At 38.7% G+C, this 72,089-nt stretch overlaps 2 pseudogenes; both read left to right on the top strand.

The window, feature by feature from the left end:
• The window catches only part of LOC139719077 (type II iodothyronine deiodinase-like), an 18,249-nt pseudogene extending 7,099 nt beyond the window's left edge, over positions 1-11,150 (top strand).
• Positions 11,151-19,526: 8,376 nt separating this feature from the next.
• On the top strand, positions 19,527-66,053 carry LOC139719076 (thyroxine 5-deiodinase-like; annotated as a pseudogene).
• Positions 66,054-72,089: the final 6,036 nt, after the last annotated feature.

Raw genomic sequence — 72,089 nt, 5'->3', positions numbered from 1 at the left:
ATCTACATTGCTCAATAAAGGGAATAAAAAAGAGAAAAACAAAAGGTGTCAGCATGACTCCCTTTGCTGTTTTATATACAAGCTTGTAAAAACAAAGAGCATATCAACGGACGAAGTAGAAAGAACTGAACGACAGAGAGGCCGAAATTAACAAACTGCGCCAACAATTGTATTCAGGAAAACATGTTGCGTTTATGAATTATTTATGATTTTTGTAGGAAATGGAAAATATAAATGTAATGGAATAAAATGATATGAATACAGATTCAATATGGTTTAACTTCTTCAACAACACCTCATGTTACATATTATTTCTTCAGGTTCTGAAAGCGGCAGCTTACGCCTTTCTTGACGAAGGAGCCTTTCCGCCATGTAAAGGGGTCAGTGTCGGCGACGTCCTACCCAACGTCGAGCTCGTAACCCTGGGCGGAACCAAGAGATACCTGCACGATCTCCACATCAACAAAGAGCGCCCTCTCATGATTCTTGCTTCTTCATCTTCTTGACCCCCGCTCAGGGTAAGGATTGTTCCGTTTTTTAGGCTTCATCATGCATAATCATCACAGCAACATCAAAATGAATGAAACAGCTATAGACCGATTCTGTGACGCGCTATGCGTATTTTTGGCATGGGCAGCGCCATTACTGCGGTGTCTCAGCCGACCCCCCCCCCCCCCTCCTCTCTCCCCACCCCTCTCACGCGCACGGAATGAAAAACTGGGGGGCGTTTCATCAACGAGTTCGTCGGAGTTTTCACCGACAAATTTGCTATCAGCCAATCAGACGCAAGGATTTACACTGACAACTGTTAAAAGCTAATGAAATCCTTGGTCTGATTGGCTGATAGCAAATTTGTCGGTGAAAACTCCGACGAACTCGTTGATGAAACGCCCCCCAGATGCATGGTTTTTTTAGCCAGTGGGCGTCTCGTACTGAGTGCGCGAATGCTTGCTTAATAGTGCGCGAACCTTTGTTACAAGTGCGCGATAAACATGTTGCCCGTAGGGTGGGGGAGAGGAAGGGGGGGGGGTCGGCTGGGACACCGCAAAATGAGCTAATGGCTGCCCCCAGTGCCACAAATTGTCTGCTGCCCTCAACGAACCCGAATCGGTCTATAGTGCCGTTCTCAAGTCCATCATCAGATAGAGGAAAATAAACCTTTTCCAGGACCATTAATACTTTCTTGTAACACAACAGGCAATCTTCTGGAAGTTATGATTAAAAAAATATTCCGTGTTTTTTATCATTCTCTCTCTATTTTTAGGAGCTTTAATCGCAAATATCTTAACTTTCAAAGAATGGTGAAAGCTCGTTTTGCGATAATGGTAAAGATAACATCATGTAGTGATATATAGTAACATGCCATGTAAACTGCAGATATCTCTTACATCAAACTGCAAAATCAGTCCTGGCTTGTGCGGAGATCTTTCATTTACTTATGATACAAACCAGGTAGAACAAAACAAATCAAACTGGAATTACAATCTCAAGTAAGCAAAGCAATGATGGAGGGACAGGCCAGTCTTGTGCAAGAAAAGTCGAAGAATTTTACAGTCAAATTGCGAACGAAGCAAATAATGACGTTGATACCACAGGTGTACTTTTTCATGATAACAAACTTTGATAACTACTAAATGCTGTGCTTAAAGATAATGAGGTTGTAATAGTTACACCAATAGTCAAGAGTTGGCTCAGCCGAATTTGACTGACTCGCTGCTCATTTTCATTGATGATTATTATGTACACAGGCCTGCGTAGTAGGCGGCACGCTGGCGGCTCTCGCCCGTGACTTCCGAAACCAGGCCGACTTCCTTGTCGTCTACTTGGCCGAGGCTCATCCCAAAGGCCGCTGGATGATGGGGCACAACGTGAGCTCCACGCAACAACACAAATCCCTGGAGGACAGAATCGCTGCCGCCAAGTGAGTAACGGGGGAAATGCCCTGATAGAGGGAAATTTCCCAATGTGATTTATTTCTACATGTAGTCATCGTCTTCTCCCAGTCATTTTCATATATATATATATATATATATATGCAGCCTTTATTCAGGGGAATTCATTTTCATGTGATGATTCGTTCAAGTTGTTTAAAAGGTGGAATTACTTGTTTTGTCATTACAAAAATCCATGTTCTTTATTTGTCCCTACGTGGTTAATTAAGGGCAAGCAAAAACAGGTGTCTCATTGAGGTCCATGTCATAATGATCTTAACGCATTATAGTAATAATAATAATATCAATGATAATAATAATAATTTCCAACGAAAATCTTATAGACATTCGAATGTAAAAACTGCGCAAAATCAAAAAAGTTATGTCATAATATATTCTGCTTATAAAGATTAATCATCACCTGATTCAAATTCCGTTATGTGGCTGGTATCAATTCACTGATATCAAGTTTATAATTTCAGTGTAACTTGTGCCGTTCTGTTCATGTGATTTTCTGTTTATGAAAAGTCAACCTGAGCAGGATTTTTCTTTTGTTTTACGTGTCACACTAAGCGCTGCAGTATTGCGTCACTAAACAACGTGGTGATTATTGTTTTCTGTTTCATTCGTTAGACAATTTTCTACTCGGTACCAGTAAATATACATAATGTGTGCTTCTGTTACATTATGTCTAGATTGGGGTCCAAGGTCGATCGAGTGCTATTTTGAGTATACGGAAGAGCAATCAAAATGAAATATGGATAAGATGCGTTCCGAGGAATCATGTGGAGAATATCCCCGGGTTTTATAGTTTTAAGATAAGACCCATTGCCTTCACCTACTAACTTTATTTTTGTCTGTCACATTGTCCTATCATATTTGTTCGTGTTATTGTCACATTTTATGTATGCATGTTCTGTTGAGTGAAAATGAGTGAGTAAATGAATGAATGAATTTGCGCCCAGGTCATAATTATGTAAGCAAGTACGGGTCGTGTTTATGAGGTCACGATCGCCGCACTTGGTGAACCACTGCTGCGGACTAAACTGGTGGTTATTACCGCCCATAAACGCAGGTTGCAAACAAAGACACGCTTTCAGCAAGATGGTCAAAGTAATGGTTTTCTATGAGATGTGCTGACTTGATTACTTGAACATTTTTTATCTGATCGATGCATTTTTGTGGATGTACGATGATCGTTGTACGACCTTCTGCTCCTAGCCTTGTAACAATCCCTCAATCCATCAGACGTACAAGCCCTTATCGTTATTCATTAGTTATCATAAATGACTGGTGCGGGGCTCCTTGTCTTCTCTTGTTACCTCGCTTCTTTTTTTTCTTTTTTCTTTTTGCAGCTAGGGTGTTGTTGTTGTTGTCTTTTGTGTCTTAAGAGATTTTCACAACTGAGACCGCCGTTGACCAACGGTATGGAGCGGAGTCCTCGCGTCCCGTGAATATGCGCAGGCTACATACCGGTAGTTTGTTCGCCTTGTATACTCGTAGTACGCTGCAAAACTCTGTCTGAAGGGCTTGTGAGTGTCACTCAAGCAGGTTTCTCCCTAACTTTGAGACGAGGTGGCGATCTGGTGGCCACTCAGGTCTTAGTCAACTGCCTGGACTGCCTTCGTATACGGTGTGTACTAGCATGGTCTATGGTACTAGCAATATCGCACACGGAAGTATCGTCGTTGAGGGCGGTGTAGTATAAGGAGCAGAGCGGGTTGATAGATACAACCCGCTCTGATAAGGAGAACCCCCCCCCCCCCCCCCCCCCCCCCCGAACAGTTTGTGGACTCGCGCGATGCGTGGACTGCACAGAAGAAGAGTTCTGTGGTGGACTGTCGCGACCGAGAAGACTTCGCGCTACCGCCAATGAGGGCGTATGAGAGAGTGAGAAAAAAGAAAAGAGTCCCGTATCGGAACTACTCAGGTCTCCGCGACGTCTCCGCAACGTCCCCTGGAGTCTCTTGAGAGTCACGAGAGACACTTGAACATTTTTTAAAGACATCTTCTTGTTTCCATCTGGTCTCGGAGCCGTCTCCGCGACGTTTCCATCAGTGGCGACCATATCTCGCGGAGGCAAATTTTGTCCGCGTCTCTGAGACGTCTCGTAACGTTGCGGAAACCCATGGTGACATACAAGCGACGATGTGGAGACGTCGAGGAGACGTTTCCACGATTTTCTGGGCGAATAATTTGTCATCCTGTTTGGAAACGTCTCGAACGTCGCTCTGGAGTAGTCTTCTTGAATGAGAACGTAAACCATATTTTGGTGTTTCCAGTCTCACGAAGGCCGCGACTACGTCTCCTCCAGTGAGCTAAGCGCTTAACTATCTTTGTCCACAGGTTTGTGTGTTAAATTTGTGCCTATTTGACTCTTTGGTACAGAAAGGGTTAAAAGCTCGACTGCCACCTCAAACCAACCTCAAGTGTCAGTGTCGAAACAAGTATGCTAACAAACAAACCTGCCACGATTCTAGTGTGTTATCTCATTTCTCTCCAGGGATCTCCTTGACTTGGACAGCTCCTGTTTGACTGATGACGTCACTGACACCTCCAAATTTCGCCTCCTGGTCGATAGGATGGACAACACCTTCTCCAAGGTGTTCAACGCCCATCCCGACAAGGTGTTCTTCGTGCAGAACGGGAAGCTGTCGTACGTGGGCAATGACGTCGCCGTCCAGCTTCAAACTCCGAAGCGACTCATGACTCACGAGGCACGGCAGTGGTTGGAGGAGAATGTCGCTAAAAAGTAGAAATCCGATAAAAGTATGACACACAAATACACACATTCACACATCTGTTTGATTGAGCTTTAGATCTTGAACAATACTTTGGAGAAGTTATACATTTTGCCATACGGATACACTGATATGCTTTATGTGCCACATGACACAACCGTTATAAGAATCGCTTTCTCCATAAGTGACCACCTTCTCTGGAACAACCTCCCTACTCATATTCGGTATAATACTCTACCTCTGTTGACATTTTCAAAAGGAAACTCATCCCCACTCATTTGGGGAGAAATGTCGATGATTGTGTAATTAATACATTATTTACAGCTGATTTACAAGATCGCTTTTCTTGTTAATTGTAAACGCTTGGAGACACTTTGGTCATAAGGGCTATACGACTTTTCATATCACTATCATTATTACTGTAGATGGACGTAGTTTTCTCTGTAATGAAATCCAGTGAAAACTGATGTATTGTAATTGATACTATACGTAAATTGCCGTCACAACCCTACAGTGTACACACGTACACACACACACACACGCACCATGGAGCTACATAGCCCATGCCAAAACCAAAACAATCTCCTCCTCTCGCGGTGCCGCCCCCCCCCCCCCCCCCCCCCCTCCTGTGGTGCTGTGGCGATGACTGATGCTTAAATTAGGCCAGGGTCAAGAAACAGGTGTTTTATATCTTTGATTTTAAGTCATTGATTGCCAAGATATGCACTGGCATTATTTACGGGGGTGTAGCCTCTTCAAACGAGAGATATGCGTCATGTTCCGTTCACGTATACTTTCTCCCTTAATTCCTCATAATGACGAGTGTACACACTACACAGTCATTATATCACATTCATAATGAACAGTTTGCCAATACCTCACTCACTGTGTCTATGTATATGATTTTCCTCACTTCTACTGAAGATTCGACGATACTTTCGTTTCAAATTGCGTAAGTAGAGTAACCACTAATAACTAAATGTTATTTAACCACTAATAACTAAATTCATGCTAGAAAATCAGTCAATGTAGGCAAACATCATAACAGCTACAAGCCCAATGACGTTTTCGTTGCAAGCCTTTACAAGTGACTTCGAAGACCGATTCTTTCCCGTTTGTCTTATATAATGTTTGCCTACAGCACTGACTCGGAACATATTTTGATGCTCCTGAATGTGAATAAGAGGGCATGTTCAGTATTGTTTGTGAAGGAAAAAAGTGCGACTGAATTGTCTAATAAATGGATAAACCGATCTTCTGCTAACTGAAAAAAAAAACTACAGTGAATGATTTCTTGGACATTCGAGATTACCGCATCAAGCAGTTTCAAAGTACAATGAATATTCCACATCACCTTCGAGTTGACACTGCATGATAAAGGTTTATAGATTAAAGGGGATGGCTAGTAACTGATCAATGGGAATCCGTGGGAATGCTGGGGGATGATTGGTGGGATTCATTTAAGAGTACATTATGTATCTATTGTTGTGTGAAAATTATTTGCTTCAGAATGGTCTCATGTTCAAGTAATGTGCAGTTTAATGTTTAAGTGTACAGTGACGGGGCGATTATATTCATTCATTCATTCATTTTATTTAATCACGGTACTAACATCAGCCACGGCTGTTTTTCAGTTAGTCCGTGCAATAAAAACAAGTATAGATAACGTGATTCATATAGATACAAAGCAAATAAAAACTACATAAAACTACACAAATCAATTAACATATCGTAGGCAAGACACAAAACAGGCAAGACTATCAATTTACAAAAATAAAATAACATTTCCTTCAAATCTGAAAATCATAAATATCTTAAAATAGTTAATTAAGTAATTACCTAATTAATTAAACAATAGAATAAAACACAAAATTACTGAAATGATACTCAAATACACACGAAAAAACACACTTAAAACTATTGATAACAGATTGCTGTTAAACGAACACTGCACATCCCCTCTAACTACCCTAACCTATGCGTACACACACACACACACACACACACAAAACTACAACCCACCCGCCCCTGCATATATCTTCAAAACAAACTCTTTTAATAAAATAAAACATATCGGTGGGATTATATATATATATATGGGTGAGAATTTTGAACGATGTACAATTGCCAATTTTCGTACCTTATGACATTCTTTCCCTTCGAACACGCCAGGATGATCTAAGAAACCAGATTTGTTCATGTCATCTCAAAGATTGGTAAATTTCCTTTCAGGAAATATATGGTTTGGTTGACTTTTGCCTGATATTTTTCATTTCACCAGGACTTAAAGCGTAAAAATACGGTAAAAACGCTATTTTCACAATAATTTTTGTTTTTCAAACTGATGATGCGCATTTTTAATGGTACGTGGCATCTAATATCTGACCATGTTCTGGATCTGACATATCATGGGTATGTACCACAAAATTATAAGAACTTAATGAGCACGTATAAAATTACAGAGAACAATTAAAATATCAAAGTCCTAAACAGACGAACGTCCGTGATACTTTTATTTCTATCGCTGCTGCCAATTCTACTTTGTTGTCCCAACTGTAACGTTTACGAAAATTTGGTGTTCCACCTAATGAACATATCCTGCAAAAATTGTACGTCTGCTGGCTGTACATGGGACGTAATATTCTTTTATGCAAAATTATACTCAGTTTTGGTCACGGACGTGCTTCCGCTATTTTCTAATAAAGATCGTAGCCCATGAAACGTTATTGGCGATATTGTTCTGAGTCGTAATCAACTAAGATCTAGCAACACGATAATATGTTTGTTTTGAGTTTCTGTCCATCCGTTGTCAAATAGGAACCGAAATTATATTTTTAGACGAACCTCCAAGAAAGAAAGAACGTCCGTGATGATTAAAACGTTTTCGAGTGGGACACCATCTTGCTTTGATGGTGAAGGTGCATTTTACCTTTGGCTCTCTAGCCGAGGAGCTGCATGCCATTTTTGGAGCGGACTGAGGTTCGTCCGCAGTTTTTGGACCATGTAATTCACCAAAAACCAAGCAAATAATTAATATTTTCTCTGAAAATTCACCTCCTGATCCCCCTCTGAGCAATACATATGTTGTAAGGATGTCAAATTTCTTATAATTTGCATTGACAATACCTTTTCAAATTTTTGAAAGAGTTAGGAAGGCTAGGTACTCTCTGCCGATTAGTTATCCGTCCTGGAACATGACCCTAGTAGTAGAACGAACGTCCGTGATAATTCCAGAGAACGTCCGTGACGTATGCAATCCCTCCGATAGGGATAACTTGTCCCGAAAGTGACCTGTATTCTTTAAAACTTTTGGCTCGAATAGCGACAAATAAAGTTTAACAAAGTAAACAATGAGTTTAGAGCAGTAGTTTCAGAATTTTTAAGGCGTTATGTGATCATGATGAACAAACAATTGAAAATTTACTCGCAATTTTACGCTTGTTTTCCCTCTAATTATACAAAAACAGCTAAACACTTAAAACAAAGTTATAGGAAAATGGAATTTTGCGTAATCTGTAATTTCTGTGCGTTTAAATTTCTTTCTAATGAGGTTCTGGAGACAATTTGTACTGTTACAGGTTCTGAAAGTTTGGCTCACGGACGTTCTGTCCGAGAAAGGAAATTTCTGACAATTACAAATATATCACTGCACATAAGATTAATGTTAGTTGAAAATATTACCAAATCACCGAGCCGCTCATACCCGAAAGTGAATAGCGGTCAGCACTCAATTTACCTGTAATAACAAACGGAAAACGTTTTTTTCACGGATGTTCGTTGGTTGAATAAGTCAATGGATTACATAGTAGGAGAAAGAAGATCAGTGCCATTTTTTAGTGACAGGTGCTCTAAGTGTTTATCTTTTGAGTATGGTAGCTGCCGTCTCAAACAGAGCACATCCAGTTTTGGTCTCCATAACGGACGTTCGCTGTAATTGTCATGATATTAAATGCCTTAATTCATTCTTATTTTTCTCTTCATGACGATTTTTCTCTCATTCCCTCAATAGCCTGAACATGCTGCGACCAAACAGAAAGCAAAAACAAAACAAAACAAACCAAAACAAATCCGAAAAGTGCTACGCAATCACATTCAGGATAATGACGGAAAAAGTCTGTAATGAGCATGTGTTGAATAAGAAACGGAAAAGTTTCAAAAGGACGTGGAAACAGTTGAATGAAAATGACTGAGAAACAGAGAAGGGATCAAGCTCCAACACACAGAGAAAAGAATTGCCAGTGCACTCCCGTTATACCAAATTCCTCTGGAGAAGTTTTTGTTTGTTTGTTTATGTTTTTTATTCATCGAAATGCCGTCACAAGCGAACAAAAATCATGCAGTATACAATTATTGTCTGATGAAAACACACAAATCCTCCGCTTATCATCACATGGTGTTGTTTTATACTCATCAATGAAAAGCAATATTCATTTGTAATTTTTTCCAAGATTTTTTTTTTTCATTTTACATTTAAGAGACAGAGAGATCGTCAGTTTGTTTGTGCTTTTGTGCTTACTTTGAAAATACATTTGAAAAAAAATAATGATTAAGAATAGGTTTAAGGTTGCACTTTGACAAGTTCGCTCTTCCAAAGATTCGTTACTCCGATGTCCAAAGGTTTGTTATTCCAAAATGAAAGAAAAAAATTGTAGTTAATTCAGGAGGTTTGTTATTAGAAATGTTCGTCGAAAAATAGATATTAAAGATCATTATTTTTAGGTCCGTTCTTCTAAAAGTGGAATGGGCATGATATTCGTTTAGGTGAAAACGGTTATTATGAGGTTTTGAAATTGGAGGATTTTAGTCGTTAAGTTGTTTCTCCACATTTGGATAAGCGAATATAATTTTTCATGTTCCAATTAATAAGCCTTTCGATTAAAATTCGGAGATTCCTATCATTTACCGAATAAAAAAGCTTCATAATTATACGAACTCTATCAATTTTCGTATTGACAAACTGTATGAATAACGAGCCTCCGAAATGCTACAAAAGGTTTGTTATAACAAACCATATTGTATAATATCGAAGTCACAAACATCCATCCAAGCTATATGGACTTATTGTGTCTTGTTATGACGAAACTTCGCAGTATCGAACCTGTTATCATTTCTGACTAATATAATAACACAAATTCTCCTCGGTAACAGTGTGTAACACAAAGAGCAAACACAGAGGGATTTCTTCCTAACGTATTCGTTTGCCCTCCCCAGCTAAACTTCGTATTTCTATAACGGAGCACATTTCTTCTGTTTTTCTATATTAATTCTTTGTCATAATTTTAGCTGTGACCATGTTCGTTATATAAAAAGCAAATTTTGCATTGTAGACTTCATATAACAAGTTTAGGACCTGAATATTTACTTCATGACAACGAAATTTTGATAAATATATTCGTTCTCAAGGATGGACTGCGTCACTGAGATTACACGTACGTTTGTACGTTCATTTACGAGAAATGGAAAAATTGTTTTCTTTGATTCCTCAGTATGAGAAGATAGACAAGCTTATATAGTTGAGAATTGGTAATATCTATTCAGGATTTTGCAGAGGAATTTGTTCTCGACATGAAATTGCTGTTTGTTGTGAGTAGAATGCGTTTCCAACTCAAGAGAGCTGCATTGTTCAATATCTTGTTTGTTCCGAACGTCCGTGAGCTACATGCGAACCTCCGTGATGAAAACTATGCTATGTTTGTTGGGTTATAGAGACTGCCCAGATCAGATACATCTTAAAAAGGTATATTATTACTTGGGAGTGAGGATTAAAGTATGGGATAGTGAAATAAGAGGTGAAAATATTGAGTTTCTGTAAAATGCGCGTAAAGTTAAGAAAGTGTTTAGCGGAAGAGCAATATTTCCACAGAAATTACGAATTTAGTTAAATCATCAGTTGTCTACCATTACGTACAGGTTAAGAGTACAAGCTTAATATTCTGCAATCACGTACACATGTCCCTTAAGATATTTCGTTAGGATTTTGAACTGAATCAGATCTTTGGAAACTATGTTAAATGGTATTCAAATGTATGTGCAGTACTATTCCTTACGGACGTTCGCTGCTCTGGACATGGTAAACTTCAGCGGTGAATAAAAACTTGTTCCTCTGGGAAAATCCTAGTATAATTGGGTTCATATTAAAGCTTGAGTTACACTCTTTCAGGCAAGATGAATGATTTGGAGAATTTCCTACTTTTTAAATTTTGCCTTGTTTTGGCTCAATTGTACATCGTTCAAAATTCTCACCCATATATATATATATATATATATATATATATATACAGTTGGCAGCAAAATTATTCAACCCCAACGCATATTCGACATTTTGGTGAAAAGAATAACATTCAAGTGCAGACTGTTACTAAATCATGGTCAACAGATGGTGGAGATGAGCATTTGGCTTTTAACTCCTTGCGGGATACCATAGCACCACTTACGTAATAGTGCAAAGCATACCATTCTATGACGACTTTAAAGTTTATTTGAGGAAAATTAGGTTTGGAATGGCCGTGCCATCCCACCCCCCCCCCCCCTCAAAAAAGAAAAGAAAGGTATAACAAATTGATGGTAATAGCTCTGGTTTGGATATCTCAGCCATTTCAAAACAAATTTTCAGCAAATGAATATTCAAGCCGTCTTGGAATGACAGACTCTCACATTAAATTCATGAGAGGTTTCTCATTATCTCATTAAAAAAATGTTAGAAACCTGAAGCTACAGTAGGCGTTTTCACATCAGCCCGATAAAAATCCAAGCTCGAGATATTTTTCGCAGAAAATAGTCAGCAACTGCATAGCGCGCTATTTCGAAACATCGGGCTGATGTGACAACGCCTAGTGTATATAATATACATGTATGCATATATGCGTATATGTGTAAGAAAAAAAAATCCTGATTGTTCAAAGGCTGTCTTCGTAAACTTGGGGATATTTCAAATATCAAGACTTTTGTTGTTGTTGTTGTTGTGTGTGTGTGTGTGTGTGTGTGTGTGTGTCCCCTGCATAATCATATACCGTTACATGTATAAGTAATGATATCATACTGTCACGTAAACATATCTAAATCTCTTGGTTAGAGGGTTCATTATCAAACTTTTCAATAAGTTCACTCTGCAGGGGCCAAAAGGTTCAAAGTCTGCAACAGTGCTAATAAACAAAGCTATCTGAGACAAAGTTCTGGTGTGAGAGTTATAGTAGTCGCCATTTTGATGATGATGGTATCATCCAGTGCCGTATGTACGCATAGTATCATCTAGCTGAATATTCAGTCGCTCATTACCACGGAACAACATAACGCAAGAAACGGATGCTCACGGAATATGGTAACTAAAAAAAAAGAAGAAGAACTGCACAACGGCGTAGCCAGGATTTCATCTTAGGGGGGGCGGTTAGTCTGCGAGGGAGCGAAGCGACCGAGCCCGAGCGAGCGGAGCGAGCGAGGGGGGGAGGGTGTGGGAGGGGGGTGTCCCCCCTCCCACGGTGAGAACTTTTTGCATTTTGATGTTGTAAATGGTGCAATTTGATGCATGCTTTTGCGCGTTTTATCGACGTGAAACAGTCCCACTTGTTTAAGGTAGCAGTTTATTTTGATGTAGATTATTATTGAACAATTTGCCTATAAAATGGTATAATTCAAATACACTTCTTGTATTAATTCTTTTCACTGAATATCATGAACGCGACTGAACCCGGGCAAGCGGAGCAAGCGAGGGGGGAGGGGAGGGTGTGGGAGGGGGTGTCCCCCCTCCCACGGTGAGAACTTTTTGCATTTTGATGTTGCAAATGATGCAGTTTGATGCATGTTTTTGCGCGTTTTATCGACGTGAAACAGTAACATTAGTGTAAGGTAGCAGTTTATTTTGATGTAGATTATTATTGAACAATTTGCCTATAAAATGGTATCATTAAAATAATCTTCTTGTATTAATTCTTTTCACTGAATATCATGATTGCGACTGAACCCGAGCGAGCGGAGCGAGCGAAGGAGGAGGGGGAGGGTGTGGGAGGGGGTGTACCCCCTCCCATGGTGAGAACTTTTTGCATTTTGATGTTGCAAATGGTGCAACTTGATGCATGTTTTTGCGTGTTTTAACGAGTTGAAACAGTCCCACTTGTTTAAGGTTGCAGTATATTTTGATGTAGATTATCATTGAACAATTTACCTATAATATGGTATGATTTAAATACACTTCTTGTATTAATTCTTTTCACTGAATATCATGAACGCGACTGAACCCGAGCAAGCGGAGCGAGCGAAGGGAGAGGGGAGGGGGTGGGAGGGGGTGTACCCCCTCCCACGGTGAGAACTTTTTGCATTTTGATGTTGCAAATGATGCAGTTTGATGCATGTTTTTGCGCGTTTTATCGACGTGAAACAGTAACATTAGTGTAAGGTAGCAGTATATTTTGATGTAGATTATTATTGAACAATTTGCATATAAAATGGTATCAATTTGAATAATCTTCTTGTATTAATTCTTTTCACTGAATATCATGAACGCGACTGAACCCGAGCGAGCGGAGCGAGCGAAGGAGGAGGGGGAGGGTGTGGGAGGGGGTGTTCCCCCTCCCATGGTGAGAACTTTTTGCATTTTGATGTTGCAAATGGTGCAACTTGATGCATGTTTTTGCGTGTTTTAACGAGTTGAAACAGTCCCACTTGTTTATGGTTGCAGTATATTTTGATGTAGATTATCATTGAACAATTTGCCTATATATTTAAATACACTTCTTGTATTAATTCTTACACTGAATATCATGAACGCTGTCTGTTCAGCAATCAAACAGAAAAAGCATGCACACGAGGTTGTAGATAGGGGCATATCCCCTCCCACACAAAGGGGATTTTGCGTTTTCAGACCTGAAATTCAGCGATCTGGTGCAAATTTTTGGTGCAATACTTTTTCATCGAAGTGTTAAAATCACGGAATTTAGCTCTTATTCCGAATGTGCACCATCTGTGTGTCAGTGTATAAAGTCTAGTGAGGTAGAGCTTAGGGGAAGGGGAATTCCGCCTCCCGCTCGCGGAGCTTTTGCGTTTTTAGAATTGAAATAAAGCGATCTGGGTATAGCCACAGTCTACTTCTATGCATGGCGGAAGGGGGGGGGGGAGGAGGGGCGGGTGAGCAGGGAGAAGGCGTGGGCGAGTGTTATCTCCACCTTTCCCTTCCGATGGAGCTTTTGCCTTTTTAAGGTTGAAATTGAGATATCTCGTATACGCATTGATGGAATCAACATTTGGGAAATCAAAAAAAAAAAAAAAAAAAACTGATGGGGGAGGGGAGTGAGGGAGGAAAGGGTCGATTAAAAGGGGAAATTCCCCTTATACATGAGGGAACCTTGAGTTTTTTGAAGGTATGTGATAAGTCTTGTGCACTCAGAATTATTCATAATTTTTTTGTAAATCTAAAAAGTGTACTAAGCTAGGGAAAGAGGCACAGAGGGGGAGGGTTTGGGAGGGGGATACCCCCTCCCAAGCACGAGAGATTTTGCATATTTTGAATTGAAATTCAACGATCTGGTGCACACTTTGAGTGAAATATTCAAAAAAAATATCTTATTTGATGAAAGGTTGCAAAGGAGACCCGCTTCATGTGCATGCATACAGTATACACGCATTTTTTTTCCGCCTCCCAAATCCCCGGTCCAAATCTTAGGGGGGGGGGGGGGGGGGGCGACCGCCCCCATCGCCCCCCCCCCCCCCCCCCCCCGGCTACGCCAGTGCAGAGATGAAGTTATCTCCCATGTTACTTATGTGTCGCAAGCGCATATGCTATATCAGTGTCGAAATATCCCCAAATTTACAAAGAAAGCCTTGAATATTCTGAAACTTTTTTGTTTCCTATATACAAACGCACAAATACTCACACACACACACACACACACACACACACACACACACACACACACACACACACTCGGATATAGGATATAAAATGGAGGTCCCGTGTGTGAGAGAGTAACAACTCATGCACGTTAAAGATCCCGCTTCATTCATTCATCGCAAAGAGCAGGGTGTTTAAGCCGGTGAAGTGGTCCCACCTCACATCCAACTGGACCACATGGAAGACCAGCTTAACGTAGCTGAATATGGGCTATCCAGCCATCTCTCGGATGGAAAATGAACAAACAAACACACATACACACACAGTCATGTATGCAGTATTCGTACGTAGTTTAGAATTATGTATGCATATAATACATAATTACATATACGTATAACCACATATTATACACGTACATTGTATTCATTAAATATATGCCCGCGCGTGCACGTGTGTATGGTGTGTACTGCAAAATAGGTAATACATTTTATGCAAACAACCCTATCTAATTCATTTGGTTAGATGGTCTGTTATCAAAATAATAATCAATGTTGATAAACTTTTCAATAGGTGGGCTAAGGATGAGGTCAAGAGTCTACAGTGCCTGACAAGCTATCAGCTCCCAAATAGATGAAGCTCTGGTTTGAGAGTAATTGCAGTTTTGATGAGGATCTTTCTTTTCTTTTTATCTGGCTAAATGTTCAGTTGTTTCATTCAACTTAACATAAACATGTAACTTAATAAAACGGAACACGATAATGCGAGAAACGGGTGTTCACGGAACAAGGTAATGCGAGAAACTGGTGTTCACGGAACAAGGTAATGCGAGAAACTGGTGTTCAGTACCCATGTTATAAGATGAGACATGAAACAGCTAGTAGATATTGCAAAACGCGACCATTCACCTCACTCTCAGATTTGGATTAACGGTGACACCTTTGACTAAAACTACGTTCAAAGGTCACGATGCGTAGCGATGACAAGGCAAAACAGTGAGCAAACAGAACAGGTATGTTGATTATACGAGGGAGTACTAGGCCAGTACTTTCTTTGTGTATTATAAAAGGACCCTCTTTATTAGGCAAGGTGCTTCAAGCCGAGCTCGGGCTCCAAGCTGGATCGCCGCTGTGAATGAAGAGGTAAAAATGCAATTTTATATTGAAGTCTCTCCATGAGGCGTTAATTGTTTATCTCTACCTTCCTCTTGCCTGCAAGTTATAAGTATCATAAGCAATTATTTAGGCTTACATACTGCACGCCTATAATATGCTTCACATTTTCGTGTGTTTGGTGTGTCGATTCCCGGGATTAGATTAAAACGTACGAGTATTCCTATAGCTGACTTTACCGGCGAGTTCGCTCCTAAAGGTCAGAAATGTAGATAGCTAGGTATTTAAGTCAGCTATATAGGAGTTGGCCCTAGTTTATATCTTTTCTGAGAGCATTCCCAGTGACAATTACTGTCTGCTTGCCTTCTGTAAAACGATTCATGTCTTATACGCTTCAAACTTTCGTAAGCGGTGATGCAAACAAGATCCATAAGAGTTGGCTAAATGCGAAGAGGAACTAGAATAGTCGGTTCATCTGCTGCAACAGAATAAATGAACATAGGCATGCATCGACGTTCGAGTTCTTGTACATAAATTATGTTCCTGTACAATACATCGTAAAAAAGCTAGCTGACTTTCCGGTGAGTTTTGTGACCATGACCGTGAGTTTTGTCTCGCTTATCAGAATCTCCCTGTTGCGAAATTCAGATACTTGTTGGTTTGTATTAAGCTATATTAAAGCTGCCATTTAAAAATATATGTCCGTGTGTTGTTGTAGACGGACACAGAAGAGTGTGGGGAGACTTTTCAGCTCGTATTGGGCAGATGAGCTTACTTAGCAAAATTTAACGTTTTCTTTCATGAAAGTACACATCCCCTCCTCTTGATAACAAACATAATTACTTTGTATGTCAAGTTCAACAATATTTACCATATTTTCAAAGAGAAAGATAAATCAGGAGATTCCTAATAATGCTAGAATGATAAATATAAAATATTCTCTTTATAGGTGTATATTCCTTATATCAATGTATCTCGTGTCCATGCATGACGTCATGAATTGTTGCAGTCTTCTCATCCAGTACCGAAACTCAACTTCCGAACGGATTGTCAGATCTTCCTCAAAGTTCACTGATGCACCTTCTATACTATTTTTGCTGTATTCTATCCACATATCATAATCATTTCTGGTTTCATTCTTCCTTAAGAATAAATTGGCACAGCCGACCCCTTCGGTAGTAACATCACTCGGTGTTGACCGTCAGACAGACGTCATGGCAGTCGATCCGGAATCGACTACGCCGCCCTCGGCGAGAAGATTCGTGTTGCAGCAGCAATGGCGTTGGGATCTGGTGCCGGAGGGCCTGGTCGTGGAGGCAAACCCCCAGCGATGCCCAGGGTACTCGGTGAGCCCGAGACAGCAGCAAGGACGTTGAGGGCGTTCAAAGACTACCTCAACTCGGAAGAAGTTCAGAAGATTTTCAACGAAAAGCTGGACTTCCGCGATGCAAACGTATTCGTCGAGTCGCAGGTAAAGAACACGCACACACACACACACACACACACACACACACACAAACACAAAACAGATCTTCCCCCCCCCCCTCTCTCTCTCTCTCTCTCTTTATGTACGTTTACACATGGCTAACTAAGTACATGTACAATACATTTGGAGATGTCAATAGCTGCCGCTGGGATATAGTGAAGCAGCAGAATAATTATAAAAAACCCTGCCCCACTTTGCCAGATAGGCACACCGTACAAGAAAAGGGCCATATTTTGCTCACCCGTTGTTCAAATTGTCAAGCCGGTGGACAAAGTGAAAAGTTTCCGTTTCAGAGGAGCATACATGCACAGTCTAAAGGCCGAACAAAACGGAAAAACCAAACAAACGCACCTGGGGTGATTGTCTAAGGACAGTGAAACGTGCACATGCATGAGAAACGAATAGGAACCGCATGTCCACGGGGCAAAACGCACGAGGAACAAATGGGTTACGTATGAGGGGTACATCGAACATTAGCAGAACACATCAGTGAAAGTTTGGTATGTCATATTCTCAGGTAGTTGTCAGCAAGGATGCGTGGAAGATGAATTCAGGTGAGTGCGAGATCCCCCCCCCCCCCCACCACCACCTCTTTTTCTAAATCGAATAATATTCATTTCCATTAGATATCGCAACAACTAATCAAATAAGTATAACCATGGACCACAGAGCAGTCATATATCACAATAACTACTCAAATTGTATCACAATATGGTATTACGTATCTTATCTAATTGCTCAGTGTTTTTATGTTCCTCATGATTTTTGTTTCCGTTAATTCCAGAGAGCCCAGCTGGAGCTAAGTCTGGAATTTCTCGATAAAAATGGATTAAGTCATCTGAAGCCAATGTTTGGACTAGACAAAATCTTCACTTTGAGGGCACTTGGCTTCTCTTGCTACAACGATTGTCCCTTGGTAAGTACACTCTATCAAATTAAACGATAAGCTGAGGTTTAAAAAAGAAAGAACCTGGTAGAGATAACTTAACTGGAGGAGCGAACATTTTCCATGACTTTTGTTAGGTTTACTTCTTTTTTTTGGGGGGGGGGGGGGTGGTGTTTGTATGTATGTGTGTGTGTGTGTGTGTGTGTGTATGTGTGTGTGTATGTGTCACTTACATGCACGCAGTATTTAGTAAAAGCGTGGAAGTGTAATTTTCTTTCTCGATCTGTGTCGGTCAGCTTTTGATGAGGCTACCCTGGATGAGATGGCACTGTTTCTCTCCTAGATGACACAACGTATTCATAAGTTTATCTGTTTTGGAGGAAGTTGTGATAAGAGTGATGGTATATTATTATCAGTATGTTGGATCTTCTCTTATAGCTAATCATAATTTTCCATATCATTGTCGTCTTTTTTTTTAACGGTGCTTCCATTAACCTTCCCATTGATATTCTGTACCAGAGGGGGATGGCCCACATTCCTGATGTATTTTCTGATTATTTTACCGTGAATAGTTCAATTCATGATTATAATACCAGAAATGCTCAGAATATCCATCTCCCATTAAATCGCACATCTTGTATACGCAGTCATCAATATGTCATAAAGGTTCTATTTTATGGAATAATTTGAATATAGTTTTCAGGATCAGTAAGACCGTAAGACAATAAGAATATATAAACAACATCTCTTTGATGCAATTAAGTTACAAGTTAATGAATAGTTAAATATGGAGTTTTCTTCTTTTTTTTTCTTTTCTTTCATATTTACTAATACATATATTACTATATGTTTTTTGATTGATTTCAAGTTGTGAGTCATATTTCATTCTGTATTCATGTTTGCTTCAATTCAAGTACAAGTGATTATAATTCTGATTACACATATTTAGAGCAAGATATTTTTAAGGGATCATTTTCAATAAGCCTACTTTGTGCTTCACATGATTCCGCCATCTTCTTGTTTTCTTGTTTGTTTGTTTGTTTGTTTGTTTGTCTGTCTGTTTGTTTTTACTGCAAAGTTTGTAAACCAATTATGAAAGTGGAAATAAATGAAATGAAATGAAATGAAAGCTCTGCCTTTTTAGTGGGTCCCTCCATTTTCGCACTTTGCGCAATGTCGTATTTGAACCACTTCTCTTCCTTAGTAATATTGTGTAGTCTTTTCATTTTACAGTGTTTTGTTTACCTTATTCTGTGTTAACAAAGGAAGTGCAATGTATATGATATCGAATAATGAAATAAACTTTGAATTGTCATTAACGATAACAAGTATGATATCGTAACAATGCAACTGTTATTACTATGATTGTCACTATCATGACATTTCCAGTGATATATCCACGTCCTTCCACGTCCACCTTGAATACTCAAACAGGTGATGAAGGAGTTAGCGGATCCTATACTGAGGAGGAGCTTTCTGGCAAAAACCAACGCGGTAGCCGTCGGCGAAACGGTTCCCGACTTGAACCTCGTAACCCTGGACGGATCGACAGTAAGTCTTCAAGATTTGCACGTGAACAAGGATCGCCCGCTGATGATTTTGGCTTCGTCAGCTTCCTGACCCCCGCTTAGGGTGAGTATTATATGTATGTATATATATATATATATATATATATATATATATATATATATATATATTTGTAATATAGATGTATATTATACAGAGAGTGAGCGCGGGGAGGGAGATGTATGTAATGATTATATAATCTACATAATGTCTTGTCAAAGATGGAGCTCTCTGAAAGCTTGAGAAAGAGAGAAAAAAACCCCACCAAAATAGAGCAAAGTCCGTGTACTACATTTCTTGCGCGGTCTACCTCTCTCCCTCCTCTCTCTGTCCCTATATATATATATATATATATATATATATATATATATATAATGTGAAGCGGGCTTGGCCTCGTAAGTGGTGGGTACTGCATCATTCGTCATTGGTATATGTGAGACGGAAGGAAAACTTGCAGTATAGACGTTGCAGTGGTGTTCAGTCTTGCCTTTATTCCCCGAGCTTTCGGCTATTTCACTAGCCTTTTTCAACATTGTTCAAGGGCTTGATGAGGCATAACATAAAAGCAAAATAGCAACCAATTTGCATGCATTTGAACAGAAATAGAAATAGAAAAACAAAAAACAAAAAACAAAAAGCAAAGCAAAAGAAACATGGGCAGCAATATTACATTCGCTCCAACGGAAAGGTAGTTTTTTGCTTTGTTTTTTGTTTTTTGTTTTAGCTTTTGTTCTGTTGTTTGCCTTATTCTGTTGAAATGTATGCGAATTGGTGTCACTGCCTACATTCCGTTTGATTGGCTTCTTGTTATTACTATTTCTATTTCTATTTCTGTTCAAATGCATGCAAATTGGTTGCTATTTTGCTTTTATATTATGTCTCATCAAGCCCTTGAAAAAGGCTAGTGAAATAGCCGAAAGCTCGGGGAATAAAGGCAAGACTGAACACCACTGCAACGTCTATACTGCAAGTTTTCTTTCCATCTCACATATATACATATATATATATATATATATATATATTATATACGTCTTTAAATATTTTATGTGTGTATTATATTTATAACACATATATATGTTTGTACGAATACCTGTATATTCATATTATGGTGTGGAAACATCGTGACATTTGATACTTTTATACTGGAAGAGCAGATGTTCAGCGATGTGGCGAATAATTATTATCCCTTTAATGCTCTAAAAAAGGAAAAAAAAAGTTGAGGTAACCCTTTTCGTGAATGATGTTACTATTACTCTAGTTCTCTGATGTCCCGCAAACACATTCTAATATGACGTGGCTGAAGTTAGTTGAGCATGTAGTGGATTACACGGACAATACATGATTTTTAAAACTATTCATTGTGAAAGGCTTTTGCTACTTCTATGTTTGCTTCTTCTTCTCACCTGTGGCGTATAACAACTACTGTTCTCTTGATTCGACCCGAGGCCAATAATGCATGCTGTCTCCACACCTTTGTTTTCGAGATTTTGTCTCTTACTTTTTTTTCTTTCTTTTTTTACTTTGCGGATGTATGCATGACATATGCATGAACGTGAATGTCGTCTATCAAAATACACCTCGTTAAAGATTCACATAAAGCCTACATCCTGGAAAATGTAATTGTTTTATCGCCCATAGTTATTTGGCATCAAGCAAAAATATGCAAACACAACACTAAAAAAAAATGCATTTCACAGGAAACCCAATGGAAATTACTCTTGTCAAACATGTCAAAAGGAAATGACATCCGTAATTTTCACAAAGTCACCTAACTTGGAAAGAAGAATGAGGTCTTGGCAGTGCCCCCCCCCCCCCAATAATTTAGCCTAGCTTATAGAATAGACGCACATGTTCCCAAACCGGATCTGTTGAATACCAACCCCCTGCAAAAAACAAACAAACAAGCAAACAAACAGACCAAAAACAAACAAAACAAAACATTACACAAACGTTCATTTGTGTTGTGAGTCTTTTATGGATCTGCATAGTTACGGAACATATCCAGACATGACACTAGTTGCATTTCATAGAAAATCACAAGGATATAACTTATGATTGTCAAAAAGTACTCTCACTTCAATAACTTGGAAAGCAGGTTGTGGTCCGGGCAATGTCTACTCCCCCCCCCCCCCCCCCCCCCCGTGCCTTAATAAAAAGCATGCAACAAACGTCATTTGTGACTTTGCTTTTTTATAGGCCTGCGTAGTAGGCGGCACGCTGGCGGCTCTCGCCCGTGACTTCCGAAACCAGGTCGATTTCCTCGCCGTCTACTTGGCCGAGGCTCACCCGTTGGGTGAGTGGGCGATGGGGACGAACGTCAGCTACACGAAGCAGCACGAGTCGCTGCAGGAGCGAACGGCTGCGGCAAGGTGACGCACGTGTTGTTCTATTTTTGATTTTGTATAAGTTTAAGTGCTCCTACATCTATGATGATAATGATGATTGTGATGATTGATAATATTGATTATTGGAGATCATTGTGACTAACATCACTACTTTCACCATCAATGGTGTGTTTTAACCATATCAATTTTAATCAGAAATGATAGTAGGACCTAATAATGATAAAAGTGATATCAAAGTTTCTTCACATTAATGCCTATGTACTATCAAGATAAACTAAGCTTATCCTACAATAACTCACCAACTTGTCTTGTGTGTAATTCACCGCACAAATAAATTATGAAAGGCTTATTTGAATAGGTAAGTTTTAAATTCATTATCTGATGAATGTGGAATGATTTGACGCTGGTATACCAACATTCATTTTGAAGAAAAAAATTGACATATCGATTTTTCACGCACTTGACATTCTGGACGATAAAGTAAACATGAAAACATGAAAGTCGATGAAAGATTTAACAGGGATTGCAGATGAACATGTGTTATAATCTATCGTGTAAGTTGAAAAAAAAAGTCGAAGGATAGATTTCAGTCGCTTCAGATTCGATTTTGGAGTACGGATAGTATAGCGCACTTTAGTTACTGGAACCCGAAGTGCATGAGACATGGCCTGTTACCTTTAGACATCGCACTGACAAACAGAATACAATGCATTGGTGTAACTTAAAGTTCTCACGGAGGGCATTGAGAGGAAATCTATCGAAGTTTTAACAAGCCGTCGAGGGGACTTTCTTTCTCGGAGAATACGGCGACATATGTGACATTTTCATCCACAACTGTTTAAAAAAGAGTTAACCTCAGTGAACCAATTACGTTTGAGTCGAACTTAACTTCAGAGAAAATTAACCCCTGCATGCCTTTGGCCAACCAGCCTTTGCAAAAATGCACATTTTGATATGATTATTACCAAAAATCACGGATCATAATATTATTATGTAGCCCTATGTAGAAACTGTCAATAAAGCTCACATTGTCGTTGGGATTGGCCATACTCCTCATAAAAAAAAGAAGAAAACATGCTATCACACCGTGCCTTCGTCACATTTGCAGTAGTTTATGTGCAGTGGTATTGTTCATCTGAATAGGCGCTGTCGGTAGGCCTACTTTCGTAACCAAAGACATGTATTCTGTGAATGAAAAATCCTAGATGTCCTTCAATTAATATTCGCAGGGACCTGCTGGATGTAGATGAGGCTACTCATTCATGCATGACCGATGACGTCACAGACTTATCCCAGTTTCGTCTCGTCGTCGATCAGATGGACAACAGCTTCTCAAGGGTGTTCAACGCGCACCCGGATCGCGTGATCTTCGTTAAGGACGGGAAGGTCGCCTACCTCAGTAGAACCATTATCCAGCAGGCCATGGAGCCAACCCGCCTGATGACGCACGAGGCACGTGACTGGTTGCAAGCCAACCTCTAAACTCAGCGAGGACGTTCTGAAAATGAATGTCCATGATTGGCTAATTCAACACAAGTCACCAATAGAATTGATTAGTTATAAAGAGTTTGATCAAATTATGTTTACTTTATCCATAATGAACTTGTCCATAATTGCGCTGCGATGCAGTCAACAAAACTCGAGGGCTTCAGTCACGAATACAAGTATTATATTATCGCAGAGTATGAGTTCTGTCATTGGTAGCATTTTTGACAGTTCTTATCTTCTCTCTAAGTAGCAAAAGATGAACGTAAATCAAAAGTGGGGAAACTTAATGCGCATGATGGCCAAATTTAGCAACTGACAAAGAGACAAACGAAAGTACTTACTGACCTCTATGATCACTCTTGGTGTCTTCAAACTAGAATACAACAATTCCTCTAGCGAGTTTGTTATGTATACTATAGTGTCTACGTAGTTTGTTTGACGTTGTTTAATCAATTGTCGGAAATCTTCCTCTTACGTTGTGGGGTGTATTTTCCTGCTCACAGTCGTATCGCTTCACCTCCACTATTGATACCATTGTTCAGACGTCATCACTCGACTGATGTAAGAGTTTTAGATTAAACTAAATTACCCAAAATTGATTTGTTTTCTGTGGCCACTGAGAAAGCAATGGATGCTTTGCTTGAAAACAAGGCTGAGCAGCACCTTGCACCTTCAAAGGACTGTGCAATGAGGATGAACTATCTGAATTTCCTATAGGGTGTTGTGGCTCAACCACTGCAACCATACATGCCATAAGTGGAATATAGGCACTTCCTGATTAAGAGCCCATGTTTTTACCCACAAAGCCACAAGAGCTTCTTAGAATTTACTTCATGTAAAATGTCAAAAAATGTGAGTTTTCAGAATAGCAATAGTGAGGATTTTCATTATCATCATCATACTACCGTTAATTATGAGACTCTATGCAGCTGTATTGATGTATACTAGTAATAATGATAGTAATGAAATATTGATAATATCTAAAATAAGCTACTAGTAGAGTATTGACAATAATGGCATATGTGAAGTAAGAAAAAGTGCAAAAGGAAATCCATTATACGAGCATTTTTCAGTTGACAAAGTCTATGACACTTTTAGGCGAAAACTCGTTCTTGAGAGCCTAAAAGCAGAAACAAACTGTTTGTTACTAAATATCCGACGCTTGTAAATGATGACTCCTTTTCTCTTCTTTTTGTGGGGCAAAATGTGTCCAAAGTTAAAGCAAACCTGAGAATAAAAGAGATGTTGAAAAATGAAAGCTATTATGAGTGTGCGTCTGTATGCTACTTTCATGTGTTTGTTCGTCCGTTTTACTTTGTACGTCGTGCACGGCGAAACTATCCGCTAGATTATGGCGCTACACTCTAAATTCGTTTGATTAAAAAGTAATCTAATAGACCATGAGGGGGACAAATTCAAATAAGATTATTAATTTCAAATCTAATGGATTTGATTTCTAAGACTAAAGATTGTAATCTTATATGGATTTGTCCCTCCTCATGGTCTCATTAGATTACTTTTTAAACCAACGATTTTAGAGTGTATAACACTGAAATTAGGTTTAACGAAATGGCTTCGGCGAGATAACTTGATTTAGAACACTTTTTGTCTACCCCTGTCGCAAGATAGTGCGGTCTCGATGAAGCGAGCTCATAATCAACTTGACATAGAAATGCAGTCAACATAGTCTCAGGACGGACACTCAACTAGTCAATCGTCCCTTTTCACTGCTCAACCAAACCGTCGCGTCGTGTATCGAATTGAATTTGCGCATAAAAGCTTTGAAGAAAACACATAGCCGACTGAGTTTGAGGAGTTATCTGGACAATTCGTGTAAATGTTATGGATTTTTAAGAGGTATCTGAATGTCTTATTGGCCCTTCGCTCTGTACAAAAATGAAGCAGCAGCACAGCCATGTCACCACGCACACTTTATAGGAAGTTGCACGCATTCTCCTGCAGAGACTGTCGCAAGGTCACATAATAAGGTCACATAAGGTCTCAAGGTCACATAACTGTTTATAAGAGTCCCGCACCAGTGGCGGATCCAGGGAGGATTGCATCGCCCCCCCCCTCTTATTTAATAATAATAATACATTCTGCTTATATAGCGCATGTTACACTTAAGTCTCTATGCGCTTTACAAAATTTTCTATAATAACAATACAATTAGAAAATACATATGTAATACAATACAACTGACTACAACAACAATAAAGAAATTAAGAAAAGTGATCAAAGTATTGATTAAATAAATACGTCTTTAGTTTAGTTTTGAAAGTCTCTTGTGTTGGTGCGGTGCGAACAGAGTTGGGTAAGGTGTTCCATAGGGTGGGTGCCATGACAGAAAAGGAACTTGAGCCATAGTATTGAGTGTTGAAGCGGGGTACTTGAAGAAGTAGTTGGTGTTGTGACCGGAGAGCACGAGGAGGTGTGTAGACGTGGATGAGGTCAGAAATGTAGGATGGAGCTTCACCAGTGAGTGCTTTGTATGTGAGAAGAAGTATTTTGTATTCTACACGCTTGCAGACAGGGAGCCAGTGGAGGTTTCTGAGGAGAAGTTTGGTACTGGTGTGTGTGGTCGCCTTTTCTGTGATTCTTGCTGCTATGTTTTGTACCCGTTGGAGCTTAGCGATGGTTTTTGCATGTGCGTTACCGAGAAGTGCATTACATGCGTCCAGTCTTGACGTGACAAAAGCATGAATAAGTCTGAGGGTGGTGCCACGATCTAGGACAGTGCGTATTGGAGAGATCTTCCTGATAGCTGCCATTCATTATTCATTTTATTTTTTATTTTTTATGTTTGTTTGTGTTTTTTTGGGGGGGAGGGGGGGGTAAAAAGAAATAAAAAGAAAAAATGGGGAGGGGTGCGTGCCCCCCCCCCCCCCCACCATTCAATTTTGTAAAGGCGCCCTCTTTTTGCGGAATTCCTGGATGCGCACCTGCGTACCCAAGATTAGTGTATGAGCGATGTACGTGGTAAGATGGCGGCACAGCGACTTCGAAGCGACTTAAATGCCGCAGATGAGATATCCAGATCCTTCAATTTCCGGGTAGAGATCAGTTGTTCAAGCGCAGAATGCATGCATTTGAAGTGTGTCTTTTCCGTTTTTCCCCTTTTTTCAGAGACGGAGGAAAAGAACAATCTTATCAGATCTGTGGCTGTGAATTATGCGAATATGTATCCAAATGGATAACTATATAGGCCTATCCTGTCCGCTCTCATATCTGATTTTATTGGATTCAGGTTTATCACAATGTGCATTTGTAGACGTACCTTGGAAAACTTTTGACTTTTGATCAATCCGTTGAAATGTTATTGATAATTATAGAGGTATCTGGATTCTTATTGGCCTTTCACCCTGTACAAAAATGAAGCCGCCGCACAGCCATGTTTTTTTTTTTTCTGCCTCCTGGGAATTATTGAACATTCTGAAAATGATGGAACGCGTCATGCACTCATCCAAGAGCGAATTTGTACTACAAATAACCAACTAAAACAGTGTATGTTTCACAGGGGGACCGACCTTTTGTTAAAAGCGAGACTCTAGCACCTCTTCCCAACGCTGAGAACGACTTCTCTAGCGAGTGCCCCCTAGATAACCATGAAATCATTGATGAAGACTTTTGAGATTAATTACTATTAAAAGTGCCACGTTATTTGAGAAAGCGAACTAGTATAGAGCTATATTTTTCATTTGATTCATTCACAAAATGCAAAATGATGCAGCCTACATTGTATCACACACACATTATTGGCATAATGTTGTACATGTACAGCGGTATACAGAGAGCTTCCAAAAGGCTCTGAATCCATCAAAAAAAAAAATGATGGATTTAGCGCCTTTTGGAAGCAAACTCTTCATATACACTCATAAAAAAGAAAGTGAACACTTTTTCAGTTCACATTTTTCATATACAATTTTGATAAAAATCAAAGTATTATATACCAAAAGTAAAGGTAATTTTGTTGGCTATCAAGCTAGTAGGTTACTACAAAGGGAAGCTTTACGCATGAGTGAACACATTCATTTTTGCCCTCCAAAGCACAAAATAAATTAGAAATGTCGCTATGGCGACTGGTATGCCTCCGCCATAATGCATGATTCTCCTAATAGGTCCAGACAGTACATGTGGACAATGTGTGATTTCATTTTCACAAAATTGGCAAAATATTAAAACGACAAGTTTGTCACAAATGTGTTAAATGTTCACCTTCCTTGACCTAGGTTTAATTGGATGAATAGGAGAGCATGTATTTGGGAGTTAAAGGACTTTAACTTGACTTTGACCCATTCATATGTTTATGCATTGAGTTATTTTCAAGGTACGGGGAAAAAGTGCAATTTCTGTATTGAATAGTAAATTGTTACCATTTTCATCTGGCCTTTGACCCTAAAATTCATAAAATAATCACTGTCAGGCAGAACATGCATAAATATGTAGTACGTTTCAAGATAACTTGAGCCACTTCCGAGATATGGAGGAAAAGCTTAGTTCAGCACTTTCACTTGATCTTTGACCTTTAGACCTTTGAGGCAAAAACGAAAGAAAAAAAAAACTTTCCAAAGAATCTCTATTAGGTTATGCATGCATACACCAAGTGTAAAAAAATAATAATCCTGCCAGCATCGCATAAAAATGATGGAAATAGTAAAATTTTGAAGTGTTTCCCTTGACCTTTGACCCCTGACCTTTGACCCCATGAACCCTAAATTTTCTAGATAACCACTGCCAGTCAGTAATACTATGTTCCATGAAGATACCTTGAACAATTTCCAAGGTACAGAGAAAAAAGGTGAAGTTTTAATATTTTTACTTGACCTTTTGACCTTTGACCTTTGACCTCATGACTCAAACTTTCACCAGAGAATCTTAATTGGGTAATACATGTATACACTAAGTTTCAAGAAAATATCTTCAGGCATTGCATAGATATGGTGGCAATAGTGAAATTTTATGTATTTGACCTTGACCTTTTGACCTTTGACCTTGAGCATGTGCACCCAAAAGTTGATAGGCACAACTCCACCCCCTAATACACATACATGCCAAGTTTCTTTAGGATACCTCAAAAGGTTTTGATAGTTACCCTGTCCACAAAATTCATTACGGACGGACGGAAGGACGGACGGACGGAAGGACGGACGGACGGACGGACGGACGGACGGACGGACGGACGGACAACCCGAAAACATAATGCCTCCGGCACCACTTCGTGGCGGAGGCATAAAAATCGAAAAAAATTGACATATTGTCTTTCATTTGTCAATGCCCTTTAAGATAACAATGACAACAACAAAATAAAAGTTAAACACAATGAGAGACAAGAATGAAATAGCAAAAACAAGTTTTTGTTCTCTCTATCTCTTTATAACCTCAAACAGAAACAAAGTGGGAAACTGAAGGGATAAAATAAGAATTTTCTGTGAGCTTTAGCTTCAAACAACATACGGAGTGATGGTATAAAAACGATTGAATAAACAGAATTTTCTTTATTTCACTCTTTTCATTGAGTAATTTAAGGATTCCTGAGATAAATTTGAGAACCAAAGTAAAAAAATATTATCTATTATTTTCTTGATTAGAATCAAATTGAAATTTCTACTTTTTGTTTAAACTGCTTCTTGGCTTGTTTTATTTGAATTTGGATTTGCCCCAGGATTCTTCATTTTTCTCCTTTATATTTGGCCGTTATCGATATTTTGGGCTACAAACCGATTATAGAGACAGAAGGTTTATTTTTACAACTTAATTCATGTATCTAATTGTGTTACATTTGTCTTTTGTTCTTATTGTTACAAGGATCCGAAGAGCACTTACGCATGAATGACGAATTGTTCATTTCTGCAATTTTAACTTTTGTGCATTGGAAGAGATAAACAAAGGTATTCATTCGTGCGTAAAAATTCCCTTTTTATTGACCTACCAGGCTAATGGCCAATTAAATTACATTTAATATGGTATATAATACATTAACTTTTAGCCAAATATTCTATGAGAAATATAAACTTAAAAAGTGTTTACTTTCTTTTTCTGCGGAGTGTATATGCACATGGTGTATACATGGAATAGTCATGTATATGTGAAAAATTGGGGAGTGGATCATCATAAGCTATTTAAAGCTTGACTTGGGCGTCCATCCAGTAGATGAATTAAAACTTATATCTAGTTATGTGCATTCATTTCCCCTGGCGTGGTTCATAATGCATGTCGTTCTTGGATGATCGCTCTCGAGATAGGCCTCTTGACAAAAGCTAAAGGCCCGGTCTCATTGGCCGATGGACACAAACGTATGCAGAAAGGACACAGCGGACGAGCAAAATTTCGGGGATGGCTCCATCCGCTTTCATGCGCTCCAGAAATTGACAAAATTGGCGAAAATTGGCGAAAACAGAACGGAAAAAGAACGGAAGTGGGTAGTATGTAGCGGTGATGTTAAACGGATGTTCATCGGAAGCCTAGCGGATGCAAGCGAATGGAAGTGGATGACAGCTCCGAAGGGGTTACCGGAGATAATTGTGAAACTGACGCATAGCGGAAAGAGCGGATGCAAACGCCTTGTCCGTTATACATACTTTATATAAGAGATGCATACGCTTATTATACATCCTTTCTATTTCCGTGCTATTAACGATGTATAGACGTTCCATGTACCATATCTTTCCTCCCTCTTTCCGTTTTCAGCTGCAGCGGATGTGAGTTGCGAGGATGCAGAGAGGATGCAGAGAGGATACAGCGGACGTTTAAGGGTAGTCCAGATTCTGGACGTTTTCTATCATTACGCATCCACGCGCCGCTCCACAGCTTATCGCGCTATCCCCTGTAACCGCTCGATGCCAACAAACCTGTCCGAAAAAAACGTCCAGAATGGTTTGACAGTGCGTAGGGTCAATAGTTCATATTAGGTATGCTTACGTAATGCCCTATCTCTCGCAAGCTCATTGCGTATGCATGAAAACTAAGGGATCGATCACAGAAAAGTTATGTGGGATCGACCGATCTACAGCCAGCTGTGTGCATTGCACCGTGAATACAGTGCGATCTGCAACAATTACTAATTATGTGCACAGAGATGCCTGCATTTTTGCACAACACACATTATCACAATCAAAGAGCGAACTCTTTGATCACAATGCAATGCGATACATGTACTCAGTTCTTCAGTGATCCGTACCATGCATTGTTGCACAGCTGATTCGTGCAACGTTTTTGACTGGCTGAAAGTTATGGTTGCAGTCATCATGGTCATGTCCGACCTACTTTCACGTGGTGTTTTGGACTTTGTTGTGCCCAGATTCGATGATGACTTGAATATTATTCTTGAGATTGAAAATGGCGAGCTACAAATCGCCAGCTCGCCGATGTATGATTTGTGATGTGTCACTTCTAACGTCCAAACACTACATAAAACTGCAAAGAACTCTGTGAAGGTCGTGAGATGTGGACCTCAAGAAAAGTTGGAAGATTTGTTTGGCGATGTTATTGTTGGTAAAGGGGATCAAATATGTTTTTTTTTTTTGGGGGGGGGGGGTTGTGCCAATCATATTCATTAAAGGAAATAATTTTGTCATCAATTATTCTTCCTTAATAATATTGTATGATGAAATATTCAGAAATTAAAGAAATTCTTTAATTGACATAGGCACTTGTGGCCCACTAAATAACAATGTAATTTTGTAATGTAAGCTCAGGGCTGTGAGATGTAGGTTCTATGAACCGCTACTTAGCTATGGTATACAAGATATCAAGCATATTCTGATCAGGGGTGGTGGAGGTGAAGGGGATAGGGTACAACCACATTACACAATTTGTAGTGCAAAGTTTTGAAGTACATGTAAGGAACCAGAAGGTGCCTTTTTTAGAGAGCAGTCTAAATTTAAAGAATTGCGCTAAGTTTGTACAACTTTTATAATTTTATCACCACTTCATGTAGGGCCTACTGGGCAGTTAGACCGACACTATTCACTTTGATAATTTCTGTAACAGAGACAATCAGACCAATATCCCTGTTGTAAGAATACCCCGTCACTCAGTTTTTTGTTTGTTAGTCTTCATGGTAGTAAAGCTAAACTTAGTAAACCAAGATGAAGACACTTAAGAGCATTTTTGCTAGAGATATTGGTCCATTTGTCTCTGGCATTACAAGTGAACAGTTTTGGTGGAACTGCCCTTCTGCATATGCATATAAAGGTTACACACACACACACACACACACACACACACACACATATATATATATATATATATATATATATATATATATATATATATATATATATATTTATATATATATATATATATATATATATATCTTCCTTTCTTTTTGGCAAACCATACCTGTATTTGCTCAAAATAGTAGCTCCATGTATATATACATTATTAAATAAGTAGGCCTATTCATATCAAAAGACAGTCTGACAAAGCAACTTGTTTTTTTCTAATTCACAAACATTTAAGGGGGATATCAGTGTGAAATTATGCTTGGGAAATGTGTGGGCCATGCACACAACACACACAAACACATACACGCATGTGCACACACACACACACACAGACATACACAAACACATGCACACACACACACACACACACACACACACACACACTCACATGTTAGCAATTTGATTAAACCCCCTACTACAAATCACATCCAAATTAAAACATTGTATATGTACTTTGTACATACAGCTGTACAGTGTAGTAGACTTTACTTTTTCACATTTATGGCACCTGATTATTGGTAAATAAGTTTAGATTTTTTTTCAGTGTTGAGGTGTGGTCAGGAAATACATCAATTTATCACTATTGTACTTTGAAATGTCCAATGTACAGTGTACATGTACATTACACATATGTGCAATATATGTCCTGTTAAATACACTGTGTAGTCTTCATCATTTCATGTACAGTAAGAGCTAGCAGACCGCAAAGTGAAAACAAATGGACTACGAGTAGTGTAATTTGAGCATATGTATAACTTGTACATTTTTTTAATCACATTACTTCTTAAGCCTTCATTATAAAAATTTGGCCATGATGGTAAAACTGTTAATGTTGTACCAACTACCAAGGAAGTTTCAAAGCTAGCATCCCACTCCCAATTGTCAATAATGAGTTCAAAAAGTTGTCACTCTGGGAAGGACATTCAAAATAATTCCTAAGGTGTATTTTTATAAGTGTCTTTAAAGTTGGATATTCTGTGCCACCAAGTACTCATAAGGAACTGAAGTTAAAAATGTTCTATAGTTGATAAAATATTAGGCATATTTCAGTTGTTTCTCCATGCTCTTGAAATTCCTTCATTATACACTTTCATTTGTACATGTACATGTACCAGTACTGTAATATACAATACATTTACTGTATATTCATGATAGTTCATGATCATTGTTCAACAACAGTGCATTATTTCAAACAAAATACATTGTAAACTGTTTGACTCTGAATTTTGACGTCAGAGAAATAATTTGATATGTCACATTTCAGTCTGATTACCATGTGTAGTAGACTCTCATTACACATCAAAAACACAGGATTAACACAAACTGGTTACAAGTTATGACAACGAAATCTTTGTTTTTTCATTTGTTGCGCTTTACAACAATTCTTGGCTAAAAAAAAATGCTTCGAAGTTCAAAAAAGAAAATAAATTCATTGCTACACAGTTCAAACTATAGGGACAAATGTTCATGTGCAGTAACAGAACTAGTTTTAGTTTTATCAAAATGGGCCAAAGAACATACTGTACTTCTCATGAATGATTTTGTATGTAAAGAAAGTATTATATGTAAACAAGTTCTTGGTAGTTGTACAACTCAAAAACACACTCTACACATTTGTACACTTGTATGTGCATGTATGCATAGATGAACATGCGATGTACAATTACATGTGCAGACAAACAGCATTTTCAGTTCAATTTTCAAACACCCACCCAAACACCCAAAACACACAGCCCATCCCCACTTGGCATGGTCTGTATGTACATGTACATGTAATCCACTACATCACAAAAACACAACCTTGAACTAAAATATTTCAACTTTTCCATAATTTTATCACTTGTAATTATGATATGTACCCATCAACATGTCCAATGAAATGAAAATATTCACGCCTAAAAAACAAAGTACAGTATGAAAAGTAGGTGTGTACAAATGTACATTGTATTTGCTTCTATGAATAAGAGCAATGTACAGTAATTGCAGTGATAAAAAGAAAATTATTGTACATGTAGCATGGAACTGCAAAAATTCAGGTACACCAGAAACCAATGTACCAACCACTCACCATTACAAACCTTAAGGAGGAAAAACACCCACAGTGGATTCTTGTTTTAAAACAATCATATGAATTCTCTAAAAAACAATTTTCAAATCCCAAAGGTACAAGCTAAGCTACATGTACACGTGTATACGTGACATTTTTCATAAAAAAAAAAAATCTCAGCTACGATGTACAGCTGTACAGCTGCACATGATTCTGGTATATCTGATAAGGCCTGAAAATTGAGTGCTTTTAAAAAGTGGATATAATCGTCTAGATCACTTGGGCATCCACACAAAACCGTACTGTGTATGTTGCTTACGTCAACACCCAGGCCAGATGCAATGGTAGCTATCAGAACTCTGATTTCACCATCTGTTGCTAACATGCTGTCAACAATTTCCTTTTGGATATCAGTTTCCATGTTCTGGTGGTACATATAAACTTATTAACATACCTGAGGCAACCTTCTGGAAGCAGTGCCATAAAGGTCGCGTACACATTACTGCACATTTTTCTTATCATCCTTTCACAACATGCACCATGGATCTTCAAGTCATCTGCCAGCCACTTGAACATTGTATCTAAATCTCTTGCAGCAGACTTGACAACATGTTTTATATTTTGCTTGTCCGGCAACTGATTTACCCACACATAATTGCGAAGACCAAAGTTTTCGATGATACCGCTATGCACATCTCTGGTTGCAGTGGCTGTCAGGGCAACAGCGGGACTGACGACTTGAGTTCCGATCGTAATTCACCAAATTTTCCATACACTGCTCGAAATGCTTTGGTGTCTCCAGATGCAGTCCCCCTATTTGAAAAATAAGAAAAAAAAAAACAGTAAGATTAAAATAAAAAACATTTTCTACATTGCACATGTGATTTTAATAATGCCTGCAGTCTCTTCAATGCATATTGCATAGCCATAAGACTGCATAATTTTAATCTATAGATGAACAAGTATTGTAAGGGAACATAATGTGTACACGATTGTAACAGATACGCCGAGAGAGGGCGGAAAGAAGAACGAAAGATGGCGACTGTCCTCAGAGGACCTATGTTGACGATTCGGTACCGAAGACCGAATTAAAGTGTTCAAAAGGCAAACCCTGTCTGGTTCTAGTGTCATTCCCTGTTGTGCAAAGTTGTCCCCTTTCAGTATGAGTACATTTGCATACTGAAGCATGTTCCTATTTGCGTTTTTTCTCAATGTACATGCACATGAAGAATTAGTCTGTGGGCCTCAGCGTGTGTCTCGATTGCTCCTCTGTCTGTGTAGAGGAGCAAAGCCAACGAGACACAGGCTGTGTCTCACAGATTAAAGCTAAGGCAGTAGGCCTATGTGTAATTGCATTTGTATGCGAGAAAGTTACAGTAGTTTTACTGTACTGTACAAAACAATTAAACCAGTGCAGTTACGGTGTTAACAATTTATTACAATTACACAGGATTTGACTCAGCTCAGTACACCTAGGAACACTCACAAGAGCAGTACTGTAGTAGAAGCCTGACATGTGTTTACCCTACCCGGCCCAGAGGCCAGACATTTAACTACATTTTAGTTTTACAATCATTTTTTTGTTGTTCAACTAGGGGCCTACAGTTACAGTTTGTAATTCAAGACAAGAGACACGTAATGAAAGTTGCCTTGACGAATCATTTGTAGAAATTGGATAGATCTAACGTTAAATGATTAGCTTACCGCTAGGCCGCTTGAGTCTTCGACTTTGTCACGCAGGCCAAGCAAGATCCATAGCCCTGCTCATCTGGTCCGAAATTAAAGACTTCAAAGGCATGACAAGAGCCACAGCTTTCGGAGAGTCTGGTCCATCATGTAGATCTAGTTTGCGAAGAATATCAACGCACAACGGTGCAGCTTGGAAGTTGGAACACCACACTATTGCCGAAACCAGTCGGCATGGAGATAAACAAAATCATGAATCTATGACCACGCACGGAGAAACGAGTAGACTCTACGTGTAGTAGGGACTTCTAAGTTCTGGTTCTGCTGCTGCTCCCCGAAACCGTCAACGAATCCAAGCTTCTCAGTAGCACATTGCATTGAATGCTCTTCTCATTATCACTGTCAGAAAAGCGACGCGGAGACGCTGATGTTGACATCCATTGATCATGTAAACAAGGTTTGGAGGAAATACTTAAAATGCTGCTCAGATTTTGGTCGGAAAACGCAAGACTCGGAATCAATACGAAAAGCACATTTGTTGCACAAGCTGTATGCTGTACACGCGATCCGGGGGATCCCCGATCGAGAAGCAAAAGCCACCTCGAAATTGACATGTACGATAAGTCACGATGCTTTAAATGGGCGAATATCTTTTCTACACGTATTTATCAATTTTTTATTTGTAATTTTTAAATTATTTTTTTCTGTCGAAAAATAGATTTAAAATGCTGGTTATTGTGATATTTATAATTTAATTTATAACAGTTATGGAAACGAGTAGAAGTTAGTCTTAATCTTACGCACGGTTTATGTACGTTCTAATTTCATTCTCCTCTTATGATCTCTAAGATATATCATTTGAGCAATTTTTAATAAAAAGAAAAATAATTTTGAAATTCCATCAATATATGTAGAGATTAATACAAATATTGGCGTAAAATACGTATGTTATATTGCTACATGCAATATACCTGTTTGCAATAAGACTACAAGATTAGAGATCGATCGACTTTTTTCGATCCCACAAATTGCCTGCTGGACGCGATCTCATCGACCAATCAGGATGCTCGAAATGAATGAGGGATGGGGGTGGGGCCAATTTTTTCCGAAATATTTCGGGGAGACTTGGCAAACCAGACTGGACTGTTTTGGAGGTCGAGATGCGTGCGTGCGCGGCAAATTAATACACGAGCATACGGTGGGGCATACGCGTGCTGTAGCGGTGTGTGCGCGCGGTAAATGATCACACAAAACAGTCCAGGCAGTGGACTAGTTTAAGGGATGAGAACGGACATACAACGTTTGTTGCTCGCATGTCGCGGATTTACATCGTACACGGCGGAAACTTCATCCGTTCTAAATGTTTTAAGCAGCTTAAAACTTTTTGCGCAGATGAAATCACCGTGGACTGATGCTCGATGGATAGAGCGTATGAAACACGTATGCGATGAGTACACAGCGGGTGCGTAGCGTTTTCCAACGGATGGCAAGATTTTTTTTTACGTTTTACATCCTTTTTGCATCCATAAGCGCAGTGGGCCTGGGCCTTTAGATTTGATAAAGTTCAATGTAAAGTTACACGTCATTCAGATGAGCCAGTGAACATGGCAATGATTGCGACAGCTTTCCTGGAAACCGATAGAAAGCAATAAACAAAAAGCCCGAAAGAATGATTTCCGTCTGTTTTCATACAACAGTTGTTGTACAGTAATTTGTCGTCATAGTGATACGGAAGTAAACGTATATAATTGTAGTCATTAATTGAGTCAGTGCTGCTTTCAGTCACATCATGCTTGTTGGGAAAGCGGTGTATAATCAGATAGTTGCGCTTTTTAAGTACTAAGTAACTAAGAAATCCTACACAAGGCTTTGAACGTGTTGGTAGTCATTACTGAGTCTGTGCCAAACGTAACACCTCTTTTTTGGGGGGAGGGGGGGGGGGGTAGGGGTGGGGTTGAGCTGGGGTCATGTTTCTTTTTTCTAGGTCTATTCTCTTCTTCTTTTCTTTTCCTTGCTCTCCTTTTCTTTACTTATCTCTGATTATTGAAGACTGATATTATTGAAGACTTTCTTTACCAGTCCTGCAAATGATTTTCATTAAGGATTTTTTCCAAGTTTTGTGTATACAGTGTATTATTTTTGTATTGTAAATATTTTTCAAGCAAATTATGTTCATTCATCGGAAAATAGAAATAAAAAATACAACAGCGTTTATTTCCTTCATGGCGTTCTTTGATATAGTTCCTATATTTGACTATTGGTCCGAATAAAGTTGAAACTTGTCATCTTTCCGTCGCCCGTTATAGCCAAGAATAAAACTTTTCAATGAAGATTTTACAGTTTCTTCACGGTTACGGATTATGCTATTACAGTGTATACACCCAGATTATCATGCAAAACTCCTTATTTTAACAAAATTCTACCACTTCAGGGCAGTATTCGCTGGAAAAGCTTAATATCATTAATGTGATAATAAATCTGACCTCGGACTCTTAAAAGTGAGGTTCCTGGTTCGATTCCTCTGATAGCAGCTGATTGGCTTGAGGCCTCAGAGCAAGGTTCTTTGTCATCATTGCCTTTACCAGAATCCGGAGGGAATTAAGGTCGATCGGGCCATTACTAAGAAGGTGGAGGCCCCTAAAAATCGGCAATAAAAATACCTTGTTGGCAAAAATCCCTCAACCGTTTTTCTCTCGACAGTCAATATTTAAACGGATAAACGTGGACGTATGATAAGCATATATGTAGGCCTATGTATGCATATAATTATGTCCATGTGTGCGTGCGTGTGTGTGTGTGTGTGTGCGTGTGCTTGCTGTCTGCCTTGTTGTTGTAGATGAGCTATACAATATGCGCTAGATTTCAATCAATTTTTTATTTAGGCCTACTTGGGCGGTTAGTTTACGTCTATTACTGTATCGCTAAAAATGTTAGTTACTGGAAAACCACTACTACATTTTGTTTTGTCTCGAAAACCCTAACACTCATCTAAGTAAAGCAGGAAACCAATGCATGGATTAATTACCCCCCCCCCCACACACACACACACACACCCGATTCGCATAGAAAGTGTAGAGTCATGACATGACTTTGTAGTACTTTTTCCTCTCTTTTTTCCATTTTCCACGGAAACCTTTAATGTTCATCTGTGTACAAATCGCAATATTGTCGGGAAAAGCCATTTGGTTTCACAGTTATGCCCATCTACTCTATACAATTTCTATGATTATGAGCGTGACATTGCATATTTTGATGGCTTACATATACACGACAGGCCCGTAGCCAGGATTTTTCAAGGGGGGGTGCGGTCACTAAAAAAACGGACCTTCGGTACCAATGCCAATGATGACACACACACACACAAACACACACACACACAATTATATATATATATATATATATATATATATATATATATATATATATATATAATATATATATATATATTATATATATATATATATATATATATATATATATATTATATATATATATATATATATTATATATATATATTCCTTGGACGACCGAACTACAAAAGTTGTATAAGAATTTGCGCGCGAAGCGCGCCGCAAATTGTGAATTTTGACTGTTTTAATGACGTTTTAAAGTCTCGAGGAAATTTGTATTTTTGTCTGTTGCATGCAATCGCGTTACGGTATTTCATCTAGGAAATAGTAAAAACTCATTTTGCCAGGAAGTTGCAAAGTTTAATTGTGTTCGAGACTCTGCGCGCGTAGCGCGCCGCAAAATTGAGAATAGTGATTTTCCTGGTGTTGTTTTAACTTTTATTTTTTCTATTGTATACCCGCGTTAGCAGGTCTGAAGCCAGGATTTTTAAAGGAAGGGGGGATTGCGTTAATTAACAAAACGGTCCTTTGATACTGTCCCGGGAGGGGTAGCGACAATTAAAAGGTGAACACCATGCTCATACATGGACTTCCAAAATGGCCCCTAAACGAGTAATGATCATATGATTTTTTCGGGCCTTAAAAACAAGTATTCCTTAAATGTTTCCTGCACCCTAAAGAAGTACTTCATCTTGATTGAATAATATACCATTTTCCCAAACTTCGGCCTTTTTGATACCCTTTGATTATATACGCTCGTACATCACACTTTCCATCTAATCCGCGAGAAAAAACGACCCCTATTACGCGTTTTCTTTAGCGAGTATGGTCACGGTGTCCACCTTTCAGTTGGAGTTTTCCATCCCATTGGATGCTGTTTGGAAGATGAAACATTCACTTTACTATACAGTATATCAGCCGTTGGTATGCGAGTTTGTCAAAAACGAAAATAAATAAGAAAATTTTTAAAACAAAATGAATTGTAAATGTGAACCATTTATATTTTGCCTCCTTGTGGTAGGATATTTCCAGCATTTCCGAACTTTCAAATAATCATTTTAGATTTAATAATATTAAAGGTAGTAGATCCGATTCGCAAACATCTCCAATATCAGTCAAATGTCATATTAACCATCATGCTAAGAAGGTTTTCTTTGTGAAATTTGGAGGTCAGTGAAATTCAAAAATTGAACATCCGTTAGCCATTGGAAGAAGTTGAGTGCAAATTCAGACCTCAGGCTTAGTGCTCAGATGTTTTCCTATTTGATTTGATCTGTCTTACTGTGCACACTAAGATACATACTGGAATGGTTATTTCTTATTTATTAAATTATAGTAGCATATTTGGTTACTAGCTGTCTCTAGGCATTTTCGAATTTGGGCTGCAAAGAGATCCACTACCTTTAAGTTAGAAGAGAGATAAGTAAATAATGATAAAATAAACAAACAAAAAAGAATGAGTTTCTTTTGTAATACTATCTGACAAACTTTTTACTTTACCATTTTACTTCATAGCTCAGCACTTTCCATTCTCTCTCATACCCTCTTACCCATTACATTTAAATGAAATACAACTAAAATGAGTTTGCGTGCCTGCATAATACTCTTTGGAAATTATAAGTGAAAATGTTTTTAGGTTTTGGCTCACTTTAAAATGAGAACCAATAGAACTGTCACAACATGAGAAAATGTATAAGTAATAATCAACACTACATTTCCGAATTTGGCCTGCAAAGAAATCCGCTACCTGTAAGTTAGAAAAGAGATTAGTAAATAATGATAAAATAAACAACAAAAAAGAATGAGTTTCTAACGCCGTATCCAGAACAGAGCCTGAAACGGTGCAGGCTCAAGAAATCGTTTGTACTATAATACGTCTTGAAGTACTGTGTGATACTGTTGACTCAGACTTCTACAAAGCTGTAAGTGAGAATTGTAATCCAATCCGACTCATTACCTGAGATATTTATGAAAATATATCAATAAAGAATGTAAATTAAATAACGATGCGTCACAATGCAGTCTAACGCTCTCACAATGCTATCATACATAGGGTTTTTCACCGACTGTTTTTACTACGGAGCTCTTGCAATATTCAGGCTTTTGTAATACTATCTGACAAACTTTTTACTTTACCATTTTACTTCATAGCTCAGCACTTTCCATTCTCTCTCATACCCTCTTACCCATTACATTTAAATGAAATACAACTAAAATGAGTTTGCGTGCCTGCATAATACTCTTTGGAAATTATAAGTGAGAATGTTCTTAGGTTTTAGGCTCACTTTAAAATGAGAACCAATAGAACTGTCACAACATGAGAAAATGTATAAGTAATAATCAACAGTACATTTCCGAATTTGGCCTGCAAAGAAATCCGCTACCTGTAAGTTAGAAAAGAGATTAGTAAATAATGATAAAATGAACAACAAAAAAGAATGAGTTTCTACCGCCGTATCCAGAACAGAGCCTGAAACGGTGCAGGCTCAAGAAATCGTTTGTACTATAATACGTCTTGAAGTACTGTGTGATACTGTTGACTCAGACTTCTACAAAGCTGTAAGTGAGAATTTTAACCCAATCCGGCTCATTACCTGTGTTTTTTATGAAAAATATGAATAAGTGTGTGTTTAAAAGCATTAGATTATGCACGGAGATCGTACAGTTACTTGATAGATGATCTTTTCTCGAATGTTGGTACTAGCAAAAGGGCTAGAAAAAGCAGCTGTTATAATTCGTTAGGCATGCATAATGGCCCAATGAGTGTTACCAGAGAACTGGAGTAAGACAGGCCTTTCATTTTGTTTTGTCTCTCCTGATCGTTCGTAAGAAATGCTAATTCATGACCACCTTTTCACAATTTGATTGGAGCATGCATTCATAATGGAAAATAGTTGACATAATAATCTATCCCCAGGCATTATCATGCCAACATGTACTTATATATATATGTACTATCTTTGTGAGACGTAGATATAAAATGTCTCAGGTTTTCGATTATAGTAATTTCGAGGAAATTTCTTTAATTTTTATCATATATGTAAACTTGAGGCTATTAGATTTCCATCCACTTACCTCTGTTCCTGTGAAAAAATGCAAGTGTCAACCTCAATGTCATCCACGAATCGCACGTACTCGGGCGGCCAGTGGAAAAAAAACAAACACCGGTCACACGCGCCAAGGGCCATGGCATGCAGTGCCAATATAATAATAGCTCGCACAAATTGATACATAACATTTGTGTTTGTGTGCATGGGGACGATTCGATGGTTCATACAACAAAAGGGTTTCGTACAATTATTTTTAACATTTTTAAACGTACTCTTCCACATTTACGTAGCATATAATGTGTCTTTATATTTATTTGGATTGTTATCTTGAGAATTGCTAAAAACCGTTATGAAAAAGTGGACCTTTCAGAATTTGGGGGGTGCGTACGCACCCGACGCACCCCCCCCCCCCCCCCCCCCCCCCCCCCCCCCTGGCTACGGGCCTGCACGATAGTAACGCGCTTGCGTTAGAGAAAGTTGCGCGCGCTCTTTCCGGAAGCATTACGTGCTGTGCGATGAGAGGCAGAAGTTGAGAGACCTAACAATCCTATCACGTTAGTGCAGCATGTGACCACATGAGGACAGTAATGTCTATAAAACATTCACCGATTTTCACTTCTTCGGCATCTGGTTTCTATCACAGTGCTTTCACATAAGGAGCGCTGTCTTTTTAGTCAATCTGCTATCAAATTAATAAAGAGTGTGTCGCTTGAGCTCATCAGGGACTGATTGCTGAAGTATCATCATGGCGAGCGTGAAGATCATTGTATTGTCGCTCACAATCCTCTGCACAAAGACATTTTCTCAACACACCGAGGACATCTCAGCGGAAGCAGTGACTTCGAAACGTGGAGAGAGCATAGTCTTAGAATGTGAGGCGGACATTCCCACCACCGATACAATCCACTGGTTGTCTTTGCGGTATCATCGCATTATCAGTACAAAGGAAATGTTCAATTATACAGACGAATTGTTTTCTAAAGAAAATTTTAACTTGATTGTCAATCCGGAGTTGGGGAGATATTCTCTTCACATTCGAAAGGTATACGAGAACGTCACGGGGACATACCAGTGTGTCAGGAAAACGAGCGGACTAGTGATGTCTGCGGTGAGAACTGTCTCTGTACAGGTACCGGCACGGTTGTCCAACACCACAGCTCCCACGACCAGGCCGGAGACTCCTCGTGAATCGCCGTCCTGCTCGGCATCACTCCTACCCCGCGTGATGAACATGATTAATATGAACGAGAGGGAGGTACAGCTAACGTGCAGCTGGTCTACCACCGCTCTCCCGGACGCGACGCCAGAGCTCTTCTGCGACAGGCAAAGAATTCTCAGCAAGATGTTCGTTGGAGGTAGGGCTATGGCGAGAGTGGCGCTCACAGACTGGTCGCAGTGTCGGAACTTTACCTGTAAACTCAGGGGAAGTGGAGGCGGTATGGAGTACGTGGAGTCGTGCTCTGCGCAGGTTGATTCGACAAACACATCGACGTCTGACATCGACACTCGACACAGTATCCGAGTCGAACCGATGTATACCATCATCCAACAAGGAATGGATGTCATGTTTCTTTGCGTAGCAAGTCCTGACGCTCCACATGGCTCATTTCAATGGAAGGTGTTTTCAAGATTAGTTGATACAACGGAGATAGAGTCAGACATGCACACAACCAACTATGACCGTGCTAGTGTTCTATTTCTCAGAAATGTGAAACTCGCAACAGAAGAACCCTATCTCATCCAGTGCAAGTACTCCAATGATTCCTTTTCAGTCACCTCCGATTCTCTCCTCTCTGTGATTGAAGCCGGCGAGGAGATCGATGATATCATTCGTTTTCAGCCCTCAGCAATTGTGATAGCATTGTGCGCCACCTGTATCTTTCTCTTGATTGTGGTCATCTGCATTATCTGTTGTGTTTGTGTATCAAGGAATTGCCCAAAATCATCGACAAGAGACAGTAAAGAAGATAAGAGCAGTGCCCAGAAGACCCGAAGTGTGCCACGCTATTTGTCCATGAAAAGACTAGTCTCGAGAAATTGTACTTCCCCAAGAGGACGGGAAGGTGCAAGTAAGAGGCTCTCTCTAAGCAGTCCAAGTCAAACATTTGATTCCACCGCACAATCTCCTGCAGCGGCCCACAACCAAGCGAATACGTCGTCAGCTTTAGAAGTCGAAATTATGCCTGGTAAATTAGACATGGCCTCTACTCATTCCCATACAAATATCAGCGAAGTAACAATCGACGATAGTCACGTCGTCGGTGCTGGAGCATCCCCCGTCGTCGTACGAAGAACGGGGAAATTGGGTGAGAAGGCGTCGCACTACTACTCGTCGACGGAGGTGATGGTGGGAAGCAGGGATCTCTGTCCTGACATCAGGAGCAAAAGCCTGGCCAAGACCGATAAATTCGGGTATCTCATTCCCACGGGAAGTAGCGTTCTCTGTCCTGACCATGGGAGCGAAACCATGGCCGAGATCGATAAACTCGTACCCCACAGTAATAACCCTGACCTAACCGAAAGAGAATACTCGTATGTGGAGAACAAAATCAATGCAATGAAAAGAGGAATGTCAAAAAGTTGTCAAGAAATCCACACTTATTCGTACATAACATAGATCAAGTTTTGTGCATGAAAGCCCGAAAATATCGAATGAAAGTGTATAACCGCTGTTAATGAACAAAATCATCCGCTCTGACAGGTTAACAAATAGGGCTCAAATTAATTTTTGTTAACAAATATGAAAGGGTGAGGGGTTTTATAATTATGTATATTTTGAGATCAAAAGCTGCTGCATGCCATTCAGTCTCGCTTGATAGATACTGCTCTATGGCTCGATGTATAAATTGTTATACAATGTACAATCAAGTATAAAACTTCACGTAGCAACAACGATCGGATATGCTTTGACATTGCATGTCCTTCTAGCGTACATTTTGGGATAATATTTTGCATTTTCGTTGTTCCCGATTGAAATCACATGGGCAGCATTATTTCACGCATTTCTCACTCATGTACGTATCCATATTACAGTAAAATTCAACAGTTCCTGCAAGCCGATGAGAACTATGGTTTGCCTTTAATGATTGTTAGTACCCCGCTGGAAAAAACAGTGTCGCAAAATGTGTAACACAATGTGAACACAGTGTGCATTCTCTTTACCATGTTTACACTGTTAAATTCTAGCGTTTTGAACACACTGTGAATCATCATTTAACAATGTGAAACAGAATATTTCTATATGAATACCCTGTGAAAACCACACCACAGTGTGAAATAATCTTCACACTGTCAAATAAATTGCTGTTGAGTCTTCTCCAAAATGTGTCATTTTAAGAAACTTCTTGATAGTCTACCAATGAATGTTGCCTTAGATGTCACAGTCCTATAAATTAAGTCTGCTACAACATTTATGGGATAACCAAATACAAAAACCTTCTCTTGAAACCTCATTTTGATAATATTCGTTTTACCATATCCCGAAAGATAGGAGTCATTAGCAAAGTGAAATACAATTTTCAACCAGCGACCCTGTCAATTTTGTACTCTTCTACTACCTCTATTTTACAATACCAAATGTACTTTGGCGTGGCATAAAACACAATTTTGATATATCTCGATATAATATTTCTCCCACAGGTACAAGCTTTGCAAACATTTTTGTCATACTTCTTGAAGATCGATTACATTATTGATACAAACTGGAAGAAATTATTTATCTAGGAATAGATACCCATGTTATAAAACTACTTCAATAATGATTATAATGTTCTGAAAAGAAAAGAAAATTATTCAAGATATAAATATATAGATCTGATATGCAAAATATTTGGAAGGTTTTAAAAGAGGCCAGAAGTAAAAATTCAGATATTATCAATTCTCAATTCAATATAGGTGAGATTTATGCTCGAAATATCCCTGCTAGGCTTCTACACAGAACCATTTCAGTGAATTTTTAGGTTAGTATGATCCCAACTCCATTTTTTAAATCCTACTAATAGATAATTGATATTGTTTCTTCTTTAAAGAACAAACGAATCTTTGGTAATGATGAGATAGATGATGTTATTCTACAAGGTGTTATATCTTCGGTTGCTGACCCACTTGCTCATATACTTGATTTGTAATGTCTCATGGCGTGTCCCATGGGTTGATTAAATGTAATCGACCAAAGTTTCCCAATATTTAAAAAAGGGCGATAAATTTGATATCAGTAATAATCGTCCAATTTCTTTATTATCTCCGATGTCTAAGAAGAACTTATTTACAAGAGAATAATTAGTTTTTTGAAACAGCACAAAATTTGTTACAAATTCTCAGTTTGGTTTTCGTGAGAAACTTAGCATCACTCATGCTCTTTTAAGTTTCGTTGAAAGAGTGGCCCTTGCAATTGATAATCACTCTCATTTGATTGGTATTTTCTGGGACTTTCCCAAGACCTTCGATACAATTAATTACGATATTTTACTTTTTTACAAGTTATCGCATTATGGAATACGTGGGAAGGCCTTGGAATGGTTCAAGAGTTATTTAGTTATTATAAGACAGTTTGTTACGATTAGAGATGATAACTCATGAATTAGAGAAGTCTAATGCGGGGTTCATCAGGGATGTATGTTAGGACCGTTATTATTCATCATATATCAATGATATTTGTCAAGTATCTGAAGTACTCCCCTTAATATACGTTTTGCTGACAATACTAATGTATTTTTTGCTCAAAACGATATTGATATTCTTGTACAAAAAGTTAATAGTGAATTGAAAAAGTAACAGACTGGGTCAGAGCTAAGAAGTTATCGTTGAATGTTCAAGATATGCTTTTTAGCAATACTGTTGGCACTTTAAGTACAGACATAGTTTTGGATGTCTCTCAATAGAAATAGTTTCCATATTCTAAGTTCCTTGGTGTCATTGTAAATAATAAACTTTCTTAAAAATTACATTTTGATTATATTTGTAATACAATTTCAAGTTATATAGGTGTTATCGATAGACTAAAGACTTTCCTTAAAATATCATTACTTACATGATTTATGTTATACTCGTCATCGATATTGCCTAACCTTAATTATTGAATCTTAGTTTGGGGCAAATGAAAAAAAAATGAAATAAAAATTTGAATTGAAATCAATTGAATTGAGAGCTTCTACGAATATATATTACTTCTTTTCAGAATAAGGTATTCAAAGTCTTTTGATTTCTCTCGCCATTACTTAGATGAATTTCTGTACATGCTAGAATATTCAGGTCTGTCTCCTTTTTCCGACATGTATCCAAGTACCAAGTATACGAAGCATCCAACCCATGACTGAAACGAATTTCGTTTGCCTTTTAAACAGAACCATCCTCACCCATTCCATTTTTACATCGGCTGGTCCCAAGTTTTGAATTTAAATTTTATTTTAATGGATGCATTGAATCGGCACCAACCATTACGTCATCGGGTATAGATTCTAAATGTTTCTGTCAAGTGTTTAGTTACCAAATCTTTTCACTTTTGTACTTTGATTTTAAATAATAGCCACTTTGTCCAACCAAAGTCTGACGTCACCCAGTGCGCGTATGTTGTATTCTTCTCTCTTCAAAATTTGCGTCTAGTGCGAGGTTCTGTTTCTTTTCATCAACGATTTGCTTATACATGTACCAAGGAGGTTCGAGAGATGGAGTTACAACTGACAATAATTGTTCAATCAGCTGTCAGTTTTGTATGGATGGACGAAAGAATTCCACTGGTGCATTTGTGCCTTTGATGTTTGATGCTTGAAGCCGCCATCTTTCCGAGCAATCTGAAGATTCATTTTTAACGCTGACATAATGTCGGGTATATGCTGCTCGTTTATATATCAAATGCAATGAAATTTCACCTAATAATAAAGCATATAAAACAAAAGTCAGTTCCGTTCGAAAATATGTGCAAAAGTGTAAATCTCAGCTGTATTTTGTGAAAGTGTTTAAAATTTTACCCTCATGGAAAGCCGGTTATATCACTTTTCTCCTTATATCCGCCAAATGAAACTAATATGGCATCATCTTCAAGTATAGTCCTTTATATGTCAGATTAGCGTACAGACACGTACAGTCGAGTAATCTTGATATCAATTTCGGCAACATTTAAGCAATTTCTATTCGAGCACCCCCGTGCCTTCACCATTGTCTACCGCCCATCGTTTGTAAGCAGGGATAGCGAAAAGTAATTACCATCACAAAGACATATCTTCCTTGGAAAGTGGCTGGTGATTATGCAATGAGGCACGAGTCTATTGTCTTCGCATCTGAGCGGCAGATCCAGTTTGACACATACTTCAAATATTTTTGAGTGGCGGCTTCGAGCATGGGATCAAAGCGATCAAGACTGTTGTGACTCCATTTCTCGAACCTCCTTGCTTACACTAGGCGTTACAAAAAACATTTACCACTTTTGATCCTTTATAGTTCAAAAACTATATATCAGATAACACTAACATTGATAATGAGCAATAGCTGAATAGTGTACAATTTTGTTGGAGGAATTTTGAAAATGAAAACATGATTCAGTTTCGTTAAATTGAACATTAATTTTTCAGGTAGGTTTCAGATTTTGCTCTATTTTCAACCCTGTGTACAAAACTTCAACTTTGCACAGGGGGTTATTGGTGTGTATAGGAGTGTGGTGCTGATACCCAGACAATGGTACTGGACAGTGGCCAGGATTGGAATGCTCTTTTACATATTCATGAGGAATTCCACCTTCACAGCTAGTCTTTATTCATTCTGAAATGCAGTGGATGCAAGCATATGGAAACATGTGCTCACTTTTTCATGTGCTTCACTTTTTCATTTCACCCTGTGTCACGAATTCAGACTAGCAGTGCTCAGGGCAATCCACATAAATAATCAATAAAGCATTCATGTGCCTTACAGCAGAGCTCTGAACAGGTGGTAGACATGTCCATTCTTCAGGGTCATTGTAAGCACACACTCACATGTACATCAAAATCTGCAACCTAACTTTGAAATAAATCATTAATTTCATGAAACTAATATAAGATTTCATATTCAAATCACCTCCAACTAAATTGGACACTACTCAGCTATTACTCATATCAATGACAGTTTTATTTGTCGAGCCCACCGGAGGTGTGGGGAGACTAAGGGATCGCCTGCTGCGTCTGTCCGTCCGTCGTCCGTCCGTCCGTCCGTCGTCTGTCCGTAACGCTACAAAAGCTTTAATAACTCTTTACTCTGGGCTTCAATCAAACTTTGAGGGAAGAGGGGTCATACAAAGTTTCACATTTTACTATATATGAAGGTCACCTCAAGGTCAAAGCTCACAGGCAGGGGTCAACGAACTTTTAGAGCCCAATGTTAGGTTTTTATGGCGCGTTTCTATTAATGGTCATAACTTTTGATCCATAACTCCATTTGTGACCAAACTTGGATGGTGCATGTCCCTTTTGGAGTGAATGATCACCACAAGGTCAAAGGTCACAAGCAGGGGTCAACGAACTTTTAGAGCCAATGTTAAGTTTTTATGGCGCGTTTCTATTATGGGTCATAACTTTTGATCCATAACTCCATTTGTGACCAAACTTGGGTGGTAGATGTCCCTTGGGGAGTGGATGGTCACCACAAGGTCAAAGGTCACAGGCAGGGGTCAACGAACTTAAAGGGCCCAATGTTAAGTTTTTATGGCACGTTTCATTTTTGCCATAAATTTTTACCCTTTTATATCTCTCTTTATCTGTTATATCTCTTTTTTATCTGTTATATCCCATTCGCGTACAATTTCTTGTACGCAAATGGGCGAGACACATTATGGCACTTGCCTTGTCTGATATATTATACAAATGATGCACAGGATAGAGTGCGTTAGTGTAGGCGTAGTGCACTCGAGGGTATTTACAATTGTGAAACATGCACGAGGCGAAGCCGAGTGCATGTTGCACTACATTGTAAATACCCTCGAGTGAGCTACGCCTACACTAACGCCACGAAATAATCCTGTGCATCATTTGTTTTATAAAATGGGTCGAAAATTCGAAAACTAACATCATTTTTCAGCGTTTTCCACGTACCTTTGTGGGTCAAGACGTCCGAAGATGTTCGTCCCAAACTTTTACGCACGTCGCACTCGCGGAAGTCCCGCACATACAGTATAAGTATAATGGGGGGTTGGGTTTCCGGACACCCGCATGAAAACTTACTTATTTTACATAGAATATGCACCCTTTACCTTAAAGACTTGATATAGACTCCTCATATAGGCCTACTAGACAACATACTCTGAAAACGGCGTGAGAATTAACCTGCTAAATCGTTGGATTTGCTCTTCAAAGAGACTCCATGTACGCGTCCGGTCCCATAACGCTTGGTCTACTGTACTGTACAAAGTGTACGTATAGTACAGTATACGTACGTACGCCACATATGTTATGCACAAGGGAAGACAGGCCGGCCGGCCGGCAGCCCGAACTAGAAGTTGTTTACAGGATTGACAGCGCGTACGCGTATGCATGCAATTCATCAAAGGAGCCGCCGCGCGCACAGACGATCGGCAATCTACCATAGGATTACAGGCAGTGCAATTGTACTGAAGTAAAGGAAGGAGGTGTGTCTCATTTCAGCGCTTCCTATTGGCTACATTCTTGAACCCATTTTATAAAGTTTTTTAACTATTATGAATCAAAAGTGGGAAATATTTTTTGTAACATCTAGTAGTAATCCGTTTCAAAATTGACTTATGATTCTTTCCTACATCCCTCCTTCCCCTCTTCCATTCCTTCTTGCTGCAAGAAGGCAACCTCCTGTAGGGCTCCGTTAGGGTTTTTAGTTTCATCGAAGTGTTGTTATCACTGTGTATATACATTTCTCTGAAGGTAACATTTTTCCGTACCATGTTGATACTTATTGTTGTCGGGATAATGAATTACAAGCCCTGCCTTTTATTAGATTATTCAGTAAATATCATGTATCTTGGCTTAACGAGTCATTGTGTGATTTATGTATTTTAATATAGGAACTATGTTGTACTTACAGTATGGTATATATTGGTCTCTCTCTCTCTTTTAAGAAGACATACTTTGTACATTTATGTTCTAAGTTGAAAACGAATAAATGAATAATTGAACAAATGCACGAATGAATTAATACGGTACAAGGCACCTTGGGACTCATGTGTGTGTGTGTGTGTGTGTGTGTGTGTGTGTGTGTGTGTATGTGTGTGTGTGCGTGTACGTTTAATCTCAGTTGAGTTGCAGCTGTTATGGTATGTTTCCATCACTCTTTGCGAACTCATCACCACGTATCCTACGTATACGAGATATTTAGCCTCAATCTGCACAGGTATTACAAAGATCATTATTAGTATTCACTTCAACAAGTTGAACTCAATGTTACGTTGATTAATCTGTGAAAGGTGCGTGACTTTGAGCGGACAAATCGATATAAAGCTTCCGCCAATACTAACGTTTCCTTTCCAAAATTATTTGGAATAACAGGATATAGGCTTACTACTTTCTAGCATACTCAGTACTTCTCCCGGAAAAACAACTGAAAACAGCTTTCCAAAGACGTTAATTATTTAAACATACTTAGCGCAAGGTCTCATGGTAGGGAACTTTTGTAGTTCTTACTATACAGTGTATTGCAAGTTATCACCACACCACTGCAGTTTGATAAAGGATGTTTGGCTCGAATTTAACTCGTAGTACATTTTACCACTCATTATGGAATCACAAATTTGATATAATTGATATCTGCTCTAATTCTGTGTTATGAGATATCAATATGGATCCTAGTTAATGATTGGCTGAGAGCAATCACGTGACCAGTCTTTCATTTTGCCTAACATGTCAAGCGGTTATATGTTTTTACTAATGATCGGTAGGGCCTACTAATAACCAGATAACGGGTAATAACGACTGTTCTGAGATATCGTCGACGCGCGCACGCGCGCGCACACACACACTCACACATGATTACACAAGTATTAGATATATTCATCGCCATGGTTGTTGAAAGTTATGATACAGTTAATTAGTTAGGAATGTCTTTTCTTAGGAATAATTTTGATAACGTAAATTCTTCGTGGATTAAGTCTTCGATAAAACTTTTTTAAAGCATTTGTACAAAATTGGCAATCGGGGATAAGAAACAGTACATGCTGTACCAATTACAGGATCTTCAAAACGAATTTATGTTTAGATTCATACTTGGTAAAACTTTATAGCGTGTTCAGACAAACTTGCAAAATTTCGTTGTGCCAACCAGAGATTGCCAATTGTGACTGGTAGATATGTGGGAATTGAATATTGTGATCGTGTTTGTAATTTATGTAATTCTAATAGACTCGGTGATGAATTTCACTATTTATTTGAGTGCCATACATTGACTAATGTCATAAATAAACTCATTAAGTCCTATTGTAGAATAAGACCGAACACTTTAAAGATGTCCCAATTGTTCAATTCCAGATATCGTAGTGAGTTGATTGATTAAGCTAAAGTTTCTAATGATATAATGAAGCTCCACAACAAATAATTATTGCCTATCATTACTTGTTTGATTTTTTATGTTAATCGGTATTTACAGTGTTTTTCTTTTATCATTGAAATTGCTTTATCCACATCCACTAGATGACACATGAAACAGGTTAAAAAAAAAGCAACCATTTGTCTGACTCTGAGAATTAGATTCACGGTGACACCTTTGAATAGAACAACGTTCAAAGGTCACGATGCGTAACAATGGCGCGACGAAATAAAAATAGCACACAGGGTTGGCAAAATTGCTTATACGAGGAGGTACATTACTACATAAGCCAGTCTCTTCTTTGGGCAATCAAAAAAGGTTCCCTTTTGATATTACGCAAAGTGCTTCACAAGTCGAGCTCGGGCTCCAAGTTGGATCGCCGCTGCGAATAAAAAGGTATAATACTATGTCATTTTCCATTGAAGTCTCCCCACGAGGCGCCAATTTTCTAACTTCACCTTCTTCTTGCCTGCTTAAGTTATAAGTACAAGTCGTCTGTTGAGAATGAGAAGGGCGTTAAGTTGTCTCGAACACTATGGGTTTTGTGACAACTTAACGCCCTTATCATTCTCAACGGACGAAGTATTGTATGATCACCATGAGCCTACTGCATGCATGAATATGCTTCACATTCAAGCCTGTTCAAAATTTCGTGAGTTTTATGTGTAGATTAAAACATGCGAGTTTTCCTCGCTGACTAAAAGTCAAGGTATAGAGAGCTATAGACAGGCCCTAGTGTAGATCTGAGAACATACCCAGTGGGCATGGAATTAGTTGTCTGCTTGCCTTCTGCAAGTGTCGATTCGTGCAATATTCTTCAGATGAAGAATATAAACGTTGAAATATAAACGTTAAGGCCGTGTCACACCTTTCAAGGCAAGCTAAGCAGGCTTGTTGCGAGTTGGGATTTGGAGAATAGGAGAATTTTCCGCGGGCGGACAAGAATGTTTGCGATTTTTCCACTTGTGTCTAACCTGCTTGACGCGTGCTGCTTACCTTCTACTTGCATGTATTCGGTGTGACCTGCGTGAGAGCTTTGAAACCGATTCGTTTTCTGTTACGAGCGACTTACGGGTACTGGGAAGTACCTGCGTTGGAGTTGTCTGCGAGGTGCTGCTGGTAAGGGTCTCCTACTGGTGTTCTGAGTGTACCTCTGCGAGCGAACCCCCACGACTCACTCGGCACAAGTTTTTAGCATGCTCAAGATCTTAGTTGTCATACCGTATCTGGGGAACTTTTGCGGGTTGACTTGCGGGGAAACAAATTTGCTACCTGGAACTCTCAGCAGTTTGTACGCACTTGACAGTACCTAGCGCGTATCTCGCCCGTAGTTGCCCGGAGGTGCGCATGCAGGCCCGATTTACCCGCAGCCAAGTTTAGAGCATGACCAAAACTTTTTTTCCGGGTGAATCCCGGGGATTACCCACAGAAATTCACGTAGAACGCCAGTAGGAGGCCCTTAGCGGCAGCACCTCGTGGGCAACTCCCACGAAGTTACTTCGCAGTTTCCTTATGCGGCCAAGATATTGACATTCTGCAAGTTCTGTGGGACTTCTGTCATTCCTTCGGAGGAATTCCTTCACTGAGTTATCAGCCCCCACGCGCCTGGCACAAAGGTCACACAGTATACCCGCAAGTAGAATTTAAATAGAACGCGTCCAGCAAGTCAGACACATGCACTGATTTGCCCAAATCCGTGTCCGCCCTCAGAAATTGTCCGGTATGCTGGAAAATCCCCACACGCAACAAGCCAGCAAAGCTTCCCCGGAAGGGTGTGATAGGGCCTAAACATGGTTGCGGGTAAAACGAATTGCGTGCGCACCTCCGGGCGACTACGAGGGAGATACGTGCTAGGTACTGTCATGTGCGGGTCATCTGCGGGGACCACTGTCCTCCGGGTAGTAAAAATCGTTCTTCGCAAGTCGCACGCAAAGCTTGCCTGGAAAGGCGTGACACGGCCTTAAAGATCTGATAAGAGTTGGCTGGCATAATCTTCAGTATGAGCTACAACAATCAGCTCCTATGCTGCAGCAATATTGATTAACGTAAATATCGCCGATGTTCTAGTTTTTGTAGATAATGACGTTAATCGTACGAGTGTTGATGTCTGATGACTTTTGAGTCCGCGAGTTCTATCTTACCCTAGAAAACTTATCCAGCCCAGCGAAATTGAAATATGTGTCGTTTTGCGTAACTTAGCTATCATTTAAACATGTCAGTGTGTTGATACACGAAAGGAGGGTGCAAGGCAACTTTTTTTTTTTTTGGTCTATTTTTTTTTCTCATTTTCTATTTCTATGTCATTGAAACATTTTCTCCTCTTTCATCAACTGGCATAGAATGTTAAGTGTAATAAATTTCCCCTGTTTTCTTAAAGAGATAATTCAAGGTCTTTCTTACGCTACAAAAATGAAAATATATCTAGATCTCTTTAAATTTTCTTTGTATCATCGTAATCTTCTCGTCAAGCATTGGCAACACCAATACTTTAAAAACTCAACATTTGAACAGACTGTCCGACTTTACTCAAACTTCTCTGACGTGCTCTAGTAATAATCGATGATAATTGTTATTCACTCATTGCACTCATATAAAATAGACTGGCGAAGCCGCTGCTTCGTCGTCAGTAACAACGTCCGGTGTTGACCGTCAGGCGGTCATGATGGCAGTCGATCATGGAATCGACTACGCCACCCTCGGAGCGAAGATTCGTGCGGCAATGAAGTCGGGACAATCTGGTCCCGGAGGGCCTGGTCGTGGAGGCAAGCCCCTAGCGATGCCTAGGGTGCTCGGTCAGCCCGAGACAGCGGCAAAGACGTTGAAGGCGTACAGGGAGTATCTTAATAAGGAGGAAGTTCAGAAGATTTTCGACGAAAAGCTGGACTTCCGCGATGCAAACGTATTCATCGAGTCACAGGTAAAGAAGCACACACGCATACACACACACGCATACACACACACACACACACACACACACACACACACACACACATTTCTCTCTCTCTGTGTCTGTCTGTCTCTAGATATACATGTACATATGAATGATTACACGACTTGTAATACTTTCTGAGATGTCAATAGCAATCATCTTCATACCAATTGAGTTACCATAGGGATTTAATGAAGCATCAGCATGACCAATAAAGTAGTGGCGAGTAGGCTATAATCTTTATGTCTTATGGAACTGTATACTTTATTCAACGCATTATCAAGACGCATTTTTAATATTTTCTGCCAGCATGATGTAATATAAAAAACGGACAACATAGCCCCCAAACCATCCCCCCCCCCCCCATCATATTCACATGTATTCTATATTCATATATTAAATTAGAAATGAAGATTAAATTGAATAAAACAAAAGAAAAAAATCTACACACTTGGCCGGTATTTTCTGCCAGTATACAAATGGACAGCATATCTCCCTCCCCTGCCGTGCCTGCGGGAGGCCCCACCCCCCCCCCCCCCAAAAAAAAAAGAAGAAGTTTGGTGTAATGAATCATATTCTCAGGTAGTTGTCAGCAAGAATACGTGGAACAACAACTTGGAGATACTCGGGGGAGAGGGAGATCTCTCTCCCCGTCTCAGTATGTTTGTATATAAACAAAATTGAATTCAATTCTGTCAAATATTGACAATAACCAATCGAATAAGGATAAAAGAGTAAGTATAATATCTCAATAATCAATCAATCGTTTCAGAGAGCCCAGCTGGAGCTAAGTCTGGAATTCCTCGATGAAAATGGATTGAGTCATCTGAAACCAATGTTTGGACTAGACAAAATCTTCACTCTGAGGGCACTTGGACTCGCTTGCTACAACGATTGTCCCATGGTACGTAGACTCTATCAAATAAGTTAAGAATGAACAAAAAAAAAAACAGCTTAAAACGTCTTAAATGAGGAGAAGCTTTGATTTTCATAGTTTTTGTTTTGTTTTCTTCTTTGGTTTGTGTTTATGTGTGTGTCAATGATGAACGTAGCATAAGATACGGAGGGTCAAACGTGCATTTTCCCTTCCCAGTCTGTACTGGGCAGATTTTTGTTGTTTTGTTTGTTCGTGCCATTTTCCCAGTTGCACCGTCTCGTTGGTCTTTCATGGGGTCCAGTTAGATGTGAGACGGGACCACTTTATCAAGTTATGCACCCTGCACTTAACGATGAATAAATGAATGAAGCGATTTTTTTTTGTGTGTGCATGAGTTGTGACTCTCTCACACACGCGACACCTCCCTTTTATGCCCTATCCGAGGTACAGAGAGTGTTACGGGATGATTATACACAACATTGCTCAGTTAGACTCGGAAATCGATCGGGTCCTTTGGATCTGGCAGTCTGGAGGCAGACGCTCTTGCGCCCGTGTTGTGCGCTTCAGTGAACGACACGGCTCTAGAGTTTATGAAGATTTCTTTTTCTTGTCTTCAGTGTCATCATTTAAGTCATGGCTTAGGACTGCCATTGAAGCAAGTGAATCATGTGTAGATTAGAAATTCGTGAAAGTGACACCCCTTCCTGCAAGGAAATGATGCAGATAAATCTTCTTCAACCGAAAAATTGACAATGAAACGACTCTTTCTCTTAATGTCAGTTTTACTCATAAGTTTTTTACCACTTTCTGATGATTTCTTCCAACGTTATCTTTCATCAGAGAGGTTTTATAATGTGATATAGTATAACATATATGATATGATATGATATAATCTGTAATATTATACAGATATTGACTGGTACGGGGTGGAATATAACATTCTTTGGACCGCCAGGAGTTATATTTTCCCAAGGGAAAATAATGATCACGAGAGAAAAATGTGACTCCCTGGCGTTCCAAAGATTGTTAAATTCCACCAACTACTATAGTCGATATATGTTACATTAGATGGTCTTGATTACGCTTTACAGAAGAGTACATTACTGGTTGTAGTGTTAGGCCTACTAACTAACGACACATAATAACGTTAGGCTCATGTCCAATAACGACTTTAATTAGTTCTAACATTAGGCTCAAGTCCAGTAACGACGCTACTTACGTTAGGCTTCAGGATAGGCCACCCGGCTGACTTAAATAGGGGTCTGCTTAGTGTGCGTGCTGGACCAGACCTTTGAATTGGACTATTTGTTAGTCTACGCCTGTTTGTCTTTTTACCTCTGTCTTTGAACTCAGTAGGCATATGTCTCGATAAGTGGGACACAGGCCCTAACGGTTAGATCTACACTCACAAGACAACTTTAGGCCTAACGTTATACTGGGCAATTTTCATCATCTGTAGCAATTTCAAAATTAGTTCACAATGTGTGGAATGTGGGGCGGAAGGTGATTGTTATTGCCCGTTATCATTGTGAATAATGTGAATGTCATTGTGAATATAATTGTGAATGCTACTGGTTCTATGGCAAGCCGAATTCTCGCTGGTTTCGGCATCATTGAGAGTGCAAAATGATCACATTTTGAAAATTGCAAGGGTTGACAAAAATGGTCCTAAAATCATAACACATTGACCAAAATTAAAGAACTTGGTGTCATTCTATTGGAAAATGAATGGCTTTCCTAATATTGTGCAAAATAATGGCACATTTGCAGCAATATTGCTGAAATTAAAGATCTTAGGTGTTCCGTCATATTTGGGCCGCCCTGTATAGACGATAGTTCGTAGACGAAACAGAATTAGACCATGTGGGTTGAGACTACATGACCATTAGGCGAAGTGGGAGTAGATCAAGTGATAGAATGATCACCTCTTTGTTGGCGAAAGAGGTGAGACCAGGCTGCTTTTCTTTAGCCCACCATCAGTTGACCGACTCGACACAACTTTCAAGGAACTGCGCAATCTCAATAAAACTTTTCTTTGCCTCTTGAATTCCACAGCTAAAATTCTTTCTTCCAAAGTTGATTCTTTTTCTACACCAGGTGTTTGTTTGCTTGCTTGTTTCATTTCTATTATGAAAAGATAGCGAGATAGTAGCCCATATTCAGCTGCAAAAAGCAGCTGGTTAGCTTTGATGGGGTTCAGTTGGATGTGAGGTGGACCACTCCGCCGGACAAACACCCTGCTCTTTGCGGTGAATAAATGAAGCGAAGTATTGACATACATTAGTTATGACTCTCTCACGCTCTAGACCTCCCTTTCATGTCATATCCGCGAGGGACAGAGTGTTTTGTCTCTTACTACAGGCGACGGGATAATTACACACAACATTGCTCATTATGGGACCCGGAAATCGAACCCAGGTCCTTCATTTGTCCTTTGCATCATGAGGCAGACGCGCTACCGACTGAGTTAACTCAATCGTTTGACACATTCACCACATTCATGATAGTGGGTCAGCAACCTCATCAAGCAACTTCTTTTTAAAAAACAAAATATGAATGCAGACTGTACGTAAAAGCCTTGAATACATAAAAAGACAGTGTAGAAAGATAAAATACGAACATTATTGTCCTGTTCTAATCCCACCAACGGTCGGGTCTGCACTGCATTCTCTGAAAAATAAAATAGTGGCATTATCACGTTCGACGTTAGCGATGTTATATCATTGACAATGTCAGAACCCTTTGGAGAAGCTGCCGTAACACCGGTGAAGCTACTCTGGATGAAATGGCACCTGTTTCTCCGCTAGATGACGGTACAACGAACAGATAATTCAGAGGTAGGCGTAGCTGTGAGGAGAGTAATGGTATGTCACTGTCAGTATGTTTGACCTTAGGTCATTGCCACCTTTCTTATCATTATCGTCATCAACGATAGCAATTAATATTGTTATCATTATATTGTTCTTATTGTCATATTGTTATCAACATTTCCCATGTATATCCACCTTCTTCCGTATTGAATACACAAACAGGTGATGAAGGAGTTAGCGGATGCCAATACGATCAGAACAATTCTGGCAAAAACCAACGCGGTAGCCGTCGGCGACACGGTTCCCGACTTGAACCTCGTAACCTTGGGCGGATCGACAGTTAGTCTTCAAGATCTGCACGTGAACAAGGGTCACCCGCTAATGATTTTGGCTTCGTCAGCTTCCTGACCCCCGCTTCGGGTGAGATATTCCTGATTACTTGCGGGGCAGTCATTGAAATGAATACATGCAATATATATATATATATATATATATATATATATATATATATATAATATATATATATATATATATATATATATATATATGTTGATAAGGTAGTCCACGTGTCGGCAAGATAAAAAGATAAGTAACAAAACTGCAACAAAGTTCATGCTGTATTTACCAACTTGAGCGTCTCGCCGCCCTTTGTATCAACACTTGAGAAAGGGCGGCGAGACGCTCGAAAAATTTGTGTGAAGAAATAAACCGTTGGTGAATACAGCATGAACTTTGTTGCAGTTTTTGTTACTTTATTATATATATATATATATATATATATATATATATATATATATATATATATATATAGTGTGTGAGAAATAGTTCCCTGGGTCCCGAACGTGCGCTGTGCCTCATTGTTGGTTGCATATATATTGAAAGAAATTGGACTGAGGCGGGACGTTGCTCTCGATCTTAGTCTCGATTTTATTTGTCAAGCTTTCGGCCCGTCATTAGGCCTTCGTCAGGATCTACCAACATAATAATTATTATATGAATAACCTGATGTGTCATATAATATATAATGCAATTTTATATATTACCAATATTCTAAATCATTTCCTTTATATACACAAATCAATCATTCAATTCAATACAAATATCCAATCTAACCTCAAATCATCATCAGAATAACATCATATATCCCAAAAAATATATAAGTTGATTCTTATATCATAATGCTTCCATATGATAATCATATTGTCTTATAATTCTTAGCATAATTAGCATTATTTGACAAAAAAGAACGGCCCCCCTTAGAAAGAACCCCATTCGTCTTAACATACAGTCCCGCCACCGCCAAAACTGCACAAAATTCTCAAAAAGGAACAAAAAAACCCTAGATAAATCAGCTTCACTCTCAGAGATACTTTCGGATCCCCCGTTAGTTGCATACCGACGCCCCGCACCCTCCGCGACCTACTAACATACTCTGGCGACCCCAAAAATGACCAGCTGAATGAGAACAACACAAACGGCTTTGCCAAATGCGAAGCCAATGCTTCACAACTTTGTTAAAGAAGGCAAAAAGTTCAAAAGCAATGTCACGGGGGAAGAATTCCCAATCACATCCAAAATACAGCGCAAGTCAGACTGGCTCATTTATTTGATATCGTGTACGAAATGTCACAAACAATACGTGGGAAAGACAGAAACATCCTTGTACACCAGATTCAGCAACACTAAATCGGAAATACTGAACTACAATACACCCAACAAGCGAAAAACCCTCCCCTACACAACACACTTTAACCAGCACGACCACTCAATTGACAATGTAAAGATCACAGGCATCGAAACAATCAGAACAAAATCCCGCCAAGTAATCCTCCATGGAGAATCCTTCTGGATAAAGAAATTGAAAAACACTGACCCCCGATGGCATTAACGTTGACCAATGAACCCAACATAGCTCTTATCCCGAACCTCCTCACTCTAACTTCAGACTCACAGTGAAACACCCGTAGCAGAAAACTCGGCCATGACCAGACAGGACAAAATATAGCCCAACATACAGGTAAAACACCCTAATAAATTTCAGGTTAGATATATCGTGATTATTGAGATTTCATTTGCATGTACTGATATATTGTATGATCACAAGATGGAGGAATAGAGTTGAGTGTAATAAGTTTATGTGATTTGATATGAATGAAATGTATAATGGTGTATAATGATGAATTTGGGAAAATGTATGAATTTGCGATTTTTGATATGATTATTTCTAACTGTATATTTATATGTAACATAATAGATATTATGATTGAATATTATTATTGTGAAATTCTGTCGATATTTATTGTATGATCACACGATTCATGATTACTGTTGAGCGTCACGAGTTGATCTGATTTGATATGAATGATATGGAAAATAGTGTATGATGGATTTGTGAATATGATCTTGTGATGTTTTAATTATATATGCAAAATAAGAGGCATTGTGAATGATTGGATGTTAATTAGTGTATTTTTTTAACAGAAGATGAGCACAGGGTGCTGGGATGCACAATAACGATACAAGTCCCACGCAGGTAATTTATAGAAATTGTTGTTGTTTATACATCTGATCTAAGAGTTGATATATTTTTGGCAGGGTTAAGGTTATTATATTATTTCGGTAATAAGAAATATATAGGATATGTTGATTTAGATAATATTATATCAACCGGAGTTGTGTGTGTGTGTTTGCTTGGGTATGTGTGTGTGTATGTGAATATGTATACATGTGCGTATGTATGTGGGTCTGTGTGTGTGTGTGTGTGTGTGTGTGTGTGTGTATGTGGATGTATACATATACGCAATGCATATAGACATATGAACATGATATATATGTATATGATTCTGTTTGTGACCATAATGCTAAGAATTATAAGACAATATGATTATTATATGGCAGCATTATGATACAAGAATCTATTCACATATATTTTTTGGATATATGATGTTATTCTGATGATGATTTGAGGTTAGATTGGATATTTGTATTGAATTGAATGATTGATTTGTGTACATAAATTACATTATGCTAAGAATTATAAGACAATATGATTATTATATGGCAGCAATATGATACAAGAATCTATTCAAATATATTTTTTGGATATATGATGTTATTCTGATGATGATTTGAGGTTAGATTGAATATTTGTATTGAATTGAATTATTGATTTGTGTATATAAAGGAAATGATTTAGAAGATTGGTAATATATGAAATTGCATTATATATTATATGACACATCAGGTTATTCATATAATAATTATTCCGTTGGTAGATCCTCACGAAGGCCTAATGACGGGCCGAAAGCTTGACAAATAAAAGGGAGACTAAGATCGAGAGCAACGTCCCGCCTCAGTCCAATTTCTTTCAATATATATATATATATATATATATATATATATATATATGATGTAATATACTTGTACCTGTATATTCACAGTATTGTGTGCAAACATCATGAGTGTTAACACTATACTACTCCATACTATTACTACTGTTACTACTCCTAATTCGAGCTGCAGCCATAGCTTGCAGCCTATTCCATCTTGGCTTCCATAAATGGAATTGCACCTCCAAACCTGTCTTTACTATCTAGTATAACTGTCCTCAGTTCAGTTATGCTCTCAAGGCCTGTGTCCTTCTTCAGCACACGGATGAAAGTGGCCCTACTTCTTCTTCAAGGCTGCGATGAGAGTAGACTGTCTGTTGCCCTTTTTACTTTGAGTATATATGCATGAGATAATCATGTAAGCCTATGCAGTGTGAAGGACATCTGTCGAAAGGCATGCTGTTATAAAAAAAAATACATCCTTAGTAACAGCATGTCATGGTTATTATGAAAAAGCCATTTGAACTTGGCAACAAGTTGCGGCACACATGCAAACACGACACCAATTTTGCGTATCACAGAAAAGCATTCGGAAATTGCCCATGTCCAAAGGAAATTCTCACATCCATAATTTTCACAAACTCGTGTAACTTGGAAAACAGAATAAGGTCTTGGCAATAAATACTCCCCCCCCCCCCCGCCCATGATTTAGATTAATAAGTATCGATCCACGCACATATTATAAAACCTGATCTAATGAACAGAAAAAAAAATAACAAACACTCAACAGACTTTCATTTGTGATGTTGAACTTTTATGGACCTGCGTGTAGTTACGGAACACATCCAAACACGACACTATGTCATAGAAAAGCACAAAAATGTTACTCATGTCAAAAAATATAGGGGCCTACTCTCACTTCAATATAATGGAAAACAGGCTGTGGTCCTAGCAATGTCTCCCCCCCCCCCCCCCATGACGCAGATATAAGCTTCGTATAGAGACACATACTCTTAAACCGGAAATGAATGTAAACAAGCACGCAAAAAAACGTTCATTTGCGATTTTTTTTTTATATATAGGCCTGCGTAGTAGGCGGCACGCTGGCGTCTCTCGCCCGTGACTTCCGAAACCAGGTCGATTTCCTCGCTGTGTACTTGGCCGAGGCTCACCCGGTGGGTGACTGGGCGATGGGGACGAACGTCAGCTACATGAAGCAGCACCAGTCGCTGCAGGAACGAATGGCTGCGGCAAGGTGACGAACGTGTTGTTCTAATTAATTTTGTATAAATTTAACTGCCCCTACATCGATGATGATGATTGATCACTAATTGATTGAGACAATTGTGGCTAACATCACTAGTATATCATCTTTGTGATTTAAATATCAATCTTAACCAACAGTAAAAATGATATCAGAAAATAAATAACATTGATAAAATATCAAGGTGGCAATAATATGAGACAAAAATACTTAGCACGAGCCATTGTTTGTTACGTTGTAAACATCCTGTCCTTTTTCCCCTTTGCTTCACATTGTTGCTTGTGTAGGGCCTACTGTCAATATTATACAATAAGCTTATCATACAGCAATAACGCACAAGCTTGTCTTATGTGTAATTCACGGCACAAATACAATTACGATCGGCTAATTTAATTGGTAAGTTTTGAATTTGTATCTGAAGAATTTCGAATGATTTGACGCTGTTGTACCAACATTCATTTGAAAGAAATAACATACATGTAGATTTTTCTAGCACTTGACATTATTTCTATTGTATGTATTCTGCATGATAAAATGAACCTCGCTTGAAAACCCCAAAGTCGAAGAAAGATTTTACCGGGGTCGCATAATTATGAAAATCAATCAGTCAAGAGATCAATGGTTCAACAACAAAAAAATCCAGTAATAATTGTCACATTATCATGAACATTTGTTCATTCTATCGTGTTTGCTAAAATTCACGTATCAAAAAGACAAAAAAAAAAAAAAACGTCGGAGGATAGACTTCAGTAACTTCAGATTCGACATTGGAGTACAATAGGGATAGTCTAGTGCACTTTAGTTATTTGGTTATTGGCGCCCGAAGTGCCTGTTATTTATAGACACCGCGCTGACATGCAGACTCAGTGCAGACTATTGGTCTAAGTTGACATTCTCACGGAGGGCCTTGAGAGGGAATCGCTGGAAGTTCTGACTAGTCCCGATTCGGGACTATTTTCTTTTCTTCTTCAATTTGTGCCCTCATAGGCATGATAGGCCGGTAGCGCGAAGCCTTTGATCGCAGTCCACGCATCGCGAGTCCACTTGCTGATCCCCCCCCCCCCCCCCCCCCCGACTAGGCTCGAATTCCTACAACGCCATCAACGACGAAATATTGGTATGCTCTCTCATTGACTGTACAGTACTGTGTGGAAAGCAAGACGAAGACAGCCAAGGCAGTAGACTAAGTTCTGACAAGCTGTCGAGGGGACTTCCTTTCTCTCAGAATATGGCGACATGATGTGTGATAATAATCGTATTCTCACCAAGAACTTACTGCTTTAAAAAAAGGTCTACCTCAGTGAACCAATTAGGTTTGAGTCGTGCTTAACGGCGAAGAGCTTAACTTGAGAGAAGAACAAACCCCCTACAAGCCTTGGGCCTACCGACCTTCGCAAAAACGCCCATTTACTATTACCGACATCACGGAGATACATGTGTAGCCCCATGTCGAAACTGTCAATAAACCTCACATTGTCGGTGGGATTGGTCATACTCCTCATAAAAAAAAAGCTATCACGTCACGGGGGCGCTGTGGCACAGTGAATAAGACTCCCGACTCCCGATCGGAGGACCCGAGTTCGAATCCCGCCAAGTACTTACGTCCTTGGACAAGATGCTTTTACCCACTATGTCCCTCTCGACCCAGGTGTATAAATGGGTACCTGGCAATGCTAGGGTAATAATGATAGCAGGGCCCTCTGGTAGAGCAGTGGCAACACTGAAGAGGCTACCCTGGGTAAATAAGACCTTATTATTATTAATATCATTATTATTGTTATTATCATTATTATCATTATTATTATTACTATACTATCATTATCATACCTTTGTCACTTTCGTTTATGTGCAGTGTTATTGTCTATCTGCATAGACCCTATTAATCGGTAGGCCTACTTTGGTAACCAAAGCCAACTTGTATTTTGCAAATGAAATCGTAGATGTCTTTTAATGAATAATTGCAGGGACTTGCTCGATGTTGACAGGGCTGCTCACTCATGCATGACCGATGACGTCACGGACATATCCCAGTTCCGTCTCGTCGTCGATCAGATGGACAACAGCTTCTCAAGGATGTTCAACGCGCACCCGGATCGCGTGATCTTCGTTAAGGACGGGAAGGTCGCCTACCTCAGCAGGACGATCTTCCAACAGACCATGGAGCCAACCCGCCTGATGACGCACGAGGCACGTGACTGGTTGCAGGCCAATCTTTAAATTCAGACACAAGACGGCGCTCTGCAAATGACTGCCCATGATTAGGTAACTCAACGCAACTGCAGTCAACAATATGGACAAGTTATTAAAGAGTTTGATTGAATTATGTTTACTTTATCCATGAACGTGTTTAAAATTTCCCTGCGATGCAGACAACAAAACTCGAGGGCTTCAATCACGAAGATATATCATTATGGTAAAACAAAATGATTATTAAACTTTAGAGCAATGCTGTCGTTGGCAGGAAAATTACGGTATCAGATTCTAATTTCATGTGCGTACATAATTGCATAGACCTATTCATATTTCACCATGCGTAATACCAGGACTGTTACACATACAGGACGTGTGCTTATCAAATATTTTCATTGGATAATATTGAAGATAATGGCCGCAGACCTTAGATATTTTACTTTTTTTTCTCTCAGAGTCGCAACATGTGAATGAAAGTCAACAGTGGGGTACCTTGATTGACATGGCCATAATCTTATTGAACGACTGACAAGAAAAGACATAAAATGGTGTATACTGACCTCAATGACCACTCGTGCTGTCTTTAAACTAGTAAATAATTCCTCCAGTGACGTCAAGTAGTCTGTTTGTCGTTTTTTTTTTTTTAATTGAGAGGAAGCCTTCCCCTCACGATGTGAGGTTTATTTTCCTGCTCAGAAGCAGCCGTATCGCTTCACCTACATAATTGATACCCTTGTTCAGACGTCATCACTCTACTGATGCAAGAGTTTTAGACTAAACTAAATTACACTAAATCGATTTGTTTTACATGGTCGCTAAGAAAGCAATGGATGCTTGAAAGCAAGGCTTAGCAGCCTCGGAATTGACGCCTTGCACCTCCGAAGGACTGTGCAATCAAGATACTAGTAATCTATATGAATTTCCTAGTGTGTTGGGTCTCAACAGTTGCAACCATGGGAAGTATAATCACCTCCTGATTAACGGCCCATGGTTTTACCCACAAAGCCACAAGAGTTTCTCAGAATTTACTTTATGTAAAATGTGAAAGCAACGTTGTGATTTTTCAGGATAACAATACATTTGTAATGAGGATCATCATTATCATCATCATACTACAGTAGTAATAATGAGAGTCACAGTATAATGGAGCTATACTGTACTAGTAATAATGACAGTAATGAAAATATTGATAATGATAGTAATAGGTTAGAGTATGTCATATAGTAGTATTGACAATAATGGTGTACGTGAACTAAGAAAAAGGTGCAAAAGGAAGTCCATTATACGAGCATTTTTCAGTTGACAAAGTCTATGACACTTTTGGGCGAAAACTCGTTCTTGAGAGCCTAAAAGCAGAAACAAACTGTTTGTTACTGAATATCCGACGCTTGTAAATGATGACTCCTTTTCTTTTCTTTTTGTGGGGCAAAATTTGCCCAAACTTAAAGCAATCCTGAGAATAAAAAATATTTTGAAACATGAGAGTTATTATATGTGTGTGCCTTTATGCTACCCACAAAATGTGTAACCCTGTTTTATCTGTGTTTGTTTGTTTGTTTGTTTGTGGTTTGGTGGGGGGGTTTTTGTACATCGTGCACGGCGTAAGTGTATCTGCTAAATAATGGCTCTAGATGAATTTAGTTTTACGAAATGGTTTTGGTGGGATAACTTACTTGTCTGTGGACACTTTTCGTCTACCCCTGTCGCAATAGTGCGGTCTCGATGAAGCGATCTCACCACTACTTTGACAAAGAAATGCAATCAAGTATTAAGAATCACAGGATGGTCAAACATTCAGTGTTTCATTCCTTTATTCTACTCACTATTTAAATTCAACGCAAAAAAAAATAGGTGTATAGGCCTATATACATTAGGGAATAACATAACCCTCAAAGGAGGACGAAACCCAAATATAGAAATACAGAATATTAATTAAGGAAATGAAGCATTATAAGAGACCACATCGGCGAAGTTTGAGGAAAATTGGACAGTCCATTTAACAGTTATGAATCTTTAAAGTGGCAGCCGTAAACATGGCTGCATGAGAAGAGTTATACGGATGTCTCATTTAATGGGCCCATTCACGTTGTACAAAAGTGACGCCACCTCGCAGCCATGTTACCACTCACACTCTATGGGGACTTGCACGCATTTTCCAGGAGTGACTGTCACCAAGATCGTGTGATTTCGGGAGCCTGTGCGTGGTAACATGGCGGCACAGTGGTTTCAGAGCAACAGGCCAATAAGATATCCAGAAACTTCTAATTTCCGTGTAGAGATCAGTAGTTCAAGCGAAGAATGGACCTTTTCCGCTTTTTTTTTGTGAGGGAGAAAAAACATAGTTTATCATGCAGGCCTCTTTGGCTGTGAATTATACGACTATCTATATACAATTTCCCTGACAACCCTTGTGCCTGTTGTATCTCAGTCGAGTTCTATCAGTACGTCTCATATACGTGGGAGAAACTGTCTGTGTTGATTTGTTGGGTTTGTTCTGTCTCCCAGGAATTTTAACATTTTAAAAAAGAACTGGTTTTGAAGGAATGCGTCATGCACTCATTCAAGTGCGAAATCGTTAAAACACACACACACACACACACACACACACACACACACAATTAAAGCCGTAGACGTTTCACGGGGTGACCGACCCTTCAAACGAGACGATTACACGGCTAATCAACGTCCAAAACAACTTCTCAGCCAGTGCCCCTAATTAACCATGAAATCATTGATGTCGACATAGGCTACGAGACGCGTTCCTTTGCTACTTGCAATGAATTGTTAAAAGTGCCACGATATTAAAGAAAGCGAATGTGAATACCAATGTTTTGACGTAAATAGATTTCATTTGATTTAATCACAAAATGCAAAATAATACATTGTGTCACACACACATTTTACGCATATAGTGTACATGTACAGCTGTATATATAGACTCAGCAAAAAAAGAAAGAAAAGAAAAGGAAGTACGCACTCTTTCGAGTTCATATTTTTTCATAAAGGATTTTTTTATAAAAGTCAATGTATTACATACCATATTAAAGGTAAGTTTGTTTGCTATCACGCTAGCAGGATAATACAAACGGAAGCTTTACTCATGAGTGAATACATTCATTTTTGCCCTCCAAAGCACAAAAGTAAAATTGGCAAAAATTGACATGTTGTCTTTCATTTGTCAATGCCCTTCAAGATGCAATGACAACAACAAACAAAAATGTTTAACACTATGAGAGACATGAATGAAATATCAAAAACAAGTTTTTTGTTCTCTTTGTCTCTTTATAACCTCAAAATGAAAGTGGGAAACTAAAGGAAAAAGGAAGAATTTTCTCTCAGCTTAAACTTCAAACGACATAAGGAGTGATGGAATAAAGATGATTAAATGAACAGAATTTCTTTATTTCAATCTTTTTATTCAGTAATTTAAGGATTTATGAGATGTATTGAGAACCAAATATTATTCATAATTTTCCTAATTACAAACAAATTGAAATTTGTACTATTATTCTCAATATTGCTTCTTCTCTTGTCTCAATTTAATTTGCATTCGACCCAGGATTCTTCATTTTTCTCCTTTATTTTTGGCTTATTGGATATTTTGGACTACAAAGACATTATGGAGGTCAAAGGTATATTTTTGCATCTTAATTTATGTATCTAATTGTGTTAAATTTGTCTTTTGTTCTTATTGTTATATGGAAGAGCACTAACGTACGCATAAGTATTTTATTTTTGACCTCAAATACTCAAAAACAACTCATCATCCCGGCAAATCGCGACAGCCAGGTAAGTTTCTTGGTAGATTCTATCGATATATTGCAAGCAAATATGAAATGGTGCAAGACGGGTTCTCAGACCCTTACCAGAACTGTGTTTTCACTTTAACTTTCTCCTTCCTTGGCGGAGGTAAAAAAAAAAAGCCCGAAAGGACGATTTCCGTCTGTTTTCACGCTACGGATGTTAATGAAGTGATTTGTCGCCATAGTGATGCGGAGGTAAGCGTACATAATTGTAGTCATTGATTATTGAGTCAGTGCTACTTTTAGTCACATACTTTTTTGGAAAGCAGTGTGCAGTCATAAGTTGCGCTTTTTAAGTACTAAGTGAGTAAAAAATCTTACACAAGGAACGTGTTGGTAGTCATTAATGAGTCAGTGCTACTTTTTAGTATGTTTGAGTCACATTTCTCGGAAAAGAATTGTCAATTTCCTCTATCTATAGTACAGTTTCTCTATGTGTGCGAATAAGTGTTATAATGGTAACATAAACAGCCAGCTTCGTCCTAACCTATCGCTTGAAAAGTTTGGCATTTACTTATTTACTGTCAAGTGTAATTATTGTTTTTTTAAAACCAGGTTTTCTCTTGGACAGATGCTTTATGACGTACAATATATGTTTCTGTTTTCCTCATTTGAAGTATTTTTTTTTTCATAATACTTCACTCATTTACGGTTACACATCACCAAAGACACAACATAATTGTTTTGACCAGAAAAAAAAAAGAGTACGTCAATGTAACCAACCGTAATACATGTACTTACATATTTTTCTGAAAACATCATTTACACGTTCACATGTCATCAATATATCCATTTTCTTTTAAAGACGCAGCATTATGATAGTTTTCGACAGAAAAACAAAGATAAAGAGTATATAAGTTTGACTCAATCTAAATACTTACGTATTTTTCTTATCACTTTCATCAAATCATTTCAGATTTCTCTTCAAACTACAATGTAGTACAAAATCTTAGTTCCGCTCTCAAATCTTTTACCGTGTTTCTGACAGACTTGTACCGACGGTTTTGTTTCTACTTAACATATTCATGATATTTTGAGCTTGGAATCTCTTAAAATGCGCTATAAAAACAGATCAGTATGATGATTTACAAGATAATGCATGATTTTTCCCAAACTATGTGTCTGATTATATTTTCACATGATCAGATCAGCATCTGAATCAAACCTATAGGTCATATTTTATTATTGCAAAAGAACTTTTTTTTCTTTACCAGCCGATAGCGGGTAACAACGACTGCTCTGCTGATATCATTGACAAGCACACACACACTCACACACACACAAACACAATATATATATGTATATATATATATATATATATATATATATATATGAAATACCAATATATATATATATATATATATAAGTAACAAAACTTCAACAAAGTTCATGCTGTATTCACCAACGGTTTATTTCTTCACACAAATTTTCGAGCGTCTCGCCGCCCTTTCTCAAGTGTTGATACTGAGAGAACAATTCTTCACACAAATTTTCGAGCGTCTCGCCGCCCTTTCTCAAGTGTTGATAGTGAGAGAACAAGATTGTTCTCTCAGTATCAACACTTGAGAAAGGGCGGCGAGACGCTCGAAAATTTGTGTGAAGAAATAAACCGTTGGTGAGTACAGCATGAACTTTATTGCAGTTGTGTTACTTATCTTTTTATCTTGCCAACACGTGGACTACCTTATCAACACACACACACACATACACACATATATATATATATATATATATATGTATATATATATATATATATATATATATATATATGTTTATATATATATATATATATATATATATATATATATATATATACCGGCTGATTCCACATGGAGAGAGGTCTCCATGCTCTCCACAGATGTCAGAGATCCTACCCATCTCTCATCACACTTGTGGGCCAACCACTGGACATCTCTCTTTGGTATGCTGAAACAAAATAAAATTCCTATACATCTCGGGAGAAAATTCTTGCTGATTTATTCTAATTCTTGACATATTTAGCCTTTCTTTTATGAACATGAACATGAAGATTATAGCAGAAATTCACCCCAAATATAGATGCACTTCAAAAGGAAGAGAAAAATATTTTGTACAAAATGAAACAAAAATGACAAAAATCAGATGAGAAATCAGGAAGGTATGACATAATAATCATTAAAATCTCATATTTTTTGGAAAGCGTTTCTTGACAAGTCCATATGAATATTCAAGTAAATGAATTGATGATGTCATACTCTCACAATTTTCCATGTATGTTAGATACAAAATTTGGAAAAAACATTATTTTTACCTAATACAAGTAAAAGCGTGTTCCCATACCAAATATTTTGGGTGGTTTTAGCACAATTTTTATATTTATACAGCTGTCATATGAGATTTTTGTTATATGAAAAATATAAGAAATAGTGAGACCATGACATCCTCAACTTAGTGCTTTGAATATTCATAAGGACTGGCCTAGAAATGTTTTCAGAAAAAAAGTGAAATGTTAAAATTTCATTTTATTTTTTTCATTTTGTATCGTTCAATAGGGGATATTATTCTCTTTCTTGTGAATTTTATTCATTTTTTTCTGTGGTAGATTTCCTCTTTAAAAGTGCACTTTACAGTCAGGAAAAAGCTCAAGCTCGTTAAAGAGTGAAGCA

This window comes from Diadema antillarum, unplaced genomic scaffold, assembly GCF_040938485.1.
Source record: "Diadema antillarum isolate AM-2024a unplaced genomic scaffold, OU_Dant_1.0 scf00000103, whole genome shotgun sequence".
In the NCBI taxonomy this organism is placed as follows: Eukaryota; Metazoa; Echinodermata; class Echinoidea; order Diadematoida; family Diadematidae; genus Diadema; species Diadema antillarum.
Note: the sequence above shows the minus strand (reverse complement) of the source record. Positions and strands in the feature narration are given on the sequence as shown.